Source organism: Diadema antillarum, unplaced genomic scaffold, assembly GCF_040938485.1.
Source record: "Diadema antillarum isolate AM-2024a unplaced genomic scaffold, OU_Dant_1.0 seq00001606_RagTag, whole genome shotgun sequence".
Taxonomy (NCBI): Eukaryota; Metazoa; Echinodermata; class Echinoidea; order Diadematoida; family Diadematidae; genus Diadema; species Diadema antillarum.
Window position 1 is genome coordinate 1 of NW_027272319.1, and position 62,296 is coordinate 62,296.

Here is a 62,296-nt window from a genome sequence, read left to right on the forward strand (position 1 = left end):
CGCGCGTTGACGGCCGAGACCTGGAAGGGGGGGGGGGGGGGGGGGGGGGGGGCCTGGGAGGCCCCCCCCCGGCTCTATCAACTACTAGTACCTAAATAGCCCGGCCTAGTTAGGCCTAGTTAGTTGAAACTTCCTGCAAGGTTTGCTAAAAATTTACGGGTACTTCTGCTTTACAATGGCAGTTCTTATTTTAAAGGGACAAGATTAGGCTTTGAAGCCTTAGATTTACGCACCGCTGAAAACTTCATCCTGCCGTTGTAGCTGGCCTCCACAAACGTATCCTTCATGGCTTTGTTGACATAGAACGATGCCGCATCGCGATCGCCAAATGCGATGAGCATGACAATATTAAGGAAGATGATGTAGATGATGATCTCCCGGATGACACTCCTCATCTTGATCTCTTTAAATCTAATTAGAATGTGATGTTAGGAAGAATGTATAGAGAACAATTGTCAATTGCTTTGGATGGAGGTTCCAAATTACTGGGATACTTGTTTGTTTTTGTGTTTTTTTGAAGACATGAAAATTTTCTTCACAAATGAAAAATAACAAAAAATAACACTGGTATGGATTCATACTTGTGGAAGATCTGCAGACGACCATTAATATATGGTAATTCAATTTGAATGCAACTGAACACAGACATTCTTATCAAATCCCTTTATGCTGTGAGTTAAATTCCACGATTTGAAGTTTGTCCTTAATGTATTACAAACTGTTGCAGATGACACCATAATCATGATGTAAGCTTTGCATATTGATACAGACACAGAACATGTGTAGGTGTTTGTGTGTTTGTAAGTGTGTATGTCATTTGGAACCATAAAACAAAATCTGCACTTTATTGATAATATGCTTTGAATGCAGGTTGTGTATCTGTGCATTAGCAACAGACATACATATCATTTTGCATTCTATGCATTTGGGATTTACCATACTCCTTGAGAGGAAATGGGCATACCATGTAATCATATTATAGGAATTACCGAGGCAATACATGTATATCTTACATGGAATGGATTAAGACACACACATTGCTTTGTCATCTTAAGCAAAAAGAGACCAAACTTGATGTACAAACTGTAGTAGTCACATTCACACACAGGGAAGTGGAACTAATCTCAACTTAACTACCAACTCCACGTCATGCAATCACCTCATTTCTCTGGCCGCTGCCAGCTCCTCAGCGCTTAGGGGTTGAACACCTGGGGGTGGGGCACTGTTAAGGCCCCCCTCTCCACCTCCCTGCCCCCTGTCGTGCAGCCACTCCTCATCAGGACCAAGGGGCGGGGCCGTGGTTACCTCCTCCTCAATGTCTGGTTTCTTGCACAGCAATGAGAAAAAGAGGGCTAGGCCCAGCACCTGTTTCAAAGAAATTTTAGAAAACAGCATCACTCACGCAAATTCTTTCAGAATTTAGCAAAGATCTTTTATTACATACATTTTTACATGCACACAATACAGCTGTATTTCTTATCACATTTTACATTATATACATACACTTTCTGATGGTAAGGGAAAGGTATTTATGGTGAAGTTACACATGACCTGTGTTTCTCTTTTTCCATGACTGTGAGTTACATTGTGAATGATATCAGCAATAATAAAATACTTTCTATTCTATTGCTACTGCAAACATACTACAAAATTTGAAGGAAAGGGACTAAATCAATATTTCATGTTATTCCTTTTCAATAAAAATTCTGACTAAACATACTAAAATTGATAGGGATGATGATGATGTCATCACCTCAAAATCTTCCATTGAATTGTACAAAATGAATCTTAAGTGTTTTTTGGGTTGTTAATTATACAACTGCAACTAATCAAGGAAAAAAGAGAATATTTTGCCTACAAAGAACTGTCAGAGTTGTGAGGTGATTACTTCATTGTCTCTTCAATTTGCATGTACTGGGTAGAAATGTGAAACTTAACACTCTATTATTTTCATTCTGTGTGACTTCAACAAAACTTTACCCTATATATCATATTCAACTTGGTCATGGCGTAGAACTGAACTTTAACGATGATGTCACCTTGAGAGGCTGGGTGAGGAAGATGTCCTGGATTAGTGAGATGCACATTGATACCAGCCACTCTGTTGCCTTGGTCTTGCCAAACTGGCCAGCCACCTCCACGGTCAACCAAAATGCCACCCCAACGGAGGCCGCCAAGAGGATCCAGCCAAAATAGAGGCATTGCCACGGCAACTCAAACTTCTTCTTCTTTTTCTTCCCCACGGGGCGGGCAGCTGAGGAGGGGATGGTGCGGTAACCTGGATCCGTCGCCAAGTCGGGAATGGGGGATGAGAAGTAGGCGGGGCTGAGCGTAGTGGGACTGGAAGGATTCGTGGTAGGCGAGGAGGACCGTATGATGGTCCTACCCTCCCTTGCGGATATCTGGACCTGGGATGGTGAGCTCACGCGCTGCTCCATGGGCCACCCAACTTGGGCTGAGACGGAGGGGAGGCGGTTATGGGAAGGAGACATGCCCTGCTCCAAGAGGTCAAGTTCATTGCGCAACTCCCTCGAGCCTAGGCTGGAGGTGAGGGAAAGACGCTGGGAGGAGAGATCCGGGGTGGAGATATCACGTCTGCTTGCAGATGTTATCCTGTGTCTCTTCTTGGAGCAGCATCCCTGAATGCAGAATACACAGAAGTCATTGCTAAGGATGCATCCATGTCATATTGATATTCATATTTACAAAATGGTTGTACTTCCATGATTTATTTTGTAATATACTACAGAAAGAGATGCTACATCAGTCAAGTTCCAGCCCTTAAATTTCCTCATGGACCAACTGATTATCTAACATTAATGAAAAATATTAAATGATGAAACAGAGTAAGTTATCAAGCCAGGTATTCACTGGCATATGGTGGTTAGTCTGAAATACAGCTCATCCTGAATGGGTTAACACTATTACACAAAGAAGTTTCTTGCAATATCAACCTCAATTTGCAATTCATATTACACTTTCATACGGATCTTCATACGGACCAATGGCTTGCCTTATTCTGTTTTTGACTTCCTCATTGGTTATGTGATCTTTGTAAGAGATGTCAAGCAGTCTTCTGAAGCATCTCATTTCTGAGGCCTGAATCCTCTTCTCTAATTCTGCTGTAAGAGTCCATGTTTCACAAGCATACAGAAAAACTGAGTGTACAAGGGAACGCAAGAGTCTTATTTTTGAGCTGAGCTTGATTGTCTTGTCCTTCCAAATGATGTTCAATTTAGCAAGTGTTGCAGCTGTCATTGCAATTCTGGCTAATACTTCAGGTTTGGACCCCTCATCTGAAACTATTGCTCCAAGGTATTTGAAGTTCTTCACGGTTTCAAGCTTTTCTCCGTTGGCAGTGATGTCAGTTTGGATTCCATTGATATTATTTGTCATCAGTTTTGCTTTGTTTGCATTGATTTCCATGCCGTAAGCTGTGGAGGATCTGTCTAGTTGCCTGACCAGGTTCTCCAGTTCTTGTTCCGAGCCTGCGAGTCCATCTATATCATCAGCAAAACGCAGGTTTGTGATTGTTCTGCCACCAATGCTGACTGTTCCTTGATGGTCTTCAAGTGCGTCTGCCATGATTCTTTCAAGGAAAACATTGAAGAGTGTCGGCGATAGCAAACATCCTTGTCTCACTCCAACTGTGGTTCGGAACCAGTCTCCAATGTCTCCATTGAGGCAAACTGCACTGCTGGCCTTATCATAGAGGTTCTGTATGACGCGGATGAGGTTTGCGTTGATGTTGTAGTAGTTCATGGTCGCCCAGAGTGCCGCATGCCACACTCTGTCAAATGCTTTCTTGAAGTCTACGAATACGTGGTAGAGTTCCTGTTGGTGTTGCAGGTATCTCTCGCACAGAATCCTGAGGTTAAAGATCTGCTCAGTTGTGCTGCGTCCAGCCCTGAATCCTGCCTGCTCTTCAGCTATGATTGCTTCAGCCTGAGGTCTTAACCTGTTCAATATGATCCTGAGCATCACTTTGCTAGGATGGCATATCAGGCTGATGGTACGGTAGTTGTTGCACTGTTTTAGGTTGCCTTTCTTGGGTAGGGTGATCACTAGAGATTGGGTCCATTGTGTTGGCCACTCTCCTGTCTCCCAGATCTTCTGGCAGATTGCATGTAGTGCAACGATCATGGCCTCACCCCCTGCTTGCACTAGTTCTCCTGGGACGTTGTCAATGCCTGCTGATTTCCCTTTCTTCAGGGACTTCACTGCTTCCTCCACCTCTTCTCTGAGGATGGGGAAGCTGTCTGTGTCTGTTGCCAGAGGGGTGTTGAGCTTCTCTGTGTCTCCTGTTGCGTGGTATGAGTATAGGTCTGCGGCATACTCTGTCCACCTGTTCAAGATGTCTTTGGATTCCGTCAGACATTTCCCGTTTTTGTCAAGAATGGTGTTTGGCCGTCCTTGTTTGCTGCTGGTGAGGTCTTTCATTACTTGGTAGGCCTTCTTGGTGTTGTTTGCTTTGAGGTTCTGTTCAATGTCGTTGCACTGATCAGTAATCCAGTCTTCCTTTGCCTTGAGCATGCTCTTCTTGACCCGCTTGTCTGCTTGCCTGCACTTGTCAGCTCCCTCATCACTAACATACTTGGACTGTTTGAGGTCTCTTCTTTCGTCACACAGCTTGAGTAAGTCTGGTGTGACCCAAGGCTTCTTGGTTGTTCGTTTCTTGCCGAGAACTTCACTGGCCGTTTCAGTCACTGCGGTGTTGAATGTGTCAATGAACGTGTCAGCATCTGTGCCATTTGCGTCAAGTAGCAGGAGTGGGGCGAATTTTCCTCCAATCTTGGCCTCAAAGACCTTTGCCACGTCTGGGTCTTTTAATTTCTCTAGATCAAACTTAATTCTGGTGTGGTCCTGTTTCTTCTTCATATTTTTGAGGTGTAGGCGGAAGGACATCATGACGAGCTCATGGTCGCTGCTGATGTCCGCTCCGGGGAAGCTGCGTGTCCTGGCGATGTTTACTGATGAGTAGAAGCGTCGTTTCACTAGGATGTAGTCTATCTGGTGGTGGGATCCATTTGGGCTGTGCCAGGTCCCACCGCCTAGATGCTTTGTGGGGGTGAAATGTGTTGGTCACTTTGAGGTCGTTAAGCGTTGCAAATTCAAGCAGTCTCAAGCCTCTGTCATTGGTCTTTCTCACCACCATCAAGAGACGCAAACTAAAATGGTTCGGCCACGTAACAAGAAGAGATGGGCTTGTCAAGACAGTGCTCCAGGGAACAGTCAGAGGAGGAAGGAAGAGAGGAAGACAGAAAAAGAGATGGGAAGACAACATCACAGAATGGACAGGACTGAAGCTGAGCGAAGCGGTCACTCATGCGAAGGACAGGGAAGGATGGAAAGGACTGGTTGCTAGGTCATCTGTAGCGCCCCAACGGCAACCGCCATGGGGCAGGTGAGGTGAGGTGAGGATTACACTTTACCTGGAGATTGAATTACAGAGCAGGATGATACTGGGACAATATAAACCAGGAAGAGAAACATATTACTCATTTTAACACAATCACTTCCTAAAAATACATCCACACACATACAATATGTACACTCCCACTACAAGGGTCAATGTGTTTCAGGGTCTTTTTCAGGGAAGAGTTGCCACTCGATATGCAGTTGGTGTTTTGATCAGGTGCTAGACTGTAAAGGGATCAGAACAAAATCTAACTAGATATATCGCTACGGCTACTGATATGCCTCCGCCATAATGCATGGTTCTCCTAATAGGTCTATAGTACAATGTCTTGACAATGTGAGATGACAGTTTCACACAATTGGCAAAATATTAAAATGACAGGTTTGACACAAATGTGCTGAATGTTCACTTTCCTAGAACTAGGTTCAATCGGATATCGTGAATGATTAAAATGTCAGAGTGCAGGTATTTGGGGAACTGATGATTTTTACTTGACTTTTGACCCTTTTATCAGTTTATGCATTGAGTAATTTTCAAGGTATTGAGAAAAAGTATAATTTCAGTATCAAATGGGAAAATAGCATTTTATCTAAAAATGGCCTTTGACCTTTGACCTCACAGTTCCAAAGAGAATCACTGTTAGGTTGAACATGCATAAATATGTAAGTTTCATGATGATACCTTGAGTTACTTTCGAGATATGGAGGAAAAAGTGCAATTTAGCACTTTCACTTGACCTTTTACCTTTTGACCTTTGACCTTTCGGCAAGAAACTTCCCCAAAAATATAGACTGGGTAATACATGCCATACATCAAGTTAAAAAAAAAAAAAACCTTCAGGCATATTGCATTTTAAGGAAAGTAGTGATATTTTGAGGAGTTGACCTTGACCTTTGACCCCCTGACCTTTGACCCATGACCCCCAACTTCCCTAGATAATCACTGCCCATCGGTACAAGCATATATACTAAGTTCCATGAAGATACCTTGAACCATTTGCGAGATATGGAGAAAAACATGAAATTTCAATTTTTTTTCACAAAATAACCTGTGACCTTTGACCTTTGACCCTGTGACCCTAAGCATAAAAAGTCTTTTGCTTTCATTTCTCTGATATTCAGGCAGATTTTGGAATTTGACAGAGCCTAATTGGCTTGCAATTCTGAACCTTTGCATCTCTGGGTGGAGCCGCTGAGAGCCGGAAGATCTGGACGATGATGATGTTGGCTGGGAAGACCATGAGACTGCTGATGATGCCGATGACGATCTCCCCCATGGAGAAGCTGATGGGACCAATTTTGTATGCCACCTGACTCCCACTTCCAGTGAAATTAATCTGATACAAGAGCATAAAGACATAATAATATATGAAATGGAGACATCTTTGCTGCTTTTTGATGGCTCACATTTGTTTGTTTGATTGTTTGTTATGTCTAGGCAAGTAGATGGAGCGAGAAGCTGATGACCTGTATGCAAATCATTGTCACAAAACTGATACAACCACGAAGCCACAGCTTGTCAACCTATAGGGCTATCTAGAACTAATACTTTTAACATTTTCAGCTTTAGACTCAGGCATAGTCATTGTATATTTCAGAGGATCAAATAAAAGGAGATACAAACTGTAAGGCCATTGTCCATTGCACTCTTTTTGCTACTGATAGTGAAGAAAGAGAGTAAAAACACCAACAACAATTCGTGCAAATCACAATAGACTTGAATGCATTCACACAAAGAATTCATCAGATGAGTGTGAATTTCATGAGTTGTTCGTATGGCAAACCACAAACTTGGATTCATTTAGGGTTAGGGTTAGGGTTAGATTTTTGGTTAGGGTTAGGATTAGGTTCAGGATTGGGATTAGGATTAGGGTTCAAAGGGTCAGGGGAAGGGTCTGGGGTAATTGCCCTACAACCATGTTTACCACATCGTCACTGGGGTGACAAGACCTCGCACCAGAAATTTTGGCGAAAATGACTTTTTTGGATTGATGGTCAGATAATCAGTTAAGTGACGTCCTGTCCAAATCCAAGCTGTCTTATCCCAAAAATAAAGCCACCACGGCATGTCAAAGGAAAGGGAAACACATTTGTAACAGTGCTTTGGCTGCCATGTTTTTTTTGCTCTCCTGAACATTTGACATTTGTAGATACCAGGTCTTGTCACCCCAGCGACGACATACAACTATATTCATTAGTAATTGTATGACAAGCCCCACTGGCTGAACTCACGTTGTAAAAGAAGATGTTGGCCATCATGGCTGAGAAGAGGAGAGAGAGACAGCAGGACACACGCTGGACACGAGTGAAGCGGCTCTTGACCGGCCGGTTGAAGACTGAGAACCAGAGGTGACCATCGCTGAGGTTGCGCCTCGTCTTGGTGGAGAAGAGGTGGCCAAAGCTGGTAAGCTCACTCTGGCCAGCCACTGGGATGACCCGGTCAATCTGTCAAAGAAATGTTTTGTTTTGATATCCACAAAGGATATTTGCTGATGGTGTCTGTTGCTTCTCTAAGATCAAATGACTCTTTTTTTTTTATTGTTGCATTCTACAGTTGACAGGGGCAGATGTGATTGGTTGCCTAGATTTGATGACAAATTCTTAAAAATCTCTTCTCAATTTCTCATATACTGTTTGATTTCACAATTGTGCAACTTTTAATCACATTGTAGGAGGCCAACACACACTACATTATCATGCAAAAGTAGATTGCTTCATGAAACATTTGATGAGAAAACGAAATTGAGATAAATTGGCATGTAATATTCTACATCTACCACACAAGAATTTCATGCATTTCTAGGAAAACAAAACCAGAAACATTACAACACAGTTCTCATTTACCTTTATTAGAATTCTCACACAATTTTTTAATTTCAAAATTAAAGGAAGATATACATGTAGGTGCCTTTAAACAGAGAAGAGCAAGCTGGAGTGATCCTCTACATTGCTAGAAAGATATTGAAGTGGCACAGGCACTGACCAAGCCATCATCTTCTTCCACTGCTAGCCACCTGTTGGCCATGAAGTAAAACATCTTGTTGGTCGCCAAGTCCTTGACCACTAGTCGGGACAGGAACCAGCCGGGGCTCTTGCCGGCGTTGTTGTGCCAGATGCGGATGTGGAGGAGGTCCCCGAATGACCGCGGCGAGGTCAGGAGGAAGGAATCCGTACCGCCGCTCTCGAAGAGGCGCCGCTTCGGGTCGTGCAGCAAGCGCACTCCACTGTCCATGCGGTCTCCAGTGATGATAACAGACACTCTGGCTGTTGTGCCTTTTTACATGAGAAGACATGCCACCATGTTTTGAACGGGGTAATGAACTGGCTTACATATACTGAACACTCTTGCTTGTGAAATGAGAATAAATGCTTCAATGTGAAGTCATCTCAACTGAACAAGAAATAAACATCAGCAGGTATGCTTTATATCACACTTATTATTAAAAATAACAGGTTCGCAATGTCCATGTTTTTCAGTAAGTTGTGTAAATCATAACAATCTCATAAAATAATCAAACACTTCACAAGCTCAGCTCAGTGAAAGAACAGTTATGGTGAAACATATTTCTACATGTGCAAGTAGCAAGATAAGTACAAGTAGTGTGAGCTACAGCTGTAATACAATGTAAGTAATACAGTGAACTCCATTAGACATATTTCTCAAAGCTTTGGGTTCTTTTTTTTTTTCATCCTCAATAAACCCAAGGACATACTTATAGATTTCACATCGGTTTACTTTGACAACTATGAAAGCGGTCTGAGTGCCATCACCTACCATGCGTGGTAATGGCATTCAACTTTATGGATGCATCCTTTTAAAAATCCTGGGTTTTGATCATGATCTGAACCACTATCAGAAATCATCTTTTCCTCTTACCATGATAAATATGAAAATGTCTTCACCATCAGCACGTCACTTGTTTTGAGTGATATTGCTAACAGATCAACACACAAACAAACAAACAATCAAATGCAAGCAAAAACATAACATCCTTGGCAAAGGTCACTCATACAATTTAGGTATTGCTCCATACACTGACCTGCACCACTCTTAGCTCCAGTGAAGACAGTCACCTCATAGTGGAAGCGATCCCCAGGCTTGTTGTCTGCTAGTGGAGTGACTCCAGCCTGCAAAGTATAATATAACTTTTCTTTAACATGATTTCTTACAGCAAAGACACACAACAGCTATGGCACACACACACTGGTATTAGGTAGATTGAATTTTTTTTTCACTATTCTTTATGCAAAAGTATAGGGGCCGCATTTCTGCTGGCAGAGATATCTACATGCCTTTCTACACTCTGTATAAAAGCAGATGTACCCTTTTTTTGGGGGGGGGGGGTGGGTGGAGTGGTGCTCTATGTTCATCAAAGTATGGAGATATGGTCAATGTACATGAAAAATTTTCCTCTGAAAGGAGAAGATATTGATATGATATCACTCTCTATGTCAGTTATACACATAGTATGTACAGTAAGTGTGTATCTGAAATAATCACATTAAAATAAATCATTTGGGGGACGAATTCATATGCAGTTTGTCCTGTAGTTTTACTTAAACTTCTCTTTTTCTGCATTTCAATTTGTTTTTTTCTAAGGCTACATAGAATTTACATACACATACTGTATGTTTGTAAAATATCTATATATCTGAAAGTTGGAAAAGTTAGTAATATTGATGATGACACTCCTATGAGTCATGTGCTACACGTTATTCCAAAGATGTGATGTCACGTTACCTTGGCGACATCCCGCTTGTCGGCCTTCCTGGCCCAGAGTACCACCACCAGGTAGACACAGAGGCAGCAGACCATGAAGGCAAAGACCACTGGGTTCTCGTGCAGCTTGGTGAAGGCCGACTGGGTCAGGTCAATCTTGTTCATGGGGATCTGGAATCCCGCACCAAACATGGTCAGGTGGTCACACAGGCACACCGTGTGGGTGGCATTGCTGGCCGGGCTGACCTGGAAGGGAGGAGGAGGAGGAAGAGAAAGATTTGGTGACTCCATAGGCAGAGAAATACTGAGTGCAAAAGAGACAGAAAGACAGACAGACAGATGACAGAGACACAAAAATACAGAGAGAAAGAAAGAAGCACACACACACACACATATACAAATATAGTATGAGCAGGGAGAGAGAAAAAAAAAACAGAACAAGATATATGTAAAGAGAAAGTGTGAAAGGAAAGAAATACATTGTTGACTGAGATATACTGAGAGAACTGCATCAAAGTTAGCATCCCTTTGCATTTTACAAAATGTTGATATAGATATTCAACAATGTAAACTCTTCTGGAGCATAGAGATTACAATTCACAACGGGAAATTCCTCACTACTGCACTGCAAGTCAAATGAGTCTATAATCATAAAGGCAATTGTAACATAAACTTACACCACAATGAATCACACGTTTGTTAAGTAAACCCTGGAATGCTTGAACTCAAACCCAACCCAAGACTGTACTGAATAGACACCAACATTTCCAGAGTTATACAGGTTTTCAGATATCAGTCAATATTTATTCATCATTGACACAAATAAAAATTTTCACAAGCACTTATCATAACATATTTTCAATGGTTTGAAAAAGTACACCCACAAAAAAATAAAAATATATACACAAACCACAAGCAAACATGATGAATACTTGTCAGTAGAATAAGGACACAGGAGTATGGCAATTTGATTTCGTTGGACTACTGGGTGCTGATGAAGAAGCTTAGCAAGCTTTACTACGAGCCTGGGAACATAAAGGTTTACAAGTTATTGTATTCATGTTTCCATTGCACAGAACAACACCAATTGAATGCTGTTGCCTACAGCTACTAGGTTGTAATCAGTTGTTGGCCCTAGCACAGATTGTTTTGAGGGTTCTGTGACATAATTGATCCTGCGACAATAGCTCCCATGAAATGTCTCCCATGAAATGTCTCCATGCTAAAAGTAAACTAGAAATGTCGCTATGGCGACTGGTATGCCTCCGCCATAATGCATGGTTCTCCTGATAGGTCTACAGTACATGTGGACAATGTGTGATTACATTTTCACAAAATTGGCAAAATATTGAAATGACAAGTTTGTCACAAATGTGTTGAATGTTTACTTTCCTTGACCTAGGTTTAATTGGATGAATAGGAGAGCATGTATTTGGAGATTTAAGAACTTTAACTTGACTTCGATCCATTCATAAGTTTATGCACCGAGTAATTTTCAAGGTATGGAGAAAAAGTGCAATTTCTGTATTGAATAGTAGATTGTTGCCATTTTCATCTGGCCTTTGACCCTTAAATTCATATTAAGATAATCACTGTCAGGCAGAACATGCATAAATATGTAGTAAGTTTCAAGATAACTTGAATCATTTCCTAGATATGGAGGAAACAGTCAGTTCAGCACTTTCACTTGATCTTTGACCTTTTGACCTTTTGACCTTTGAGAAAAAGAAAAGAAAAAAAAAACTAAACAGAGAATCTCTAGTGGGTTATACATGCATACACCAAGTGTAAAAAAAAATAATCCTGCTGGCATTGCATAAATATGAGGGAAATAGTAAAATTTTGAAGTGTTGCCCTTGACCTGTGACCCCTGACCTTTGACCCCATGAACCCTAAATTTCTTTAGATAATCACTGCCAGTCAGTACATGTATACATACTATGTTCCGTGAAGATACCTTGAACAATTTCCAAGGTACAGAGAAAAAAGTGAAATTTTAATATTTTTATTTGACCTTTTGACCTTTGACCTTTGACCTCATGACCCCAAACTTTCACCAGAGAATCTTAATTGGGTAATACATGTATATACTAAGTTTCAAGAAAATATCTTCAGGCAATGCATAGATATGGAGGAAATAGTGAAATTTTATGTATTTGACCTTGACCTTTTGACCTTTGACCTTGATCATGTGCACCCAAAAGTTGATAGGCACAACTTCACCCCCTAATACACATACATGCCAAGTTTCATTAGGATACCTCTAAAGGTTTTTTAGTTACGCTTGCCACAAAATTCATTACGGACGGACGGAAGGACGGACGGACGGACAACCCGAAAACATAATGCCTCCGGCACCACTTCGTGGCGGAGGCATAAAAACAACATATTCAACCCTAAAACATAACTCTAACCCTCACATCAAACTAAACCTAAAACCTTATCACAAACCTAGCCCTAACCCTAAGTCCTTGAAGAAAAAAAGACCGGAGCAATTGTTGCGGGAGCAAATGTCATGTCACCTGTTTAGGGAGGGGTACGGTATGTCTTGTCTCAAAACACTCATTACCTGACATCCATCCTTCTTCCAATGACTCTCCTCATCGGTTTCCTTGATGTACGCACAGCTGTGCAAGGTGGGACTGAAGGAGTAGCGTTTGAAGAGGAAGGTTGCGTTTGGCGTCCTTGAGTAGGTCTTGTTCCACTCATCCAAGTCCACCTGTTCCCTCAGTCCAATTCTCAGAGAGGTGTACATGCCATTCTCCAATAGACTGAGCACGAAAAATCAACGGAGAAGATCCTTGCAACACACTACAAGTACCTTATTCTAACAACATTTTGTCAGCTGAGAACCAGAAGGGCGTTATTGCAATTTTAGGGGTAATGAGTTTCATTATTGTTATTGGTATCATACTGTAGAGCTTAATCTCAAATTGTGAAGTGAATTCTAAATTATTTCCATTTTCAGTAAAATGTTATTAAAAAACTAAAAGGGCACTATTTTACCTGATATAAGTTGTCACAATGCTTAAATCTACCCACTTTTGATTGAGTAAACTTTCTATTTCATAAAAATTGATTGCATTTTTTCATTTATGCTCAAATCTCAGAATGTGATTGCACCCTTCTGGTTCTCAGGTGACATTTTATTGATTAATTTGTTCTTTGTTTTTTTTTTAACAGAAGTGAATTTCCCTTTGGTATGAATATGCAATTATTATTTTCCATAAACATCACGGAAGTTACCACACAAGCACCTTCCTTGCATTACTGTAGGAGTAGTACACAGTCATACAACTTAAAGACTGATTGAGGTAGTTAACCCCTTGGGTGCTTTGAGGGCTAAATGGCTCCTAAAATCCCATAGCATTGTACACACTGTCCAAAGTCCCTGGCACAGAAAGGATCAGGGAGGCTTTTCACCTCATCACTTCTAGGTTGTCAATGAAACACTTGGTGGCGCCCTCCACTTCCACAGAGTCGCTGACGTTCCAGGGGTCAGGCAGTCCCAGGCCACCACTGGTCAGTGGGTAATCTTGGAGAGTGACTGTCTGGATGAGGGTGCAGTTCCATATGTTGTCATCTTTGGCAGAGATGAGACAAGAATGAATGAGTCATGTTTATAACATTCTCAGGATTTCATCTTAATCTAAATGTTCATGTATGATGTAAGTACCTTTCACAAAGCAGACAGAAAAAGAGTAGAGCTTTCGTGACTTAGTTGATAAAACCAGAGCACCGTTTCATGAAAATTGTCAGCCCTGACAAGTAGTCAGTCTCTGACAATTACCATGATAGTGACCACAGCTTCTCATCCAATTAAAACCAAGGATTTTACTGAAATCATCAGAGACTGACAACTTGTCAGGGCTGACAATTTCAATGAAACGGAGAGCCCTGATTCTCACTCAGAAGGTATCTGGTTAGAGTCTCCTGCAGCAATGGTTTACCCCTACTACATACAGCATTTCATCATCATTAAAGGGATTGATGGAGAGACTGTGATTCATCTGTGGCTTCTTGCTTGTAAGCATTCAATGCTTCCTTAGTACAGCCACAAGAAAAAAAAAATACTCACAAATTTACAAATTCAAAGGAATAAGCAAGTGACAGTGTTTCTATATGATAATTGTATCTTTGAAATTATTATCTGGAAAGATTAGACTTGCATTTTTCAAATAGTACACTGTTTGTCAAAGAAATGAGCACTCTCCCAAGGCATCAAAATACAGTTGTAAAATAGCAGAATGCTGATGTAAATGAAAGGCTTCTGAAATTTTGGGAAAGGTAGAAAGGAGGTTCCATGGAGTGGGTTACTCATGAATGATTTTGTATTTTGATGAGCAACTCTAAAGTCTATGGCATCTAGTACATTCCACAGAAAATCATTGAAACAAAAATCAAAAATTAAACATTCATGTTAATAAATAAATGGAGTGCATACACACCCTATCCTAATATTACATCCACAAGTACACAAACTGTGATATTTTCAAATTCATTTTGTGTTCATGTAAGGGTTGCGTCAACATGTCTTGTGTCGAAATTTCAAAGTCACGCCATACATGAAAATATGCCAACAAGGAAACATACCAATAACATGACATTATATTATCAAAGATACATGTATGACCTTAATTACCAATCTCTGGCAGCCCTGTTGTAGTGATCATAACATGAAGGGTGCAGTTGTACGGTATCCCTGTCAACATCCCTCCAAATCCAAGGCAACGTACTTCAACCTCAAGTCCGTTGCCCTCTGGTATATCTGTTGGCAGAATAAAAGGAAAACACAGATTGATTTATTTCCATCACTCTGTGATCCTTGGTGGCAGATTCTGGTATATTTTTCACATACATGAATCTTAAATTTTTGTGAGTTTTATGAGGCGCCAAGATTTGCAAAATTAAAATGCACGCACAAGTTCTTGTCTATACCACATGCATGGGATGCCAGTGGCACTTCACAAATATTTCATGCAATGAATATTTCTAGCTTTACAGTACCACGTAATGTCTTCTTGATGATTAGCTTCAACCAAGTGGTGATAATAATTCCTATCGACTGAAGAGAGTAAGAAGGTGATGAAAGGAAACCTTTGAGAAACTCTGAAAGTCTTCTGACATTGCACAAGTCATGATCAGTACATCTTTTCAGAACTACTTTCATATCAGTATGTTTCTCTTTCCTCACTGTCTAAAAGAGAAAATTAAAGTAATACCATAGCCTGAAAAGCAACATATTTTGAGATTATGAATTACACTGGCAGTATGTGGTCATAATGCCTGTAGAGTCAATAATAGAAACTAGAAAAGCACTCAGAGAGCATAGACCTTTGCTAAGTCAGCAACTCATTTCCACCCTTGCACGCATGCAATTTCCCAAATGCCTTTCGCTTACATCATTGCACAGTGCCTTGCCCGAGCAGAGCACACACAGCTTGAACCCAAGTTCGTTGACCTTGATATGCCAAAACATGAAAAATCCTTCAAAAATCCATTAAAATTCCCAGATCACTACCAAAATTGAATGAGGTGTTCCTTGTGTTACTACTCATTGACTTTTTATGCAAGTTTCATCTTAATCTGTACACAATTTTTTGAGTTATTTTGCAAACAGACAAACCAACGCTGATGATCACTTAACCTCCTCCTTCCTTGGCGGAGGTAATAATTCTGGATCGGCATTTATGTATACAAATGCTCTGATAAGGGGGCAAGGCTCTCAACAGGCTACCCTGAGTATCAAATGGCAACAACATTGAACCATTCTGGGAATATATAAAGGATCATACCAACAGTATGCAGTGCAATGGGACCACCGGCACTGTAGGTCGTTCCAAAGGACGTTGTCGTCTCATTGTCTAGAGTCGTAGAGGGCGCTACAGATCTCGGGATGGTGATGGTGATTGGGGTGAGAGTGTCCTTCACCTCCAGCACGTGGCCGCTGGATGCCGCCACAAACTCAAAGGACATCGTCTTGCTGTTGATCTCCGCTGCGCCCTGTGAAAAGGGCCTCATGTTTGGCTGGTACATTACTGCCTGTGAATGGTTGAGGATGATATACAAATATCAACTGCTGCAGAGGGAGATGGTAAAACTATTTGCACCGAGGTGATTTCTCAACAGTGCTATGTCCCGAGACGAGGTAGAGGGACATGGCACTGTTGAGAAATCACCGAGGTCAAATAGTTTTACCATGGCCCGACAGAAAGCAGTCGATATTTGTTTTATATCCTTCTCGAGCATTTTACTAGAGTGATGATGGTTCCCTTTTGGAAAAACGTGCAGGTTTCCTGACGTTAAATCTAACTTTAGGCGTAGCAGTGCAGCAGCAGTGCGTGCAGCGCGTAGTGAACGACACCGTTGGTTCCTATACACACGAGCTACACTACAGCGTGCAAAACTCCGAAAGATCGAGGAGGTCCAGGACTACGTTAGAAGTATTTGGTGTAGGTCTAAAGCTGCTTGGTTACCCACATCATCTTCAAAATCGCTTTTAGTTTATTCCTAATTCGTACCTCATCTGATATGGTGTCCTTCTGCTGCAATCATTCCTCCGTTACTTGAAGCGCAGTCACTTTGTCAATAATGAGCTGAACTGCATTGATCACACTACACACACACACGCCATCGCACCAAGCGCTACTAGCGCTAGCTACAAGCCACGCTAGGACTGTCGCTCAAAAGTATCGCTACTACGCGCACTGCGTACATTCTTATAGAGAAATGTCGATATCGATTGCACGATCACGATTGGGTGCAGATCGTGGATTCCCAAAAGTACTATATCCCGCTTGCTAGTAACCAATTGCACTGCATCCAGCTGCTTGTAGCTAGCTAGTAAAACTACACCATGTTCGTGCTCTGTACAATCCTATGGCAAGAAGCTTTACATGAGGGATATAATACTGTTTAACCCACTGCTTAACCGTTGAGGATGAGCTGATTTTGCTACAACACACATTTCCCATAGACACCTGCCCGAGGATACTCGGAACCAGTCTTCAACAGGTTAACCTGTTGAGTTACAACCATAGGCTCAACTTGCCAGAGCATACTCGGGCAAGTGTCTATGGGAAGTGCGTGTTGTAGCAAAACCAGCCCGTCCTCATACGGGTTAACAGTATATAGGATGTACAAATGTACCACGTAACATTCCAGTAAACCGAATGGCAAAATCTGGAAGGGAGGCTTGTGAAACTCTCCTCACTAATGCCCCTTTCATGCTAGTCACTCAGGCTTTAAATCAAGACAGACTGTTAAATGACAATAATCTTCAAGACTGATGTTCAAAGTGAAATTAATCAGTCTACATTATATGGTCAATATAGCTCACCTTGAACTGTACCCCAGCTGCAGCCTGCGAAGTGTCAAACAGATTCTCAGCAGCTGGGAAATCCAGGCTGCAACCTGGCTCCACCTCAAAGTTGCCTAGTTACAAGAAGACAAAAACTTTGGTTGCCATGGTCACCCAACAATTCATAGCCATACCTTACTGGATGCTCAGAAGCAAAGGATTCATGACAGTATACCCACATATATTTGACAACATAACATCCTGCCTTATTTAAAATCGACTTCTCATTACTTTGTCGTTAGTTGTTGTTGTTTTTCTTTCCTTCAAAGTAAGATTATTTGGCTGTCAATACTGAGGTGTATCTTCGAATATCTATGCAAGCCAATCCTTTTCTGATTTCCAAGCATTGCATCATTATTATATGTTTGCAAGTATTTGGTTTTATTTACTAAAAAGTAAATCAATGTCAACAACTGTAAAACATGATACATTTGCGGCATGAAATTTTCGCGAATTGCGACTGGCATTCAATGCATATAGTGTAGACAAGAACTTTCGCGTGCATTTTAATTCCGCGAATCTTGGCGCTCGCAAAAATTCGCGAAATTAAAATGCACGCAAACATTCCTCATTTTACAGTACTTCACCAAAGGCAAAAAACATGTAGTCATAGCCAAAAGAAGTCATATTACATTAACTCAGCACATATATCAAATTGACATGATTCAAAGTTCTCTTTGATGTCAAATACAAGTAATAGAATTTGATATTAACATAGCTCACTGGCTGCTTATGTACACAATAAAGATACTGCATATATACGGCATATATTTAGCGAGTCTAAATTTTCACGTGTCGGGATTTTGCGATGATTTCGCGAGTGGTTAAATTCGTGGAGTATAGTACTGAACAGAGAAAAGTATATGTGCACATCACATTCAAATTGAGATCAGAGTCAATAATAATCATTTTCATCTGCCTTTAAATTCACAAATAGCACCCAACTTGCCAAATTCGTGACAATAAAACCTCGCTAAATATTTGGCGTATACAGTACACAAGAAGAAGTTAAATCCTTAACATGATTCTATGTGTATGTCTATATTTCATAGTGTTATATTCATGAGCGCCAGACAAACTGTACCTTCCACATCCCTGTTCTCTGTCTGCTGAACTTTAACCCTGATGTTGCCAGCCTCTACAGTGACAGCGCCCTCGCCTGTCAGGATGTTATTGCTGATGACCTTGGTGACCTTGTCCACAACTGTGACTGACCGCTGCAGGGTGTTCTCCACTGCAGCATTCTATCATTAAAAAATTGAATCATTTGAGATTCAATACAATTTAATTTAATCTAATCTGGTTTATTTACAGTACTGCCATGCCAACCAAGTGGCTGAATTGCGGAATGACATACAGCTGTGAGTACAATAGAATACAAAATATCACTATTACACTAAAACAATACATAATAATCATATACACTCATACACATATATTCATAGTAATTTAATAAAACTATGAGGTGCATCAAGGTGATTTGACCTGATTTGATTTGACTTTTTATTTTCCCTCATGGCATGATTTTGCAAAGCATTTGGATGACGGATAATCATATGTACACTTTGTATACTACAGATGTTTTACATGATCAATCAAAGCTAAACACATCTAATCAAATCATTTGATAGACTTTTGCCTTCTACTCAGCAAGCAAAACAAGTCTCACAGACCAGAAAACCTCTAAATTTATCAATTTAACAAGTAAATATTAATCATAGACATCTGATTTGACCATCACTTGAACAGCATTTTATTTTGTTTTGTTTCTACACACATTTTCTTCGAGCATGCTCTCATTTAAATTGGTCACACCTCCATAGCATTTTTACAGGGGTTACTGGTTGTTGGCAAAACGGGATTTTGAAAAGTTGTCCGCTATTGCAGTCTGCATATTATGTCATATGCCATACTGAGAAATACTGTTATTATATCCTGTGACCCACAAGCTATAAGAAAACATTATCATGAGTAGAACAAATTATGCACAATTGAAAATTTATGACAATGTTCAAAACGGGGAAATTTGGACAATCTGAATGTAAACAGTATGGAATAGAAGCTGGGAATATTCATTTGCAGCTTAATTTGAAGCTAGCCTCTCTCATCTGTAGGTCGACTACAACATTTTGCTTACACAAGTGCAGTCGAACCCATATTACACACCTGTACTTCTCTGAGAGTCATGGATTCAATGTCAGAAGTTTCCATTTTATCAATGGCAGCATCCACAACATTATCTGCAGGGGGAACAAAAGAATGGTATGAATGGAGGGGACATAATATCATATCATGCTTTTATGACAATATTTTGCACTCTGTATTCAATAAGAAAAAGCATGCCACTCATGCTCAGTAACTGAACAAAACTGCATTGGAGGGGTACGTAAGGTGTCAATCTTTAAAGGCCAAGACTAGTGTGGAATGAATGATGACAAAGAGGTCCTAGAAAGACGTGCCACACATGGTCTTTATAGCTCTGAGAAAAAAAAGAAAAAAAGATGCTCACAGGATTCCTCCTATCACATTTACATCTTTGGAATAAAAATATACATGTATAACAGACAATATACAAATATACCAGGCCTGAGAGGCTCTGGTTGAAACTATGTGCATGAGGTGACTTCAGTAGCACTATTTTCTGAGGGGCGCAGCCCCGAAGAAAATAGTGCTACTGAAGTCACCGAAGGCACATAGTTTCAACCGGTGCCTCGAAAAATTGGCCTGGTATATTTGTTTTATATCCCTCCCAATGAATTTAAGAGTATTCGACTGCTGGTATTCTGTAATTTACCTCTTTTTTAAGGGCATCTTGCTTTACTTTTCAAGAAGATTGACTAGTCATTTACGCTCGGGAAAGCAGCTCAGCAGGAGGGCAGCGCGTACGCGTACTATGAAGAGACAACTGCGCGCTCAGCCGCTGAAATGTACTCGGTGCATTGCTGTACAACGTACTGGTAAACATGCGCAAACTGCAAACTCACTACGTGCTTCATACTATCCGATCTGTCAACAAGTACGTTCGGTTGCCAGTGCGGTGATGTGCGTGCTCGAGCTGATCAACGATGTGACTGTGAGCTGCAGTTGATTGTGTTTTCTGTCCTCTTTCTACCTAGCTGTCTGTACATGAATATGGACTATCACTTCCTGTTAAAATGCAATTGTAAATTTGGGTAGCATTCAGTAACAGCGTATAAGGTTAGATTAGGCACTGGAAAAATTCTAGCGATTAAAGCATCGAGTGCCACTGTAAATTCGTGTGATTCGTACGGTTCGTACGGTAACTAACTCGTTAGACACTCTAAAAAATGATTATTAGGAATGAGATTACGGGAAATAGGGCCTACTGTTAGACAGGTAGAACTAACGTTAGGCTTAACTAGCGCTAACGTTAAAGCAGGCCTACTATATCTACTGCAGTTTCGTTTGTCAACATCTTTTGGGTGGGTCGCTCGAGTTAGTGAACTGCGAGACCAACTTTCAAACGGCGAAGCATGAACTCCCCAAAGGCCTACGGTACGTCGAAGAACCCTAGCTTGCTTATTGTTGTCTAATTATAGATCTACGATATCGCCTACTCTGTTGTAACGTAATACAATTTTTTTCTTTTTAGGTAGAATGAGGGCTTTATAAGAGTCTCTCTGAGTCTCTCTAGTGTAACCCGTGTCGCATTGAGTGTATGCGTGCCTTGTGGTTCTCGAGAAGTGCAGTGATCTAAGGCGCCGCGATACCCATTCATTTGTACATGAAATCTCTCGCGAAGCAAAGGTGCTGCGATACCCATTCATTTACACGTGAAATATTTCGCGTCGCGACGCGAAGCAAAAAAGGCGCGAAAATCACCAGCGTGGTATAGTTTTTACCATTTCCCTAGGGAGTATAGTCATTTGTATGGTAGAATTATGTTTTGTTGTTTACAGTGCTCTCGACCAATCAGAGGACGAGAAGCAATTTGTGAGGGATATAATAGATCATATATCACTTCTATGTCCTTTCATAACACTGTTATCATCCTCCTGATGCATAAAGTTTAAATGACATCGCAAAGATACCACACAGACACAAGACATCATGTGTGAATTCGCATCTCAGTCTTTTCTCTCACCACAGACTTGTAGCAGGAGAGAGGCAGACCACTGCATCTTGTCAGCTGACGGCTGCCCCTCCCCCTGGATAGCCTCCAGTGTACTCGTCAGCCTTTCAGTGGTGCCCAGGGCCCCATCCTGCAAGCAAACATCCATCAAACTCACGAGATATATACTGTACATTATATGGTTATACATTCCAACAAAATCTGTCATTACAGCTGCCATTTCCCCTTGTACTGACCACAACTGCATTTTTTTTTAAAATGGATCAGTGGTTGGTGTAACAGCAAGCAACAATTGTGTTACTGCAAAACTGCTAACTTCTGCAGATTAATAAAACAAAAACAAAAACATACCGATGCACAATAAAATCTACATATTTATGAATATCAAAAGAAAATAAAGCATGTTATCCTTCTAAAAGGCAATTCTTTTTATCGCTGAAGAAGAAAAACCTACTAAATATCATAAAAAGATACCAGATGACATCTCTGCTAAAGGGACATCATTTATTTATATCACATCCTAATGTTCGCAGGGCAGTGATCTTCATTTTCTGAAAAAGTATGTGAATACCATTAAAATCTAACATCTGTAATTTTGTATCAGCTTAAATATATACTTACCCATCTAATATTCATCAATCAGGAGTTCTCCAACAATGTTTACAATTGTGAAAGTGAAAAAGAAATAGATACCAATATGAATGAAATAAGGTCCCCTTGAACCACAGTTTTCTTCTCGCATCTTCATGGTATACTTTGGGAATCTTGTGATCCAAATTCAGCAACTGTACACAAACAATAATGGCTGCCAAGTGGTCATCCCCAAAACATCAACTTGTATGGATTTGTGAGATATTGGATCAAGCACACAGAGCAATGACCACAAAAGAAGTGGCAGCATCATACCTGCGTGGTTGACGAGACCTCCTCGGGAACGGCCGTAGCCAGGTCCAGGACAGTCGAGATCTGATTGACGTCTTCCAGGGTCACTGAGGAGGAGGCTGCGGGTTGGAGGACAGTCACTAGCTGCTCTCTGATCTGGAGACAGAGACAGAGAAAGAGAGATGTATGGAGCAAACATATAAAATATACTACATCATCCTTGATAACACTATAGGCAATTAACATGATATGACAAATATAATAATCATATGCCATATATTTTGTGAGCAATTGAGTGTGCAAACAGGCACAATAGTGGCGGAATGAGAAATTATCAGTATTCCTTTTCAGAAAAATATTAACTAATCTATCTTGCAGACAATGTACAGCCAACTTATATCAAAGAACGCAATATTAACAAAAGTTAGCTGAAAAACTCAATAGTGGCTGTAAATTATAGGTAAAATATCCAGTGTTTCAACCATTGATATACAACAAACGAACTTTTTCCCTATAACATTCTCGTTCTGCATGTTCTCTTGTTCGTTTGTACTGCATGTTCAAAAATATATATTGATACTTTGTTATCTGAAGTGAGATACTTTGTAATGCCACTTCAAAAGATATTTGTACCAATAACAAAAACAAATCTAAACATCATCTACAGATTAGCTTCTCATGGCAACTCAGGCACTTGAATTTAATTTGGCTGATCTAGAAACTGACAAGAATGTAATGTTTGCAAAACAATACTAGCATTAACAGTATGCTTTACAGCTGGTGGACATACTACAAAATACACTTTAAATGAATACATCAACATCGTTCATCTTTTGTGGGTTGATGTTTAGAAAAGGAAAAATGTCTCACCTCTTGCTTCAATGCAGTATCAAGCTTGATGGTTGATGAATTTCCTGATGCTTGACTTGATGACAAGGTTTCTATTTTTTAGATAAGAAACCAGCTATTTCATTCTTCTTGACAACAGTCCAAGGATATACATCTTCCATAAGCTCATGTCTGTCATTATCATCATAGATATCAATTTGCTGTGTTCGAAACCTACACAGATAACATAACACACATGTAAATGGCATTACTTACTTGCTCAAAACAAGTTCTTCCAAATGGCAATAATGCACCTGTGCATAATTCTACACAAGACTGCAAATCAGAGTTAACACATCCCACACAAGTTGGCTTCCACTTGAATCCATCTTTAGAAGATGCATTGAAAGGTGACTAAACGATTACAGAGCAGACAGTCTTAAGCAGCTTTGTGAAGTCTGCAATTTCACACCAAGTGCTAAAATAAAATTGCCTTTTTAATCCACAGCTTTGACGGAAGTGACTGAGAACTACTGATAATTCACAAAAGGGAAACAAGCATATCTTGCCTAATGACTTACAAATCTATAATATTACATCAATCTCATATATATGGATTACCCTGACAAAAGATTAGAAATAAATAAATAAATAAATATAATTATGCTAACTGTATTTCAGTCAACCGACTTGTTCGAAGGTTTACCAGTGTATTCAAAAGAATTTACTGTACATAACACATTACACACAGAAACATCTCCCAATCTCAGTTGCAACAACCAGAAGATGACTGCAATCCCTGGTGCTACAGATTTTATACCTGTATTGATGATATCAGATATGGCTCTCACGTAGTTGGTGGCTGAGTCAACATGGCCAGTTGATGCCTCAGAAACCATTGCGTCAGTCAAGTCCTGAAGTGTGAGAGTCAGGTCGTCTGATGACATCACGTCAAAAGGATACACCTGTCAAGTGTGTATGATTACATAACAAACATTTTGAATTCAATATCCAGTAATCAGCTTCTTCATTGAAGCTAATCATTTTTTAACATGCAAGCCTAGGGCTCTCTGCAGCTTGATATCATAAAATGATTACTGGCGATATTATACATACATGATAATGATTACAGAAGAATAACAAAAGTACACCTAAATCATACAAAAATAAATGCTAAAACTTCTTCAAATTGAAGTAACATCACTTTCAAATAAAGCTAATGTCATCAACGACTGTAAAGGTATTGGTAGATTAAAATCACATAATGGCACTAGACATACACTGATAAGGATTTGATCAGTAAAACATGAAATTGGCCATAGACAACAAATCACCATATTAGATGTTTTACTTTTAAATAGCTAATTACACTGTACATGATGATCACTCATACAAAAGTAGCATGTACTTCACTGAAATGGGCATATGCTCATAAGGTAACAACCACAAAAATATGGTAACATTTGAAAGTCCCATATTTCCACTACAGACTCTTGGCTTAAGATGAGATACATACATTCACCGAAAGATTAGTGACCTCTGCATATGTCCCATATTGGTCTGTCACTAGAATCCTGATGTCAAATGTGTAATTAAACTCCGCAGATCCTGATGGCAGAACAAACTCAGACTTGGAGCTCACACCTGGCATTACACAAGGGAGAGGGAAAAACAAGTGCAATTTAACAAGTCAATGTACAGCAAAAAGACTTGAATGTTTAAAAACAACAAGGTCACATGGCTCAAAGACCAATGCCTTCTGCACTTTCAGCCTTGGAGTAATGAAATATTTGCATACATACAATTATTTATGTCTTTAACTATTCAGTATTCTTTACCCAGGGTAGCACACCCCATCAGTGGTTTATACACTGAAAATGGTACTCTTAGTGCTATATTTACTACAGTGTACTATGTGCAGCACGCTACATCAATTTTTTTCAATAAAAAACTTTGGATAATTGAAACTATCACAATAGCAATGGCATTGGAAGCTGACATAGTTTTATATTCAATACGAAGCTGATTAATTGTACAAGTACTGTGCCACTGAAAAAGAATAGAACATAGAGCATACAGTACATATTACAGTAAATATACTATATACTCAAAACTTATCTATACAAAGTAGCCTATGACTGTTAATTTGAAGTCATTTCTCAGTAGTACTGGCAACTCTGACCTTTTATGTACATTTAAGAAATAATAATTGTAGAGTAATACATTGTGTTCGGTAAATTGTAATTTTTGTTGCTGTATTTTGTATTATGGTATAATTTGTTTGTTTGTTTGTAAACCGCATTGAAATTCTTTTCAAGTCTGAAATGCGCTATATAAGAATTTGTTATCATTATTATTATTATTATTATCAATACATGTACTGTAGATTTATCAACTATACAATACAAAAAATAGGTTTATCAACAATAAAATTTTAATGTTATATACAACTTATTCAATTATTCATTTTCATTTGGAAAAAGAAAAAAAAAATCTTCTTCCGAGCAAATTAAATGCAATAAGGTAATCACAACATATAGCAGTGTGCTGAAGAATTCTTGATTTACTTTGATATGGACAATAAACATTTTTGATCCCCATGATAAAATGTCCAGTCATATTTGTCAGGAGAGAAATTTATCTTTGATTTTGTCAGTGAAGTGAAATTGAACTTGTCCTAGAAAGCCACTAGGTCAAGCTACAAGAAAGTGACTGTCTGGAAATTCATATTAAATGAGACAAAGTAAAAGTAAAAGAATAAACTGGCATAGCAACAGCGTGTCTAGATCAGTTAAATTTAGACAAGGCAGTCACATGAAATGAGACAAAGCAAAAGTTAAAGAAATAGCATGGCAACAGCATCCCCGGTTTGCAATATTATGTATTAACTCAGACTATAGAAATTGAGTGAATAGAGGTGTTATGTAATAGCTCCCATCCAGGTGGTGGCTAGGAATGTTCTCTAGCTCAGTTGAGACTCGGCTATGTCAGTGTCACTAGGGTGGTGGTTGTAGTTTATTGTTCACAAGTTCATGAGTAAAGATGTTATGTAACAGCAGTCTAGACGATGGCTAGACATATTGTAGTTTATTGTTCACAAGTTCATGAGTAAAGATGTTATGTAACAGCAGTCTAGACGATGGCTAGACATATTGTGTAGAGTTTCAATAGGGCTATATTTAAGCGTGATGATTGGATGATCCTTTTTGTGTAGAAAAGGCATGAAAAAGCAAGTGTATGGGAGTGTAAGGGACTTTAGTGTTAATCTCTATGGTTAGGGAAGCTAATAAAAAGCTCAGTAATGTAGAGGATCGGAGAGACACTTTAATCAGACATCCAGCATAGATCTCCGCTTAGGCAACAGTCGTTCTTCTGGGGGTTTTCTACGTCGGTGAGATGCGAGCTCCAGCTGCCGATAAAACTGAACTCGGACAGTTATGATCCGAACTTTGGAACGGAGCTCAATCTCCATTTGCCTGCTCGCCGTCGTTTGAGCTCGGGCATCGCAGATCAAGGCATGAGTCTGCGTGGTAGCAGGGACTAGTGAAGGCCGAGGAGCTGAAAGGACCGCCAATAGGGTAGCGTCTAGCTGAGTGGCCAAGTCAAGGGGTGCTTCCAAGAGACAAGCCAAGCGACTGTGCCGAGGTCGACGACGAGGGTATCGGACATCGATGGCGACTGAGCCAAGCTGAGGGGATCACCAGTTCAGGTCATCCAAGATAACCTAAGTTATGTATTTGTGATTTGTTTCATATTATCTTTTATGCTCAATGTATGGTTATGAACGAGAAAGTTACAAAGATTTGAAATATTAAACTCGAGCATAATTGTATACGAACAGTTTGAATTTCCATTATTTCGGTGTCAGAGTAGCAGAGGAAAAAAAAAAAAGTCACTCACGTGACAATTTGGAGGTCCCACCGAGACACTGCTACCTGATTAGAAAACGTTATTCAGATACTCTTTTAACATGCTTTAGGCTTAAATGCGATGTTTGTGTTTGATTCATGATTGAAGTTTCATTGCTCGATCGTACGCATTACCGTCATATATTGCATGTTATTATTGTCGATATGATAACCGTTTCGTATGTTTGATCGGAAACATTACCCCAGTGTGAATCGTACGAGTATGTCGCCTTACGTGACAGTCTGATTGAAGTTTTTCTCCCCAAGGTTATGCCCTTGGTGTTGCCTACTAGAGGCACATGTGTGATGTGGATTCGGGTATTGAATCTGTGTGGAGTGTTGCTCCGTTTTCAAGGTTACGCCCTTGGTGTTGCATGTTATATGCATGTTTGATTGATTCGGGTTTGTGTGCATGAGTCTATGTGGAGTGTTACTCCTTTTTCAAGGTTACGCCCTTGGTATTGCCGGTTAGAGGCAGTGTGATAGATTCGGGGTTTGCATGCATGAGTGAATCTACGCGGAGTGTCATTTTATTGCAAGGTTGCGCCCTTGCTTTGGTGTTGCCTGTAAAAGGCATGTTTGGTAGATTGTATTGGGTTTGTACAGTCCCAAATCAATTGTATGCTCATTGGGAGATACAGCTCTAGTATGCTTTTTGACAAGGCATGCTTGGTATGTGGAATGTTTGTTAAGTGAACTCGTGTCATTTCACATTGCCTGCATTCCAGTACGCTTTTGACAAGGTACTAGCGGTTTGGTATGTGGAATACTTGTTGAGTGAATTTCAGCTGTTTGTTATTTGCAATTGTATGCTCGCTCGGAGATACGAATTGCTGTTAAGTACGCGCCGGCTACAAGGTAGTACTTTTGTTGGACTTTGATAGCTAGGGGCTATAGTCAGCTGTTGTTTTGTGCGACTACACGTTTGCTTAGTCTGGAAGTTACATAGTCAGTATGGCTAGTGTTGAGCAAATCAGAGAGTTCTCTTCATTAGGCAGAGAAATGGGCCTTAGTGGTGGTGAATTGAGTAGCTTTGTTTCAGAGCGATGCCAGGCAATTGAAGCAGAGCTTAAAGCTGCCCGTGAAGCTGATCATGAAGCACGCAAAGCTGATCGTGAACGCGAAGCTCTAGAAAAGGCGCGCGAACATGAAATAAGATTAGCACAGTTGCGTATAGAGGAAGGAACAGCGAATGTTGGTAGGCCCCAGTTAGCTGGCTTAAAGCTGAAAGTAGGTCGATTTGATGACGCACACGATAAGTTTGATGCTTATGTCACAAAGTTCGAAATGTTGATGAAAAGTCAGAATATCCCGGTAGACATGTGGGTGTTGTATTTGATTTCCAATCTAACAGGCAAAGCGTTAGATGTTGTGAATCGGATGAGTGCTGATGATCGCCAGAGTTATGCTACAGTGAAGCATGAGTTGATGTCATATTATCATCTCACTGAAGAGGGGTATAGGCGGAGTTTTAGATCAGCAAAGCCAATGAAGTTTGAGCGCCCAAAACAGTTTGCTACTCGAATGAAGGGGTATTTTGATCATTGGGTGGAAGAGGCTGAGATTGGGGATACTAGGAAGGATCTAGAAGATTTGATTTTGCAAGAGCAATTTCTGATAGATTGTCCCAGAGAAGTAGTTAGGTTTGTCAAGGAACGAAAATGTAAAGATTTCAACGAGGTAGTTGATTGTGCAGAAATCTATGTAGAAGCTCACGGTCCTCATGCATTTTCGGGTGTACAGAAATCGGAAAGAAACCGATCAGATTCAAAGCCGGAAAGCAAACCGCCCCAACAAAATCAGGTCAAAAGGACTAGTACGTATCAGAAACCGGCTGATGCTCAGTCAAAGGCGGGAAAGACTATGGGAAATAGGACTTTTCAGGGCAGAGGTTGCTATATGTGTGGAAACCCAAATCACATGAGAAGAGATTGTCCCATGTTGTCTAGGCCTGCATCAGCTCAAGGTTTGATGGGTGCTGGGGAAGGTACGGCCCCAAAAGTAGACATGAATAACGAGGTGTCTCGGGGTGATTCTGTGCCGGGAGTTGTTGGTTCGACGGCAGGTTGTTTCCCCATTGAGAGAGTGGCCGATGACTTTGAGGATGTGAAAATGAAAGTGGTTGACAGAGTTGGAATGGCATACAATGATGTCGCCGCGATGGTGAATCGTATGCCGGTTGTGTCTGGAAGACTGATGCCAGATAATACACCCGTGTCTGTTTTGCGTGATACAGGTTGTAGTACGTGCGTGGTGAAAGAGAAATTGGTTAGAAATGACCAATTAACAGGTCAACATCAGGCAGTGAGGTTAATTGACGGTACGGTTAGGCGTTTTCCCGTGGCTAAGGTAGCTGTTGACTCGCCATATTTTGAAGGGGAAGTTGAAGCCGTGTGCATGCCTGATTGTTTGAGTGAGGTAGTTATCGGGAATGTACAAGGGGCTCGTGAACCGAGTGACCCCAATCTACATTGGGTCCCAAAGAGTGTTGTGTCTGACCCGGATGTAGAGGTCATAACCCCGGATGTGGGTCTAGAAAGTTCAAATGATGGTGTAGAACAGGACGTCGAGGTCGCATTCCCGGGTGAACTGGATGATACTGGGATGGCTGTTCAAACTCGTGCACAAAAGGTGAAGGATTCGAGGCCTAGTAAAGGTTTGACTGTCGCAGATCCTGTTGATAATGTGCGGTCGAGTGAATTTCTAAGGGAACAGAAAGATGATGAGTTATTGCGCCCTCTATGGCAGAAAATAGGACAGGTTGATAATTCCAAGTACAAGTTTGTGTGTGAACAGGGGTTTCTACTTAGGCAGAAAAAGGATGAAAGTAATCAGGGCATAGGTCCTAAATTGCTCGTAGTGCCTAAGCCTCGTAGGAACGAGATAATGCGAGTCGCACATGACTCACTCTTAGGTGGACACTTGGGTATCAACAATACTTTGTCTAAGATTCAGACTCAGTTCTGTTGGCCTGGGATGTCGGAAGACGTGGCTAATTTCTGTAGGTCATGTGACGTATGCCAAAGGACTATTGACAAAGGTAGGGTGCCCAAGACTACCCTTGGTAGGGTCCCCCTCATTGGTGTCCCGTTTCAACGCATTGCAATAGATCTTCTTGGTCCATTCATGCCGTCTGCTCGCAAACACACTCATATCCTGACCATTGTAGATTATGCGACTAGGTATGTGGAGGCGATACCGTTGAAATCGATATCAACTGTTGACGTAGCTGAGGCGTTAGTTTCGGTATACAGCCGGGTTGGGATTCCGACTGAAGTGATGTCGGATCTAGGGACACAGTTTGTGTCTGATTTGATGCGTGAGGTGTGTAGGTTGCTGTCGATAGGACAGTTAACAAGTTCTCGCTACCATCCTATGTGCAACGGCCTCGTAGAACGATACAACGCTGTGGTGAAATCAGCTCTGAAGCGGTTGTGTTCCGAGGAGCCACGTCAGTGGGATAGGTATCTTCCAGCGTTGTTGTTTGCTTTGCGAGAAGCACCGAGTTCGAGCCTGGGGTTTTCTCCGTTCGAGTTGTTGTATGGGAGACATGTTCGGGGGCCTTTGGATGTGCTAAGAGAACTATGGACAGCGGAGAAACTAGATCCAGAGCTCAAGAGCGAGTACGAGTATGTGATAGAGTTGAGAGACCGGCTGGTCAAGTCATGGCAACTTGCACAAGATACACTGAAGTACTCTGCAAAAAGGTACAAAGGGTATTATGACAGAAAGGCTAGGCCTAGGAAGCTGAATGTAGGGGATGACGTGCTCATTCTGTTGCCAACCGAGCACAACAAGCTGCTGGTAAAGTGGCGAGGTCCTTACAAGGTAGCAGGGGTCAAGTTTGACTATGACTATGTGGTCGATGTTGATGGTGTTGCCAAAACATATCACATCAATTTGTTGAAGAGGTACTATAGTCGACGTGAAGAGGTACCAGTGGCCAGTTGCTTTGAGGTTGAGAGAGTCGAAGGCAATGAGGAAGTTGTTGAGGTCATGGCTGACGAGGAAGATGTGGCAGAGGCTAGCCCTGATTGGAATAGGGAGATGCCCAGTATGCCTAGCGTAGTACAGATGGAGTTCGTTGACATGGTAACAGTAGGTCCAGTCTTAAAGGATAGTGAGAGGACTCAGGTGCAAAAGATTCTCTGTGAATATCAGGATGTATTCACCGATATCCCGAAGAAGACAACCATATCTGAATGTGAAATCTCGTTGACGACTGATCAACCAGTGCGATCTCCGCCTCATAGGGTACCTCAGGCTATGGAAGAGGAGATTAGCAAGGAAGTTGATTCCATGTTGAAGTTAGGAGTAATCGAGCCTTCTAACTCTCCATACGGTCATCCCATTGTGATAGTCAAGAAGCCGGACGGCTCTAATCGGTTTTGTGTAGATTTCAGGCGATTGAATAAGGTCACAGTCTTTGATCCAGAGCCCATGCCCAATCCTCAGGAGCTATTTGCGTCGTTAGCCGACAGTAGGTACTTCACAAAACTAGACTTGACAAAAGGGTATTGGCAGATCCCAATGAGGAATGAAGATAAAGCAAAGACAGCTTTCATAACGCCTAAGGGACAATACCAATTCAAGTACATGCCGTTTGGGCTTGTGACAGCCAGTGCTCAATTCACTAGAATGATGAGGAAGGTACTAGATGGAATGTCGAATGTTGTGAATTACATCGATGATATTCTGATTCACACGGACACTTGGCAAGAGCATGTGGAGGTTCTAGATGAAGTCTTGCATAGACTGCGCGATGCCAATCTGGCAGCTAGGCCATCCAAATGCACCGTAGGTTCGAGTACCATAGAATTCCTAGGACACACATTAGGAGAAGGCGTGATTCACACTAGCGATAGGCTCACAGACAAAGTGCGCAAAGCTCCAAGGCCCAAGACGAAGAGGCAGGTTAGGTCTTTCCTAGGACTCTGTGGCTACTACAGAGACTACATACCCAATTATGCAGACATAGCCCTACCCCTTACTAACCTGACTCGCAAAGGTAGGCCTGGAGATGTTGTGTGGGGGCCTGAGGAGGAAAGTGCATTTGTCAAGCTGAAAGAGTGTCTTGCAAATCCTCCAGTGTTGCGGTTGCCCGATTTCGAGAAAACCTTTATGTTAAAGGTTGATGCTTCTGACAGTGGTCTGGGGGCGGTACTCATGCAGGAGCATGATGGGGATGAATTCCCGTTGGCCTATGCTAGCAAGAAACTCCTTCCTAGGGAGCAGAGATACTCCACGGTAGAAAAAGAATGTCTTGCTATTGTCTGGGCGGTCAGAAAGTTTGATTACTATCTGTTTGGGAGAGTGTTTGAGATCCACACTGACCACAAACCCCTCACGTACCTCCAAACAAAGAAGTCGACAAACAAGCGAATCATGAGGTGGAGTATGTGCCTACAGGAGTATAGGTTTCGCCTGGTGTCCATAAAGGGGTCTGAAAATAGGGCTGCTGACCTCATGAGTAGACTACTATAACTGTTTATATTGTTGTTGTTGGTAATGGTCCTTGCTTTTCCATTACATGTTGACGAGGTAAAGCTCAAAGAAAGAGAGGAACATAAATGATGAAACACATATTAATTTTGTTGAATTGTTATGAACAAAATAATGCTCATGTAAGTGCAAATGCTACAAAAGCCTTTCTCTCTCTCTCTTATTTCTCTTACAGGATCAGCGAATCGCGATTACAATATAGATGTAAAGGGATTAAGAGTAGGGAGTAATGCTTAAGGCTTGGTTAAATCTTACAGTGTACGTATTCAAGTATATATGAGGTATTAAAACACTAGGCGTACTAAGAGGTAGCAGGTGTTAACCAGGTAGCAAGATTACATTTTAGTAGATTTTCATCCAGATAAACATGTAAATAGCAACAATATTATTTTGTTGTAAGGTTTGTGCAACATGGAAGTATAGGGAAATGAAAGCCAAAGCACGCACAAACATATTAGGATATCTGAGCAAGAATGTGTGATAGTAGAGATATTATTGCTAAAAGGTATCATTATAGGCAATGAAGATTTTATGTATACATGTTCGATGGTTCTGCTTTAGTTATAGAAGACTTAAAGCTTATGCATTTGAAGATGATGTATTAAGTAAGCTATAAGGCCTTTATTAGGAATACCAACAAAGCAAAAGTTGGTTGTTAAAAGGCTTGGGAGATAATTATGAAGTTGTTTCTTTTCAGAACAAGGATGGCAGAAGAGAAAAGGATAGTGTAATGTATGATGTATATATGCTGTTGATATTGATGTCTATCAGTCTCTCTTTTGAACATATGCATATTGACATACACTGTGAATAGTATGTTGGTTGATTGAATAGCGTGTACCATAAATTTCTTGTAGGATATAATTTTGATATCCCAATTATATCTTAAGGTGGGGGATATTGTCAGGAGAGAAATTTATCTTTGATTTTGTCAGTGAAGTGAAATTGAACTTGTCCTAGAAAGCCACTAGGTCAAGCTACAAGAAAGTGACTGTCTGGAAATTCATATTAAATGAGACAAAGTAAAAGTAAAAGAATAAACTGGCATAGCAACAGCGTGTCTAGATCAGTTAAATTTAGACAAGGCAGTCACATGAAATGAGACAAAGCAAAAGTTAAAGAAATAGCATGGCAACAGCATCCCCGGTTTGCAATATTATGTATTAACTCAGACTATAGAAATTGAGTGAATAGAGGTGTTATGTAATAGCTCCCATCCAGGTGGTGGCTAGGAATGTTCTCTAGCTCAGTTGAGACTCGGCTATGTCAGTGTCACTAGGGTGGTGGTTGTAGTTTATTGTTCACAAGTTCATGAGTAAAGATGTTATGTAACAGCAGTCTAGACGATGGCTAGACATATTGTAGTTTATTGTTCACAAGTTCATGAGTAAAGATGTTATGTAACAGCAGTCTAGACGATGGCTAGACATATTGTGTAGAGTTTCAATAGGGCTATATTTAAGCGTGATGATTGGATGATCCTTTTTGTGTAGAAAAGGCATGAAAAAGCAAGTGTATGGGAGTGTAAGGGACTTTAGTGTTAATCTCTATGGTTAGGGAAGCTAATAAAAAGCTCAGTAATGTAGAGGATCGGAGAGACACTTTAATCAGACATCCAGCATAGATCTCCGCTTAGGCAACAGTCGTTCTTCTGGGGGTTTTCTACGTCGGTGAGATGCGAGCTCCAGCTGCCGATAAAACTGAACTCGGACAGTTATGATCCGAACTTTGGAACGGAGCTCAATCTCCATTTGCCTGCTCGCCGTCGTTTGAGCTCGGGCATCGCAGATCAAGGCATGAGTCTGCGTGGTAGCAGGGACTAGTGAAGGCCGAGGAGCTGAAAGGACCGCCAATAGGGTAGCGTCTAGCTGAGTGGCCAAGTCAAGGGGTGCTTCCAAGAGACAAGCCAAGCGACTGTGCCGAGGTCGACGACGAGGGTATCGGACATCGATGGCGACTGAGCCAAGCTGAGGGGATCACCAGTTCAGGTCATCCAAGATAACCTAAGTTATGTATTTGTGATTTGTTTCATATTATCTTTTATGCTCAATGTATGGTTATGAACGAGAAAGTTACAAAGATTTGAAATATTAAACTCGAGCATAATTGTATACGAACAGTTTGAATTTCCATTATTTCGGTGTCAGAGTAGCAGAGGAAAAAAAAAAAAGTCACTCACGTGACAATATTCATGAACCCCTCTAAAAAAAACAGACCAGAGTAATAGATTGGCCAGAAGCTGTCCTGCCTGCCGCTAAGAGAGACCCTTGTAGTGCCAGAGCTTCCCTGGGGCCTGGCCTGGAAGGTGTACTCCAGAGGAAGGCCATCACTGTCTTGCCAGCCATTACACTCAAAGCCAAACAGGGTCTGTGCAGCTGTGCCCTCCTGTGGGAATACCTCGCAGACTCCTCCCTCTGGTACATGGTTGGTGCTGAACTCTATGGCAATCTCAGCTGGACAGAAGACACATGTACACAAGGAAAACATGAATTACAGTATACCAAGTCAGGACCAATTGGTATACAGTATCTGTAGATAGACAGTAGTCGCAAATAAATCTAGATAGGCCTACGATAGAGCTCGTAGCTAACGCAAGCTAGATATATTGTACATCTGAAAAAAAACAAAAAAACAGAAACATTCTAAATGTATATATATATATATATTTTTTTTTGTTTACATTCAATCATAATCTATAAAGTTCTTTCTCCTATGGAATTAGATAACAGATACAATTTCCACGTCTGTTTGTACCCTGGTTGCAAAATACAATGTATGGATGATAACAATATATACAGATAACCAGTCAAAAAGAAGCGATTAAAAAAAAACATAACAAAGAAAATACATTGTCTTGCCTTACTGTGTACACTGAATACAATTACACTATTATACACTACAATCAACTAATAATCTAAAAACAGATTAAGTAAGTGGAAAAGAGAAAGGGGGAAATGGTTTACTTTAAACAGGAGAATCAAGAGGATGCAGCAAACTGCAAGAGAGAAATACATTACTTTGTAGTTATACATTGTATGTATATTGCTGGATATATTGGTAGATAGATAAATAGATAGATAGATAGATAGATAGATAGATAGATAGATAGATAGATAGATAGATAGATAGATAAATAGATAGATAGATAGATAGATCAACCAATCAATCAATAAAAGGGTAGGTACCTGGTGTAGATAATATATAAACAGACAGATAGTTAGAGAGATAGATATATGAATGAGGTAATAGATGGACAGATTGATAAATTAAGAAGACAGTAGATGAAAGAGGGAGGATTGTACACTTCTATATTTCTTACTCTTGGTCTGAAAGTCAAAGGAGTATGATGCCATTAGGATGACTTCATACTGACTCCCTGCCTCGAAGACACCAGGATTGATATACAGATGAGCACTGGTAGAGTAATTGCTTGTCTGGTTGGCCCATGAGGAATATGGCTGCCATGTGTCGAAGGGCAATATCTGCTTTGTGCCGTTATCACACAGAGCAATATCCCATCTGTAGGAAAAGAGCACTTATTATCTTAATTACTATAGTGTATTTGGTCAGGATATTAAAGTACCTTCACTTTTGAAGTGATGAATGAATACAAACAAACTAGTGATTACTTGTAGATGTTTGCAGCAGAAATCATTAATATCATGCGCTACTATCAATCACTGAGTTCTGACAGTGTCATTTTAGCCTTTCAACGACATCACAGTGTTAAGACCATAGTAAATCCACAAAGAGTCAAAATAAATAAATGAATAAATGCGAGAATTGGAACAATCAAAATAAGACCAATAATGCTCTCAGAGAGTAATTACTGTGATGGTACAGTCCACATGACGGAAATAATCATCTTGAAGTGTTCATAACCTGCAATGTCAAATGATTGTTTAATATATTTCTGAACATTTTGTCTTTGCTTTCAAACATTAGATTGTGTGAATGTGTGTGTGTGTGTGTGTGTGTGTGTGTGTGTTTTCAAAGTTTTATTTTGACATCCCCCCCCCCCAAAAAAAAAAAAAATGAAAAAACCAACAAAAAACTAGAAATGTCGCTACGGCGACTGATGCCTCCGCCATAATGCATGATTCTCCTAATAGGCGTATAGTACAATGTCTTCACAATGTGTGATGACAGTTTCACATAACTGGCAAAATATCGAAATAACACGTTTGTCAGAAATATCTTGAATGTTCACTTTCTACGAACTGGGTTTGCTATAATTGTCTATTAAAGAGTGTAGGTACACATATTTGGGGAATTGAAAATTTTTACTTGACTTCTGACCGACCTTATTATAAGTTTATGCATTGAGTATAATTTTCAAGGTATGAAGAAAGAGTGTAATTACAGTACAAAATATATCTTTTTTTCCATTTAAACCTGACCTTTGACCCTTAACCTTTGACCTTTGACCTTCTGGCTGGAAATTTCCAAGAGAATCTCCATTAAGTAATACACGTACATATGTGACCGTGCACCTCAAAACGAACATAAAGTCGCATACACTGATTTTGCGTGAGGACTGAAAATAAGTGAAATGGGTCAACATAGTCGAACTTGACTTTTTCATATTTTCTGAAAGAGCAGGTCTTCTTTTACATTATGCTAAAATTTGGTATCATAAAACGGGCAGGAAAGTGTGTTTTTTTAGCAGTTTATCTCGAACATTTTTGGTAGAATAGTGTGATTATGTGTGTCTTTAGAATCCCTTTTTCATTTCTGAAAAACCTTATCCACACTCTTCACTTTCAACTCTAATAACTTTTGAAAAGATAGTGCTACTGCTTTGAAAGTTGGCATTAATTATGGACAGAATGTGTTAATTAGGCATGCCTAATTTCAGTTTAATCTAATAATCCCTTCATTGTTGTTACTCTGGTGGTTAACTTCCTGTTTTTTGTCCCATTCATCGCACAGCCAACACGGTTTGGTAAAGATTAAGCGCTTGAATAGACACTGTACTTCAGAGCCTCTTTTCTCAGTTCACATCTTTCCTGAGTTTGTGCTTTCTTTCCAATATTTAGATAGTTTAGGAGAGTCCATTTGATTTGAGTTATACATCATTTTAAAGCTTAAAGTCTGCTCTTTCAGAGTATGGTCTTAACTAAAAATTCATGTCTGGCGACTTTTTGTTTGTTTTGAGGTGCAGGGTCACATATATTAAATTTTAAAACAAATAATGCAATCATTGCATATGTAGTATATGAGGGAAATAGTAACATTTTGACGAGTTGACCTTGACCTTTGACCCCTGACTATTGACCCATGACCCCTAAATTCCCTAGATAATCCCTGACAGTCAGTACATGCATATGTACCAAGTTCCATGAAGATACATCGAACCATTTGCGAGAAAAGTGATATTGCAACATTTTCACCTAACCTTTGACCTTTTGACCTTTGACCTTATGACATGAAACTCTCTCTGGAGAATCTTTACGCAGTAGTACATGTCTACACTAAGTTTCAAGAAAATAACTGCGGGCATTGCATAGATATGGGGGAAATAGCAACATTTTTGGCATTTGACCTTGACCTTTTGACCTTTGACCTCTTGTCAATGTCACTAGAATCTACTCATCTAATTGTCTCATCATATATCATCCTTGGACCAAGTTTGGTGAAAGCTGCTTTATCCAGTTTTGAGTTATCACGTAAACAGATAAATTTTAGGATTTGACCTTGATCTTTGACCTTTGACCTCTGTCCGATTTCACTGAAAACCTAATCAAGTAATTGTCCCATCATACATCATCCTCCAACAAAGTTTGGTGAAATTTGCTCCATACAGTCTTGAGTTATCGCGTAAACGGATACAATTTCATGATTTGACCTTGACCTTTGACCTTTGACCTTTAGCCGATTTCACCCAAAATCTAATCAAATCATTGCCCCATCATACTTCATACTTGGACCAAGTTTGGTAAAATTTCAGTAAATATTACTCAAGTTATCGCGTAAACGAAAGCGGACGGACGTACGGACGTACGTACGGACGTACGGACGGACGGACGGACAACCCGAAAACATAATGCCTCCGGTACCACTTCGTGGCGGAGGCATAAAAAAACAAGGTAAACTGTGATTACATGTAGTAGATTGTTGCATTGATGTCAATGTCTATGGAACCTGCATCCACTGCTTCAATCACAAGTCTGGTCTGAGGATCAAGCACCTCCCGACAATTGGACATGCACCTACAAGATGGCAATATAATCATGAAAATTAATACTCCTAGTACATGGTGGAGCATGCTGGGTCTGGAAAAAAAAAGAGTTATATCTAAAGAGGCAAAAAGGAGTTAAGAACATAGTGATGACAACTCTAAAAGATGCCATTTATGAAACAATGTACAGTGTAGATCATTACATGCAAAACATCATTGGAGATTAGTTAGTTCTCAATCTTAAAATGAGATCCAGAGGGGCATGTAGGAGTAGGCCTACCTTGGCTCTGACATCTACATTTCATAAAAGTTCTGAGAGTAACATCATATACACTGTACTGTGATATTGTTTAAAATTTTTCTTCAAATCTATGGTGCGCGATGAAATCCTTCTTATAATGCCTTCACACATTTAATAATGATTATAATGGTCTGACAGAACAATGTCTGGCAAATTTGAATTCTATCAATGAACCCTTGCAATTCATGTAAATAGTTAATCTCAAATACTCTGTCTGAAACACAAACACCTACATAGTATGATAGGTACACACAGTGTAAAGCAGCTGTCACATACTGCAAACTGGTTGTATTACGCTGGGCAGTCCAGATGTAATATGTAGACTGCCAATGACAAAATGTTATGTCAATACATTGATATATCTGCACACATCTGGGATAAAAGTTAACCTCTTTATTGATTTTAGAACTTGAAAATATATGAATGGTCATGCAGGGTGCTGCATCATAAACATACTGCTTTTCCCTGCAGGCACATACCTCAAGTAGACATCAGGAATGAACTCATCTGACACATAGATGGTTTGGTAGTCAATCCCTATTTTGTCTCCCATCATTGTGACAAGCTTGATTTCATATTCCATGAAAGGATACAGGTATGATGTATCAATCTCCACCTGTCCACCACTGCTGCTCAATATCCCTGGTAGGGAACAATAGACATGGAAGCCATACACATATTTTTGTCTGCACAGACCTAATATGGTACATTGTAGGTGAGGGCACATTGCTGTACAGCAGTGCACATCATGTCTGTTGGGGGTCATCACACAAAGATTAAGAAGATCTTTCAAACACCGACAGGTGTATCATTTTCTTGGATTTTGCATATTGTAGATATATGAATGCTCCTGTCCAAAAGCTGTAAGCTTGATATGCCAAGTAAATGTTGCATTATCATTATTGCACATACTGCTGCAGTAAGTTTATAGTATGCACTATTAAAATCATATAAAGGAAAAAAATAATAATAATGACTGTGTACAACTCTTTGTATTCTTTTATGAAAGAAAATCAACAAATGCATTTTTATTTGAATCACTAAATGCAATCTTGCATCGTGGTTCATGATTTTTCTACAATGACAAAAAACATTGCGTGACAAAAAACAAAGTTATCAAATTTGATGATCCCATTCCTGGACCGACCAATGATTGACTGATAAAAGAGAATTGATATTTTAATGCTAAAAAAAGACAAATTAAAGTAAAATACTGACTACCAGAGGTACCTAATATCTTCAATATAAGCTAGCATATACAATATATATATATATATATATATATATATATATATATATATATATATATATATATCAAACATATGCTTACAATAATAATTCTGAAACATAATTAATGTACACTCATATCAATCTCTCACTGTATCTGCCTTTTATTCTTCAATTTTCCACTTACCACCAGGCTGAGGAGCATCTTGGGGTCCACCCTGTCTGCCAAAGCAACCACCAATGTCATCATACTCTCCTGAAAAGTCAGTATTCAGGATGCTGTCATTCACAAGAAGTGAAAAATCATCATTCCACACCTGGAATGTCTCAATGTCCTCAACGGTCACAATGTCCTGAATGTAGCTTTTTCTGCGACACTGCCAGGTGAAATTCAGAGTTTCTTCCAGCTGGTCTGGATCATAAGACGACGACCCGTCTATGGTGTACCGCAAGGAAGTCACCTCCTGGGTGACGGGATCTCTGTAACCGTGGGAGATGACCCGACGGTTGCCGCCCGTGATGACAGTCACAAGAGGGCTCCCTTTGTAGGTGACATCGATGGAGGAAATAGTCTCAATGCCAGGCTCGTTGTTGGTAGACACATTGACGTAGACGGTGTAGCTCCCACTGCCCAGTATTCCTGCAGGTATCACCAGAGTTGAGACTGTAGAACCCTCCACTGAGACAGATGCTGGCAACGGCACCACCACAGTGCTGCCGTCCTCTTGAACAGAAGTGACCCACCACACGTAGTAGACAGTGTTGGAGGTGGTGCAATTGATATCCACTACTGCCTGAATGCTCAGTCGCTGGGACACCAACAGATGGTGTTCACCGGCATGTCCGAAAGTGATGCGAGGTGGATAGCACCCGGCCTTTCTGATCACTTGGCGGATGTACGTCTCCTGCGAAGAAACAGTATTTTGCACAACTGCTCTCACAATAAATGCTCCTGTCGATCTGAACTTGTTGTACACCTGAAAGGTAGTTGCATTCTGTTCCCACAAGTCTGTCATGTTGAGCATTTTGAAGGGTCTGTACAACAGGGGGTCAAACAACCCTGACTCCATGAAAGGACAGCTTGGATCGCCGTACACAGCCAAGTGAGAGGTGTCCGATGTCTCGTCGCCAAAGTCCATCACGATGCAAGCATCAGTTGGAAAGGTCGTCATGCGTAGTGTGAAGGCAAGTGTTTCGTTCGCCAGCTGCAGTCCTGGTCCTTCGACATGCAGTTCGGTCACTGCAGACTGGACATGGAGAGTGAAAGATTCCTCGATCCATCCCACTGCATTTGAGGTGTTTATGGAGACATGGTACTCTCCCGGTTCCTTGAACTTCCAGAAGTTCCTTGGATTGTCGCCAGCATAAGCAAGTGGCTCCACTCGAAAGATGCTGTCTTCACCCTCTTCTGCAAAAGACCATTCGTACGATACATTGCTTCCTCTGGCCAGCAGAACATGGACAACAGTCATGGCAACAAGGGGAACATAGTTCCTCCCCTCTCCTAGGGCAACCACATCAAGACTTGCATCAGACACATTCCTCTCATTATACATGATGTGCACTGCAGGTGAGGCAATAGGTTCATAAATGTGCACTGGAGTTTCACACCGCTGCAAGAAAAGCGAGGAGTTCACCTGGAAGGTGAACTGATAGGTGCCAGGCTCACTATAGGTCTTCCAGAGTGTCACAAGATGGAAGGCACTAGCCGTATTCAGGGATGGGGAGCCTTCTAGAGCAAAACTGAGCTCTCGTTCACCTACTCCATCATCAAAGTCCACCAGATATGCGCCCTCTAAAGGTGCTGAAAAGTATTTTCCTCCGTAAACATAGAATGGCACCTGTACCCTCACGTCTGGTGGTGACGAGAGAGAAAATATGCAATCACTGAGGACAGAAAACCTTGCTGGGAGGACAGTCAGCGTTAAACTTTCTTTGGCATTTCCAAGTTTGTTTGACACTGTTAGTTTCACTTGAAATGACTCTGTCCTACAAACTTCATACACTTGACTGAACATCATCATTAGATTGTCAGTAAGCCCAGAGTTCACAGGGGAACTCCCATCACCAAAGTTGGCCGAGTATTTCAGGTTTGTACCAGCGAGAAGCTCAATGGTAAAGTTGATCATCACATGTGACCAGACAGTCAGATTCTGCACACTGAAAACTGCACTACGAATGGAAATATCTGCATCGAATTTTCCATTGACTGTCATATTACTGACATTGTTGTACACAGAGCATTCCCAATAGTGTGTTCCCGGTGAAAGGACAAGAAAAGAAAACTCTACTGGATAAGATTGATCATTTGAGATCTGAAACACATGCTCTGTTGAATTTCCAGATATGTCTGTTACTGCCAAACCCACCTTCACATCTAGAGATCTTTTGACTGCTGAACCCTCATATAGTATCTGCAGATTTCCAAACCCTGCACTACTGTCATTCAAGGTCACAAGTTTATCCACTGACACAACCAGAGCATACACCGAAGCCTGAACAATAGTTGAGCTCCAGACTTTGGCATCAGTGACAGCATTCCATGCCATCGCAGTCACGTTATACTGACCGGGTAGCGCAAACTTGTGAAATTCTGTGCTGCAGGAAGGATCAGGTGTGAGGAAGTCCAAAGTTCCGTTCATTGCCATAGTCCCACCTGAAACGCTGAGGGTGTACTTAACATGGCTACCTTGCTCTGCATACAAACAGATCGGAATATCCTGATCGGTCCCTACGGTCTCAGCAACTCCAACTTTGAGGTTCACAATTGCCATCTGCAGTGTGAAGTTATAGTTCAAAGGGTCGGGAGAGGAGAAAGGGTTGCTCACTTCAACCACAAGCTGGTGGTCGGTCACAGGAAGAGTTGACGTAGAAATTGCGCACTGGGCCCTACGGTCTGTCTGCAGCCAGTGAACGCAAGAATCAGAGATGTCTTCGCCGCTGACCATGATTTGGACGGTGATCTCTGTGCCCACTGGTATCTCAACATCAACGAGCATGACATCGCCATGAGTGATGATGTCTGCATCACTGTCAAGAGTGACGTTTGCTGTCGTGATGTTGACCAGCGGTTCCTCAGTAATAGGTTGTATAATGTGCGACGCCATTGAGAGGGTATCATTGCCAAAAGCATTCTGGGAAATGACATGGATCAGCAAGACACATGGTGTAGCAGACACGAGGTGAATACAGGCACCCCACTCTGTCATAAAAGAAGAACAAAGGTGGATAGCTATATGAATGATGACAACAATAAGGTATATTACTTTCAATGCCACCCAATTGATTACTACTACAACCGTATTAGTACAATGTACCACCTTTTTGTAAATCAATCTGTGCACTATTGTGCTGCTTCTGCAATTACTACTTCTTCTTACAAGTCTTCAGCCTGATGAATGTGAGTTGTGTGATCATTCAGCAGATGACCAAGAATGAACAAAATCCAGAAACATTTAATGGCTGAACAGCATTTAAAAAGTCACCCATACATTAAGTGTCTCTATCATTTATAACCACATTAACACACATTCTGGCACAAAACTTCAACCACAACATAAACAAGAAAATATAATTTTAAAAGGGTTTACCTTTGTGCTGGAATTTGATGTTGCTCAACTGACAGCCGTCTACAAATGTTGATGGAAAGGTGATATCTGGTGAACCTTCCCACACCATTACTGTCACGTCAGATGCTTTCCCCAAAGTGATTTCATATGAGACGTTTGGTGCTTAGAAACAAACATAAAGGGGAATATCACTCAGTTAAAAAAAAAAAGAATCATGACAATCACCTAAAAACAGGTCAGTATATCAACATACACTTCAAAGGATAACAGATAATTATGCACTTATAGGGAGGCTGCACTTTATGCTATGTGCAAGAAACATTGTTTTTTTACCCTTTTTTCTTACATTTTCACACTTTAAAATGCAGATTATCACCAAAAAAAAAATCTGTTCAAGTCATCGTCAGCTTGATTGTACTAGAGCTTTGACAAAGTCTGATTCTCCTGACCAAAAAAAAAAAAAATGACAATAATATCCAATTCTATAAATTTACTCTGGGATAGTTATGTGAAGAACAGGTCCAAATTACTGATTGGCATAAACAGACTGTTGTAATGAATTCAACACTGTACCTAAAATTATGAAAAGTCTCCAGTAACATGCAAATTGCATGAAGGCTAATAAACAATGATTGTCGATCACAGAGCTTAACCCATTCACAACGGGAACATGGCGGCCTGTGTATTAAGTTTATGGGGATTTCAGAATTCAGCATGAAACGGGTTAACAGCAATTGCTACATCATTGCCATGCTGTAGTGTTTCAAAAAAGACAGGTGATTTTTCTATTAAATTTGTATGATTATAACACTGCACTAAAAAAATAATAATGAATTCTTTCCAATTCAGTGAAAATACATCAAGCATTAAAGACATATAAATTGAGATGACAATTTTTTGATATCATTGTGCTTAAAAGATGATGTTTTCTCATCTTCAAAAATGTAAATCCATTAAAGAAGATGGTGATTTAAACATTGCTTTTTAAATTCACAGCTATCTTTATCACAGACTTATCAACAGCACACATATACAAACCTGTCAGAATTGACATTTGCTCTGTTGCCAGAGCACCACCTCAGCTTGTAGAGAACAGACAGTATGACTTACCTTCATAATACACAGTCCAATTCACCTCAAACGTCTGTCCAACTGCAACAGGGGCAACATCGTACTCTGGGTAGTCAACTGAACGTGAAGTGTTCAGTGTGATGTTGGGCAGTGGAGGATTATGGGTGACTAAAAATGGAATCTACAGAGATTGCAATAAAGCAAAAAAGCACAACCTTGGCACTGAATGTCATAGAGAGCAAAAGAATGGTTCAGAGATTGCTGAGAGGTTGTGCAATATGTGCGGAATTTTTCATAAACACACTTCAAATTAACTCATATGAGTTACCTGTGTGGAAATTGTATGATCAACATCATTAAAAGAAAAACTTCAAATGGAATAATACCAAATGACTGTAGAAAAAGTTTACTGACTTGCATTTATACGGCATATATCTAGTAAAGGAAATGCATTTCTTGACTGTGGTAAACATGTTGTTATTGATTTTCTACAGGAAATGCAGTTCTATATTTTCATCTCTCCTTCACAATCTAATCTCTTCTCACTCTAATGAAAATGTCCCAGGGCCAAATCATACACCTGCCAAATTACTATAAACTAGCAAGGTACAAGCTACTAGAAACAGAAGAATGAGAGTATGTATATCATTAATCTATTTCTTTATAAATTTCTGCAACGTAAGACAGATGTACAGTATTTGTTGTGTGTGGAATGGTGTAAAAGCAAAATTCTTCACACTAGTAATTTTCACGTTTGGTTGGGCGAGATGAAATTTGCATGCTTTAATTTCTGGGGAATGAATATACAAAATAGTATGACACACAACAAACAAAAAATTGTATGTGTTTTCATTTTTGCACTAATTTCTTGTTGCACAAAATATGCAAAAAATGTCCACTTTTACAGTAGGAAGCTTTAGTTTTTCACAACATGGACATTGAGAGGAAACAAACCTGTTCTACGCAATTTTTGCATCTGCTCAAATTCACACCTCAGAGATGCAATGATCCTATGGGGGCACCATTTTACTTTCTACAGGCTGCATCTGGCCTACCGTAATCTAAAGCTACTTTGCAACACGACGCAGGAAGAGAGGAGAACGGCCAATGCAATCGTCATCTTAAAGTCCGCATCGCAAAATCTAAAGCTCCCTACAAACACTTATCTCCAAACTCACTGTTATGACTGCGGTGCCATATTCATTTCCTGCCTCCACAGACACATCATAGAGACCCGACTCAGTCCAGCTGTATTGAAGCAGATGACACAAATTGACCAGGGCTTGCTTCCCAGGCCCGAGTGACCAGCGGTAGGTGTCAGCTTGGGATTCAAAGATGGCTTCCAGGGAAATCAAATCACCCACAAGACCTGAAATAAAGCAGAAAGGGGGAGAATGATAAATAGTGTGAAGAAATCTGCAGGAATGATGGAGAATATTTCAGTTCAGTTCAATTCAGTTTCATTTATTTTCCAACCAGCATCCGAGAAAGAGTACAACAATATACAAAGCGTGCATGCATTATACCATCACACTGTTTGGTCAGTTTGAAAATGAAAATACATAAAGCAATATGAATTGTAAAGTACACAGTATTGTATATGATAAGTCATCATAAGATATACACTAAAGTATGTACAGCAAAGTAGATATCATTTTAGACTTCAGATAAACACTGCAGAAGCCTTGATGACGTAGAATACATTCAGACATCAAATATTTTAATTAAGCAACATTATAGAATATACAAGTACAATGAATTAGTAATGTCCTTTTCAAATCTATACTTACAAGCGTTGTATCTCTTTATCTTTTCTTCTCTTTGTTCATGTCACTGAAAACATGGAAAAAGTTAATTCTTTTTTGTTCTTCTGATGGCAGTCTTTCAATTGTTTTTTTCTTCCACACACATACAGTGTATTGTACGTGTTTGATATAGCATGCAATATGTTTCTTTGCACGATATTTTGAAAGACAACAAACACCATGTTAAATGGACACATCTCCCACAGTATTTAAATTCTTCTTCTATCATTGCCAACTTTCTATTTTCTATGTTCATTGTTACTGTAACTAGAGATCAGTACCGTAGTCAGTTAATGTACATAATGCAGACTGATGTTTATACGTCAGTGCACATCAGCAAGTGTGTATGACAAATATTGAGTGTGACCTTTTGTCATCATACATCACAAAATTAGAGAGATAGACGCCAAATTTTACCAAACAGTGTACTGGTATACATAGGTCCAACATACCATAAGGTGGTGCCTTGATTTCTACTCCCTGAGGACTCTGATCGCTGGGGGCCAGTGTTGAGACAAGCTTCTGTCCGAGGGAGTTTGTCAAGGTTACATTCACCTTAGAGGTACTCCACACCCCGGCCTGGCGGTTTCGAATCCAAATTCTTGATGGAAGGACCACCACCGCCCTAAACTGGTGCTCCCCTTCAACGACCTCTCCCTCATCACCCTCAAGGACATCCTCCTCCCCTAGTCGACGACCATGGGTTTTAACCTCGACGTTTGATGCGGAAGGAAGTCTGCTTACCACAGCAGTTCCTGGAACCAGCGCCAGAAGATCACCCTTCTGGACAGTCACACTATGGCTGAGGGGGGCAAAATGTCTCCCTACAGAGGGAAGATTTAGGATGAGCCTCGCCACATATCTATAGTTGTTCTCCAGAGTCGGCTCTGTGGTGTCGGGGGTAGGATTGAGACACGCCCGCTTGGCAAAGCTGTACCCGCCTTGTCCCTGGCAGCTGTGGCCTGCGCGGACTGACAGGACTGGCTTTGCTGGTCTGGTGTTGTTCTGACACAGAACACTAACATTGGCAACTGGACGAAGGACCTGTGGCAAATGAAATGATTCATTATTATGTTCCATGAGAATACACACAGCAAATATTCTTGTCATAATTATCACTATAACAGAAGGTATTTCCCTCATCCCTTCACTGATGTAATTTTCGCTCATCTGTTTCAAAGCCAAGATATTATCAACATACTCTGAGGGATGGTTCACTCACACACATGCATACAAAGGCCTACAGTGTCCACACACAAAAAGCATTAGGTTAATATCTCTGTTTGCTACCTGAAGAGAAAAAAATATGTATATACAGTCAACCTCGGATACCTTGAAGTCGTCGGGACTGAAGAAATTGGTTCGAGGTACGCAAATTTCGAGGTACGCGTATGTTGAATTTTCTTCGACTTATCCGATTTTTGTCGATGTTCAACATGGTATCTGTTACAGTGCCTACCGATTGTTTGTATGCTTGTCAATTGGATTTGAATCGACTTTAATATGAATGAATTGAATAAAAATTGATGTTCTTCTTTCATCAGTGTTTTCTGGTGGACAATTAAATGACTTATCACCATAAAAACAAAAAGAAAATACCAGTACGTAATCGAGTGCAAGACAGGGTTGCAGAACATGGGTGCTGAATGTACATTGTCGCGTCGGCGTAGGTACCCCCTCGATCACTACTCGTTTTTCTTCCTTTTCTCTCTCTAAGTCATCATCTCTTACACAATATCCAACACACGAATCACAGTCTTAGCTTTGCAAGCTATTAAAATTTCGCACAACTATGGGTGTACATGTAGCTCACCAAGACTGTTTAGAGCTACAGGGAGTGACGGCAATGTCGCACCGCTACGCACCGGTCTTCCATGTGTCTACCAGCAGTACTCACAGTCAGCAGATGATACCGTTAATCATTTCCAAATGTAAAAGCAACAATCATTTATTTATTTTAGTAGCATACGGAGCAGAATATTACTGTTATTCATTTCTAAATTTCCAAGCAAACATCCGACATTCGTTTTACTATCATACGGAGCCCAATATTACTGCTGTCCACTTCCAAAAGTGAAATGAATTATCTGACAATCATTTTATCATCGGATGGAGCTGAATGTTACTGTTTTTCATTGTTGAACGTCAAGGCAGACATTTATTTTACCATCAAACGCAGCTGAATGTTAGTGTTATTAATTTCGAAATGTATAATAGCAAATATCCGACATTTATTTTAGCATCGTATGGAGCAGAATGTTACTGCTATTCACTTCCAAATGTAAAAGCAATCATGACTGTGATATTCATTTTGGAATCTTCCGGAGCCGAATGTTCTTGCTATTTACTTTCGAAAGTAAAAGCAAACATCCGACATTTATTCAATCATCGTACGGGGTTGAATGTTATTGTTATTCATTTCCGAACGTAAAAGGGATCATTCGACATTCATTTTAGCCTATTCCGGAGCTCAATGTTATCGCTATGTACTTTCGAACGTAAAAGCAAACATCCGGCATTCATATTATCATCGTACGGAGTTGAATATTATTATTTATTTCCGAACGTCAAAGCAAACATTCGAAATTGATTTTAGCATCTTCCGGAGCCGAATGTTATTGCTATTTACTTTCGAATATAAAAGCAAACATCATACGGAGTTGAATACTATTGTTATTCATTTCCGAACGTCTAAGGGATCGTTCGACATTTATTTTTGTATCTTTCTGAGCCGAATGTTATCCTTGTTTATTTCCAAACGCAAAATCAAATATCTGACATTAATTCAAGCACCGTACAGAGCTGAATCTTACCGTTATTCATTTCCAAAAGTATAAGCAAACATCCGACATTTATTTTAGTATCGTATGGAGTCGAATAGTACTGTTATTCATTTCCAAAATCAAAAGCAATCATCTGACATTCATTGTAGCAACTTTCGGGGCCGATTGTTACCGCTGTTCATCTCCAAAAGTAAAGGCAAACATCCGACTTTTTTTGGTGGCCCGACGTGCGTTTTGGTGGCCCCGGGCCACTGTAAGTGTCGAGACCTGAATAAGTGCAGCACAGCACATGAAGGATGGGCTACTTGAGTAGTGAGTAATATTGCAAGATCAGATTCCGGCTACGGCTTATGAGGACAGTGCTATTACTGTAATCATAAACATTTACCGAAGAGGATTGTTCGCATTAAAAAAAAAAGCGAAACAATCGACGATTGTGCTAGAAAAGAAAAAAAAAATACCGAAAACTCAAAAAAGATTCAAGTCAAAACAGGGGTAAAATACATGATGATTTCTTTTTTTTTTGTCTGAAAATCGTAAAGCGTATTATTCCGTTACTTCGAAATTTATCAGAATAAACTGTTGTTAGATCATATCTATACTATTCTTTATTATGCTAGGCCTATACTTCCAGATCATATACCACACATTTTTCATAATCGCATTGCTGGAAAAAAATATTTTGAGCTTGCGCTCTCGGGGGAGAATTAATGAAACAAACTTCGTGAAAGGAAAAAAGGGAACAAAAAACACTAGCAGGAGATTGATGTTTGGACAGTGGACCGTGATTAATGCCAAAGATACAACTGTCGACACCTAAGCAGGTGCGCCACGACGGTTAAGAAATGTACGCGCACGGCATGACTATCACGATCGCAAATCAAAACAAAGTGGTCAAAGAAAGATGATGGGCAGAGCGTAGTGCTATTGTAAGCACTCCCATTTGCACGGCTGCTATATATGCATACCGTGTACGTGTGTAGGTACAGTAGGTGTTGGGGATTTTCCTTGTCAGCTGTGTAGCGGGTATTTCTTTGGGCGCGCGATCGTTCTGGGGCTCAGAATATTTACAATCGAGTGTGAAAAGATTTGTGACATGTCTTCGCTGTCCACGCGCGCTTCATCAGAAATGCTGAGTGATGTTTGCAATTTCAATTCGAGCAACATGCTGGGAAAAACAATAAGTTAATTAAGATCGGGACATGAGATTTCCCTTCGAGGTAACCGAACTTCGAGTTAGTTTTTTCGAGCTACGCGAATTTTAACACACGAAAACTCCATAGGAACAATCGGGACTTTCATTTTGCCTTCGAGGTAAGCGATATTTGGCTTATGCGAGTTCGAGGTATCCGAGGTTGACTGTATATCATTCTGTGTGTACACACAAAAATTGCTATCACAAGCCAAAATACGATGGAAGCATAAGCCAATCTTCATTTTTTTTCTGAAGGCCTCACAACTATCTGCCTTGCGCAGTGTATGTACATGGCGCAAGAAATGCACCATATGGGTGAGGGTAGCCTAATGCTCCAATCACTGTTATGGCTTTCGCAATTCACAGATTTAAAGTGTTACAAGTTTAAAGTTCATGAAAAAACAGCAATAACAAAAAGAGCACTGTCTTGGAGTGATCAAAATGCAAATGAAGGGTGATGCAGTTATGTAAGCCTTTCTGTTGCGTTTTGACCAAATGCTGGGATTGAAAATCATCCCAAATTCCGAGTAATATCTAACTTTATACCTCCATAAAGGCTGTCCCACTGGCATTGACATCCAAGTCAAAACCAACCAGCAACCCATCTTTCAGGATAGGACTCTTTGCCTTGATGTATCTCTGTTCCAGAGGAAGAGGGGCCGACTGCAAGGCGCTCTGATTGGCATCACTAGACTTGATATCTCTGACTCCAATGTAATCCAATTGGGAATCTGCACAAAAGTGTGGACAAGTTTGAATAAAAGTTACTACGCTTCATGTTTGTTGTTGTTGTTGTCACTCAGTTCAGGCTGTAATTGCTATTTGTCAAAAAAAGAGAAAGTAAATGTGTGAACCACAACAATATACACTTAATAGACAATCAATAAACGAATAATGTGAACCTTGAGGAAACACCTGTGGATTCCACCTAAAGAAAAAGAAAAAGAAATAAGACAGAAGTGTTCATATCAAATGACAATTGTAAAAACAAATATCAGCTAATCACACAAAAACATTTATGCACCTCTGGAGACAAAGATAATAGTTTAATAGTTAAATTGTTCTCACAATTTTGCATTTATGTCTCATATTTTGGCAGTGAGTGTGGGTGGGTGTGTACATATGTGTCTGTATGTGTGTATTTATTTATATGTATTTTCAACACAAATGTAATCTCAACTGTGCTTAGAAAAACAGAAATGACAAGAAAAAAAATATAGCTGTTGCTAACTAACTAGAAGTTTAACAGACTTTAATACTCAAATAGCTTCACAGAGATGGGCTAGAATTGTAATATAATCAAAAAAAAATCAGCAAAAATAAAGATCTAAAGAATGAACAAATAAGCAATCATACTAGACAAAAAGACCTCATCACGAGATCATTTTTGAAAAGCCCCAACATAAGCTGTGCCTTTCTACAAGACTTGTGATGACCTTGTACGTGTGTATCCACTCACAGCAGAAAGCAGGTTAGGATCAATGAAATTTAATTAGGAATTCCAAATCAATAAATCCATTGTTCTAAAATTGTATCATCAGATCTATATGACATATACATGTCACCTTGAGTACAGGGGCGGCAAGATGGCTAGTTAGGTCTGTGGTGCATCTTCCTTGCAATCTAATGTCTCCAGTTCAAGGAATGTAAACATCTCCCTTTTCTTCTGGCAAAGAGAATGATGTAAGCTCAGTGATCTGGGCCCCATTTCATAAAAGAAGTTAGGATGGCAACACTTGCTTGAATGGCAACTACCAATGGCAACCCAATCAGAAACCTGGCACCTTGTCATCACCATCAATTGCCATTCCAGCAAGAGCTGCTATCACATCAACTTTTTATGAAATGGGGCCCTGGTCTTCCCTACACAAACATACACACAGTCACAAGCACACACACCGACAGAAAAAATGGTCAATGACACCAGTTTTCTCCTAAAAATAAACCATGATATCTTACATATATAAACTATGAACTCATTTTCTTACCAGAGACATTGAAACTGTCCACCACTGCATCCTCCTCAAAGTGTGCCGAGAGCAGCATCCCTGTTCCCATGGCAATGGTGATGTCACAGCTGTAGCTCTGACTACCAGCTGGGGAACGGTGGGGGCAATTTATGGACACACCCTGGATTGGCATCTGGACCAATACAGCATACACTGCTTTAGATCCAGGTCCCAGGGCCTGGGTGAGAGTCAACTGGACAGGGTGCAGCCCAGGTTTGCTAGATGATGTAAACCAAGGAATAAGATTTTATTTGTTGTCATTATTTCTCTTTGTGCAGGTGATGTTTCTTAAAGCAGCAGATCTTTTTGTTTTTTGTTTCAATATGTAAGCATGAAAACATGTGAGAAGATTTCAATGTAAGGATTGAGAATCTTTGTTCTTATGATATTTTTTCTTTTTCTCAGTTTGTTTTTCCTCTCCATATTTCTTGGCCTGCCTGGTAATATTTCAGTTTTGCATTTAAACAGAAAAAGACATTTTTGTCTTGATAAACAGCAGTAATGCTATAGTTAGCACTTTGTGATTTTCATTGATACTTCTACAGAGCACGCTTGAGTGCTCCTAATCTTTAAATCCTTGTTTCTCCCTTCTCCATGAAATTGTTCCTCCCAACTCTTATTTCAATCACTTTTAGAATGGGTTAGGATGGTCCAATTTGAACAAGTTAAATATGATTGTAAAGATTAGAGATCACTCTTTCAAACTCTGTAGAAAGTGACAATCCACGTTGGAATATTGTTGTTTGTTGTTGTTGTTGTTTTGGGGGAGGGTTAATTGAGGCAGGCAGTCACATGTGGATCAATTTATATGACAAGCATTTCATTATTTCATTCCTCAATTGTCAAGATAGTGCTAACTAATTCATCTGGTCAAATTTTGACGACCCACAATTTGTGCGGTCACAAGATCAATCTCATCGGCTAACTGACCTGAAAGTGTGTTGAACAATCATCCCATCTTTCCAAGGACCCTCATAGCGGTAAGGGTAGTCATCTCCAAAGTGGACATCGAGAGTAATCATCTGATTGTCTGGCTGGCCTCTAGTGACAGGATTGGTTAGGGTGAAGTTCACAGGCTCAAAGGCTGGGAAAACTAGACCTGAAATAGTTTCACATTAGATCACACTTCCTGTTTAATCTTTGAATGAGTTACTCCTGCATAGATGACAGTTTTTACAAGCTTTATCATGCAAAGTCATATAAAAGAATATGAACAAATTACATTCTGTAAAGTTTATGATGTTAATCTCAGTATTTTGCTAATAATTTGCACACTTGTTAAATTTTACAGATCATAAAAGAAATTAAAGCAAAATTATACTAGACCTTTTTTACAGCATAACTTGTTCAAGGAATGCATGCATTTCATGATTTCAACTCTTCATTTCATTTAATGACCTCCACTTTCCCAGTTCATCTTCCAGATTTCTGTGATTTTAAAATCAAAGCAGTATTAAAAGTAATTTTCATCTGTTGTACTGCCCAAATTCATTACACAGACAATTCAAATAATTATATTTTGCTCATGAACATAGGAATTGTAAAAGTGTTACGATACAATGCAAGAACACTTTATTTCTTTCTCTTTTTTTTTTCTTCAAAGGTTGAACATTTTGGAACTTGATTCACTTCTTACAGTGCTTCAGAGAATCCTACTTCACGTCAAGGGAGTACCTTCAATACCATGGAGCTCCTTTATCTGCACCTCAGTGAGAGGTAATGGGGCGTCGTACACCGACACCAACCTCTCCCCTCCGCAAGACTCCTCGGGGGATGAGTCACATGGTTGGTCACATGACTCAGCTGTGTGATTGGATCCGAGATTCCTGGTGGTGTCGGCACAGAAGCATGCTTGTCCACTTCTCATCACAGCATAGCTGAGATCATGTTTGGAAACATGTAGCACAGAGATATTCATTTCGATACATTTGTTAAGAAGTATCGTAGTGGACAATAAATCAAATTGCCTTCAAGGACAATAAAATATATGACAATATACTTGTGTATGCACTAGTAGAACTTGAGTGGTAGTAGGGCCTCCAGGGTGAGTGTAGTATGATTTTGTTGTTTATACATGTAGTGGAAGAGACGGAATCTAAGGCACAGCAGCAGTAGTACAAGTAGCTTGTAGTAAAAACAGTAGAAGCATTGGCTGTAGCAGTAGTACAGTTAGTAGTAGTAGTACCAGTAGTAGTAGTAGTAGTAGTAGTAGTAGTAGTAGTAGTAGTAGAAGAAGTAGTAGTAGAAGTAGTAGTAGTAGTAGTAGCAGTAGTAGTGTTAGTAGTAGCAGTAGTAGAAGAAGTAGTAGTATAAGTAGTAGTCGTAGTAGTAGTAGTAGTAGTAGTAGTAGTAGTAGTAGTAGCGGTAGTAGTAGTAGCAGCAGCAGCAGCAGTGGTAGAAGTAGCAGTAGCAGTAGCAGTAGTAGTAAACACAGAAGTATTATTCATATTCTCTGCTCTCATGGTGACAAAATTAAAGTTAAAAGAACAGTCATTTTGAAAAGTTGAAGGAAGACAAGGATGGAAGTTTTGTAACACGAAGACCTACAGTAGCTGGATGAGGAGGAACTAGAAGGTTACAAAGAGAACAAATATGAAGAAAGCTTTCTGCTACAAACTATTGAATATCCCTTTCCAGCCAGTCTACCTGTAGTTCCTCGTGACACATAGTTCCGTGCAGGTTGCTGGGGTCACAGTCCTCCAGCTATAGTGCCCAGGATTGACGTAAGACACAGACGATTTGTTCATCATTGGGATGGGGTCGTCATAGCAACCCCTGAAAGCTGGAGAGGATGAAAGAAAAGGACAGCAACCTGTCAGAAACACAATTATGTGAGATTCTAGCTGACAGCATCACACTGTTTGTTTGTTTGGTTGTTGTTGTTGTTGTTTTTTTTTTGTTACATCTTGCAGAGTTGGTCAAATCACTGTTGTATCATCAGGGCTGCCAAACTCTGTAATAATATCATACTTACAGTGTATATATCAGTGCACAACAAAATTATATTTCAAAGTAAAATGATATATTATTGCAAACAGTTGGAAAATTGCATACAGTGATCAGGCTTGATGAAATTTCAGAAAAACGTTCTTTTTCATTTTCTGTTTTTAAAAACCATAATATTCTTATTTTCAAGGAAGAAAAAACATAACAACTACTGTAAAAAAACAAAAAATTGTGTGCAAAAAACTTACCTCTGTAGAAACTACAAGAATGTAATGAAAGAATCGCTTACCAGCCTCTTGTTCCATAGTGACAGTGAAACTGAACAAAACCTATCCACAAAGGAAAACCAAACACATACAAATGTTGAGTTACAATGTACATATACATTCATATCTAAATTAGATACAAAGCTTGAATAGACAGCATTGCTTGAGACTTTTGACACTTCTTAAAGGGAAAATAAAATGGGTCTTTACTTTCTGAGACTGCAAAAGTCACATATTATTATGACATGCATCTCTTCAGTATGCATGCATTCACTGAGAATCAAGTGTCTCAAAGTTTAGCAAAACTACCCAGGGCGAGTTCTATACAGTGGCGGATCCTTTAGAGGGGGTGTACCGGCTCGCACCTCTCTTTATGTTGGGTTAAAACAAAAGAAATAAAAAGGAAAAATGGGGGTTGCGCGCGCCCCCCTTTAAGTTTGCAAAATCGCCTTCCCTTTACGGATTTCCTAGATCCGCCCCTGCTATATTCCTAATGTTTTCTCTTCTGATAACAGTGCAGTTCTCTACACCTAATGTTTTCTCTTCTCATAAGTTCATAGGTTATATCTTTGCCAATTTAAGCTGTGTGCCATATTTCTGCTCTGCAAACATGTTTATGACAAAACCCCAAACTTATAGCTGAAATAGAACAGTTAAACATAACAAATACACATCAACAGAGTTAGAAAAAAAAAGACTTCATGCTAAAAAAAAACAAAAAAAAAACTAATACTCCTGACTGATACATTCATGTATGCCAGCACTACAAACTCCACAATCTATTGTTTTAGTGTCTGTCCTGTTAAAGGTAACATTGAACAGCTGGGCCAAATATTTCCAGGGATCTACCATGCAAAAAAAAAACAAACAAACAAAAAACAAAAAACAACAACAGCTTTATCTCCAGCCTCATAATCAACTGGGAACTACAATGATCCACTTAGCATACAATTTACCAGAGATTCATAATACAAAACTTGCACCAAACTCCACACTTGCAGTACCTATAAATTCACTTGGTCAAAGGAAGTTTCAGCTTAATGGTCTGTGCTCAATATGTCACAAGTCTTCAATACAATATACTTTCTGATGAAAATAAAAAGTTTGATCTTCTAATCTAACATGAATCTACTGAAAAGAAGGAACATTCCAACTCACCATCACTGTTAAAACTTTGATCCAGTTATCATCCATGCTTTTGTGTGTATCCTAACATCTATCAAAATCAACTTTTCCACCCAAAGTGGAACTTAACTGACATTCGTTGAAATTACTGCCATAACACTCAAAAACAGACAAACTGACAGCATTCAACCGCCAATTCCCTCCTGTTCACTATCTATCCAACCTCTCCATTGTAAAACTCCCAAAATATTAGTTGTCCAAACAAGTCGAGGAGAAAATATGCATCACTAATTAATCATTTGACCTCAATCGTCTCCATGGCAACATATTTGGGCATGGCGTATTCAATGATAACAAGGGCAAAGGAATCAATACATATTGATAACGGTCGAGAAATGTAGCAGAAAATCGCATCAAACCACGATGGAGTGCATTGTTGCCAGCTTTTGGCTGCAGTTAATTAAAAGTCAGCCTATTGATGCGTCCGGAAGTTTACGACGATAATTATGAATGCTGGAACCAAACATACCCTAACCAAACATACCCTCACCAAGCCTCATGTGTCAATCAATCTTGGCAGGCAAAGGTTTGTATTAGTATTTGTTGTTTTGCTCCGATACATGTAAGTCATATCATCATGTGTCAGTCTACCTTTTTAGAACCATTGAAAGGTGTAATGGTGTTGATTCAAGTTTATGTTTAACATGACCATTGCAATCAACAAATGACAGAAAAAGCTCATTACTCATTTGATCTTCCACTCTTCACTGAGAACTGATTAAAGATGTGCTATCCTACACTTACACTTCTCCTTATGTGCCAGTTCTATATAATGATACACAATACTAGCCTGGCCTGCATAAATTAACGAGTTCTATCAAAACCTTTTCTCTCATCATGTAACTCGGAGAGTAATACATATGAAATGAAATGCTGGCATCACATACACATCATAATGATACAAACACACTACAAAAATATTGGACAAACTAAAAGGAGATAAAAATACATGTAGCTGCCTATTCTATCATTATACCGTGTAGCCGATTCTCATTCTCACATATTCATCATATAACTTGAAATGAAATGAACTTGAAATGAAATGAAATGTTGGCATCACATACACTTCGTAATAATACAAACACACTGAAATATTGGACAAACTAAAAGGAGGGATGAATAGCTGCCTATTGATTCAATCATTACAGCTAATTCTCACATATTCATCATAAACAACTTCATCAAGAATAACTAGAAATGTCGCTACAGCGACTGGTTATACCCCCGCCAAACAACATTTCATAAGCTTTGGTCAAAACAACATTTCATAAGCTTTGGTCAAAACAACATTTCATAAGCTTTGGTCAAAAAACTGAGGAAGTAGTTAAATCCGCAAGATCTTTCCTTGATCTTCTGCCATTAATATGCCGTTACCATGGCAACGTACTTTCGGGTACTGTCGAAAAATGCGTCTTGCACATCTACAACCAAAGGCACACATCTGTACCAAGTTTCATGGAAATTGGGCAAAAACTGACGAAGTAGTTTGCAACACAAAATTTTCCATCATTTTGGCTCATAATATGTGAGCTGTTATCATGGCAACATACTTTTTGTCACTGTCAAGAAATGTGTCATGCTGACCTATATCCTAAGACAAACATTCAATATGAATTCCATGAGAATTGGAAGAACACTGATGAAGCAGTTTTGCCACGAGGCATTTTGCCCTATATTTTACCAATAACATGCCGTTACCATGGCAACGCACTTTTTGCCACTGCGGAAATATGTGTCTTGCACATTAACATATTCAGATGAACATCTGTACCTAATTTCATAAAAATTGATCAAAAACTGTGGGAGGAGTTCGCGACGCAAGATTTGTACCCATTTTTGCCCATAATATGCCGTTACCATGGCAACGTACTTTTGGGTACTGTCAAAAAATACGTCTTGCACATCTACAACCCAAGGCACACATCTGTGCCAAGTTTTATGGGAATCGGTTGAAAACTGAGGAAGTAGTTCGCGACGCAAGATTTGCAACGGACCGACCGCCCGACCGTCCGCTGATTCCTATATACCCCCTTCAAACTTCGTTTGGCGGGGGTATAAAAAACAAATAAGAAAATATATCAAATGGAAGCACTATAAAATCATATCTATGCATGAAGAATGATAGGAATATAAGGCAGAGAATGACAGAGAAGAAAAATTGTGAATAATAAATGCATAGACAGACAAATTGATAACAGACAGATGCAACATGGACGTATGACATAGAAAATTCATAGACAGCTGACAGGATAGATATGTAGGAAAACTAAATATGGAAAGAGATAAGCATAAAAGTAAGGAGTTATTGGATAAAATGCTGAATACTCCACATTTTTGTTTCTCATTCCATTCATAAACATGGCCACTTCTCAGACAATCCATTTCCTATTATGCTACTCAAGACTAGGTGTATATATTGTATGTGTTTCACAAATCAAACAAGTGGGTACATGCGTGTGTTTGTTAAAATCGTACAAAAGGATTTATTAAACCAATTATCTAAAGTTTTACAATTTTATGGATTAATCATCAAGATCATTGATAACAAAGAAGTCTGATTTACATAATCTAGTCCACTGCTTTCTACTTACATCCTGATTGTCGATAAGTTGGGAGAGAGGGCATATGAAATAAGAAATGCAGCAAACATATACCTGATAAACAGTTTGTACACCATGTAATTGCATTTTGCCTTACCTCAATGTAGAGTATCATGAGTACTGAGTAAAGTTGTGTGAGTATAGAATTGTGTCTGGGTTTTATCTACTGATAGCTTCAAAAGTACACAGTATACTTTTTTTCTTTTTTTTTTTCTTTTTCTTTTTTTTTTGGGGGGGGGGGGGGAACCATAATACATCAACCCGTACCTATTCCTACATAAATGTATATTTCATGTCTAATCCATATTTAGCATTGTTCAATGGCACACACATTTGAACATGTCAAGGGATATGTTACTTGATAATTGTAGTTGCAAACTTGGATAGCCAAACAGTCCATTTCTTGTCAACAGGCAACTGGGATCTCATTTGGGGGCATTAAAGGTTCTCAGAAAATTGCAGAGATAGAACAGGTTTATCATGAATGAGCAAACAATAAATCTACATAAATTCCAGTGCATTTTTTTATCATTATTACCAGTCCTACGTATTATTATCAATATTATCTCTCTATGGTGAGGATAATGATGATGATTACTATTACTACTATCACAAGTTTCGGTATTATTTTCATCATAATCATCAATATTGTCATAATTATTATAACTAACATCATCATTATCACTGTCATCAAGACAGGGAATGTTTCTATTAGAATCTTTTTGCAACATTTTATCATACAGTAAATTTTGCTCTTTGTTTAGCATAGTTATTATCACTATTATTATGTACTTGTAAATACTATCATTATCATTCCTCTCATTACCATCAATACAATAATCATTGCCATCACCATCATCACCATTGCAAGAATCATGGAGCGGGACTTGGAATGTCTCAATAACAATACATTTTCTTACAACTCCAATAAACCTTGCCTCTGACTTCTGTAATAGTCATAGATTTACTTCAGGGTGCAGGGAAGATTTGAACCAAGAAATATCAAATCAACTTATTTCCACCTAAATGCATTATTGCAGGGCTGAGTGATAAAAGCTGATATTTTACATTAATCTTTATTCAAATGATACATTTCCATAGAAATTGAAATCACCATTACACTGATTCATTAAAAGGTACATGATATATAGCACTATATGAGTATAAAAATATCATAGTCACAAACCCATTCATCGATAACAATTGCATATTCACTAAGCTCCTTGAACTCATTGTAGCAGTGGAGTTATTATAAGACATCATTACTAGAATATGTAGAATATGTCATATTGTGGGTTCTTTTTTAAACGTCCACTTGCGGTATATGATAATCTGATAAATTTCATCATGAAACAAATTACAAACTGAGTTGTATGATTTGCTTTTGGAGGAAATTGCAGATATGACTGGAAATGTCATGTCAACTCACATGCAAACTATTTCACATTGAACATTGCTTTCTACTCACCTGCAGTGTATATCTCAACATAATCATTCATGACTTTGTTTAATAATAAAGTACAGTTTTCATATATTCTCAGTTGCACAATTCCTTTCCTAATAACATCAACTTGTCATTCATTTTCAAAGTTTCACTGACGGAAACTGGCACAAATGTTGACACATGTTCGCCAAAAATATGATACTTGTATTAACCCTTTATGTAAATTCCGACAATGTATATATATGCATTTCCAACATACCCTGTTTCCAACAAGAACAACAACAAATGGAGTGATAAGCATAATTTTGTTCCATGCATAAAGTTTGGACACATGCTATAATCGATTTTGGTTAAAGTACTTTCTAGCTTTTGGAACCTCCTGGTTAGAATCTACACATCAGGTAATCCAATGATCATACTTGGTCACACATTGAATTAAAAAAAAAAATAGTCTGTGGTCTTCATAGCTGCCATATTTTTTATCACTCACTACACAAAAAGTAGGGGCATTCCACGGAAAAAAAAAATATGAGCCTGTTCAATGTACACAATGACTACACAAGTGAATTTCTTTAAATACATACAGTATCCACTATGCATACACACAGAGATACACCCTGTATAAAAATGTAACTTGTCTTAAGCTTGGTGGATTACTTGGACAAAATAATGACTTTTTTCCCAATCCTGTCTTGAAAAAAGAAAAAGAAAAGAGTACTCAAACAAATGTGTGTTTAAAAACAAAAGTGAAACTATTATTCATATTCATGCCATTTCAGTAAATGTGAGACAATTTCAGCAAGTGTTTTTTTTTTCTCAATGTCAATATTCTCTTTAATGTCATAACAAGGCATACGGTGGCAACCAAGTTGCTTAACTCTTTATGTGCCATGGTGGAAACCCCCTGTGTGCCACGTTATTCTGAGACACGAAGATAGTCATGCTTAGAGAAAGAATTATGTTTTTCCAATTTGTATAACTTCTACAAATTTCTGTTAAGCTG

The 62,296-nt window shown here is 39.6% G+C and overlaps 2 protein-coding genes across 2 annotated transcripts; one reads left to right on the forward strand and one right to left on the reverse strand.

The window, feature by feature from the left end:
* Window positions 1–28,129: 28,129 nt before the first annotated feature.
* On the forward strand, window positions 28,130–32,693 carry LOC139711056 (uncharacterized). Its single transcript, XM_071622977.1, has one exon. The coding sequence runs from the start codon at window positions 28,164–28,166 to the stop codon at window positions 32,691–32,693; it is 4,530 nt and encodes a 1,509-aa protein (XP_071479078.1). The 5' UTR covers window positions 28,130–28,163.
* A 2,193-nt stretch (window positions 32,694–34,886) lies between these two features.
* LOC139711057 (uncharacterized) lies at window positions 34,887–56,103 on the reverse strand. The gene is made up of 14 exons (XM_071622978.1): window positions 56,088–56,103; window positions 55,499–55,634; window positions 54,527–54,729; window positions 53,783–53,951; window positions 52,832–53,070; window positions 51,390–51,574; window positions 47,318–47,909; window positions 46,239–46,429; window positions 45,100–45,241; window positions 40,608–43,622; window positions 39,673–39,835; window positions 38,816–38,923; window positions 36,031–36,230; window positions 34,887–35,164 (listed from the first exon to the last, which is right to left on the reverse strand). The coding sequence occupies exons 1-14, from the start codon at window positions 56,101–56,103 to the stop codon at window positions 34,887–34,889; spliced, it is 5,637 nt and encodes a 1,878-aa protein (XP_071479079.1).
* Window positions 56,104–62,296: the final 6,193 nt, after the last annotated feature.

Coding starts and splice junctions, on each gene's coding strand:
- LOC139711056 (XM_071622977.1), top strand. CDS start 28,164: ATGGCTAGTGTTGAGCAAATCAGAGAGTTCTCTTCATTAGGCAGAGAA.
- LOC139711057 (XM_071622978.1), bottom strand. Junction 53,952..54,526: donor GGAGCTCCATGGTATTGAAG/GTACTCCCTTGA, acceptor AAACTATTTCAG/GTCTAGTTTTCCCAGCCTTT. Junction 39,836..40,607: donor AGATGCTCCTCAGCCTGGTG/GTAAGTGGAAAA, acceptor GTTCCCTACCAG/GGATATTGAGCAGCAGTGGT.